We start from the raw sequence: 72,089 nt of genomic DNA, 5'->3' as shown, positions 1-72,089 counted from the left end.
TCACATGATCAAATGAAGTTTGTATTTTGACCATTGTCTTGTCATTCTGAAAATTTTGTGATCTAAATGTAATTGAAAATTATGACAACTGCCAAAGTAAGACATAGTTTTATACTGGAGAAAAGCAAAAATCTTCAATGCTTTTTTTAAATTTAGTTCATATAACTGTCAAATTTACACAAAAGTGTTTTATAGAGATTTGACTTATATAAGAAAATTAAAAATTTTACAGATTTACTGTCTGTCTGAAGACTGTTTGTTCTGTTTTGAAAATGCTAAAAGGTTTTTTAGGACCTGTTATCAGCTATATATTTTTTTTTGGTGGGGGGTGGGGGGGGAGGGTAGCAGTTTTCTGTCTATTGATAAGACCTAATATTTAGTTGTGAACATCCTTGCCAGGGGCTGATCCAGCCTTTTTTAAAAGGGGGTTCTAACCAAGGATAAAGGGGATTCCAACCATATTTTACCATTCAAAAGCATTGATCGACAAAAAACGGGGGGTTTCAACCCCCGAAACCACCTCCCCCCTTGAATCCGCCACTGCTTGCATTTAACTGTATCACTAGAAATTGCCCTTAATTTCAGATACTTACCTTTTTGTAACAGAAGTTTTTCATATGAACTCTTTGTCAGAAAATTTTACTGAAGGCAAAATTTTAAAATGCTACAAAACATATAAAAATAGTTATGTATCAGATGAAAATTTGTTTCATTTAGTAAAATTATAGAATAATTTGAATATACAAGTTAAAAGTTAAATATTGAATTCTTGCTAACACTTCATGTAGTTACATCTGATATGAACTTTGCCATTTGTAATGTCATAAGAAAGTATCTGTCCTAGAAGAGTCAGACATTTGACATCATTTTAAGATTATACAACTATTGCTATTTAGGTGGAATGAATTTCCAGAACACGAGACCACAAGATCCAAGAATGGCTCCACACGATCCAAGGTTGATGAACCCACAGCATAACAGAGGGGGTGGACCCCCACATGGAATCAGACCAATGAATGGACAAGCTGGGCGGGGCATGCCAAGAAGATAACCAATAATTGAAAGCTCATTTGTTCAAAAAATCATTCATTTTGTTCCAATCATATAACTAGCAATGACCCTAAAAGTACATTTTTGAGATTAATCCCTAACCCTGACATTTCTATTGAAAATGTTATTCTATTATGTATAAATTTATATTGATTTGTATAAATTCCATCAAAACGGAGAACTCAAACATATTTGCCTGCATTTAGGTTGAATGTATGAACAATCTGAAATCATCTGAAGTTTTATCCCTAGTTTTTCTGGAAAAGAAGTGAACAACTCTTAAGTGGGTAATATGATGGAACATTAATAAAATTTTACAGATTATGAAAACATAAAAGCATACAATGTTGGTAATCATTAATCAAATGACAAAACACATTATTAGACAAATAAAAATCCACAGATTGAGCAAGATAAATCCTTCTACAAAGATTTTAACTGGTCCAGGAGATGAACTCTGGGATGAATTGGAATACAGTAATCTGATGTGTAAAAATGTAGTGTGGTTGTGTTTGTGAAGGAAAGGAGGATATGATAAGTGTCTAGGAAGAATGGAGCATAACATCTGAAACCAATATGTGAGGGCCTGGTTGGGGTTATAAGAATAAAAAATAAAAGGCCTGAAAAATCAAGAATAGAGAATAATGGTGTGCAAAAATATATAAAAAAAAAATGGGCCCACAAAAATTAAACAATACATCACTTGTCATTCATTGTCTGTTATCTTCATCCTTTACAGCTCCTCTGACACTACTTTGCCAAATTTAACCAAACTTTGCCACAATCATCAATGGGTTATCTAGTTTCAAAAATGTGTCTGATGATCCTACCTGCCGACATGGCTAAAAATAGAAATGGGGGCCAATGCAATTTTTCTTTATTATCTTGAAAACTGATATTGATAGAAAATTTGACAAAGCAAAAATGTTCATAATGATGAGATCTACCAAATTTTTATTGACATTAAAATTGTCAGACAACTTCTTATAGGAGTTATTGCCCTTAAATGAGGAATTTTACCATTTACATTTTGCATATAATCTTGAAAATTATAATAGATAGACAGAAAGTTGAAATTTCAAAAGTGATCAGCAAGAACAGATCTACAAATAAGTCAAATGATTGAAATTATCAGTCAACACATTATTGAAATTATTCCTCTTTAAGTTTAATGACGATATTTTTACCAATTTTTGCATTTTTGCCTATTATCTTGGAAATTATAAGAGATGGATAAAAACTTTTTATTGCAAAAATTATCAGCAAGACAAGATCTTCAATTAAGTTCAATTACCGAAATCGTTAGTCAACTCCTTTTTGAAATTATTGCCCTTTAATGACAATTTTTTTTCCTATTTTTGGCATTTTTGCCCATTATCTTGAAACTATAATAGAGGGATAAAAACTTTCAATTGCAAAAATGATCAGCAAGACAAGATCAACAAATAAGTTAAATTACTTAAATTGTTAGTCGACTCCTTTATTGAAGTTATTGCCCTTTAATGACGATTATATTTTCCCAGTTTTTAGCTCACCTGGCCCAAAGGGCCAAGTGAGCTATTCTCATCACTTGGTGTTGGTCGTTCGTCATCCTCGTTAAATTTTTCATTTTGAACTTCTTCTAGAGAACCTGGTTCAACCACTGAATGGAATGAAACTAAACATGGCATGAATGTTCCTTATAAGGTGCTGACCAAGTGTTGTTACTTTAAAGCCAATCCATCATCCAAGATGGCCGCCAGCAGGGGACTTAGTTTAACATAGGATCCTATTGGAAATACAAACAAATGTCTTCTTTTAGAGAACCACTGAATGGAATGAAACCAAACATGGCATGAATGTTATTTTGAAGCCGATCCATCATCCAAGATGGCTGCCAGCTGGGGACTTAGTTTAACATAGGACCCTAAGTGAAATGCATTCAAATGTCTTCTTTTAGAGAACTACGGGTTGGAATGGAACCAAACATGGCATGAATGTTCCTTATGAGGTGCTGACCAAGTGTTGTAACTTTGAAGCCGATCCATCATCCAAGATGGCCGTCAGGACTTTGTTTAACATAGGACCCTATTGACAATACATTCAAATGTCTTCTCTTTTAGAAAACCACTGAATGGAATGGAACCAAACATGGCATGAATGTTCCTTATGAGGTGCTTGCTAACCAAGTGTTGTTACTCTGAAGCAGCTCCATCATCCAAGATGGCCGCCAGCGGGGGACTTAGTTTAACATAGGACCCTAAGGGAAATACATTCAAATGTCTTCTTTTAGAGAACCACTGAATGGAATGAAACCAAAACATGGCATAAATGTTTCTTATGAGGTGCTGATTAAGTGTTGCTACTTTTTTTGCCGATTTACTGTTCAATATGGCCACCAGGATTTTTTATTAAATTACGGGGCCAATATTAAACCAAATTTGGCCTCAATCATTATTTGGGTATCTGTTATGATTTTTATCTATTTTTACATTATTTCCAAAACTAAAGTAGAGTCAGGTTAGCGACAAAGGCTCTTGAGAGCCTCTAGTTTGCATTTTTGCCTATTACATTGTATCTTAGAAACTATAATAGAGATAAAAAATTAAAATTTAAAAAACTGATCAGCAAGACAACACCAACAAATATTAAGTCTGAGCAGTATTTTTTATGCCGATTCAACATTAAGCAATCATTAATCAGATACTGCATTGTTATTGGTTATTTTAAAAAAAAATATTCACAATCAATATTTTAAAGAATTTTGGCACTAAACAACCAAAGAGTTCGACAAAAAATATTTTATTCTGCACACGTTAAATAATTTGAAAATTGTTCACTCAAGTTACAGATTTCAGTTCAGCTCTTTGCCAGGAGACTTGAGGAAATTTTTATATTTAAAAAAAAGATAAATGTTAGAGGCTCCAACTAATATATTTAGTCGTGACACTTGTTTTCCAAGACTAACAAATCTAATAGCCATCATGTGCTTTGAATAAAATACAATTTCGAGGTTTAGGCTTCCTTGTTAGCAAGACATAGTTGTTACTCTTCTGGCACCTTTTTTTTAAACAGAAATGAAGCTTTCTAAAAAGGTATATTTATATCAGAGTTGACCTTGGATGGTTTCAGTTATTCTTTTAATATCCCTTTTGTCTTGTATCTAAGTATTTGTGCATCCTTTGCTTTCAAATTTTGGGATTTTCGTGTTCCTTGTCGGGTAAGTTCAGCCTGAAAACCTTTCTCAATTCGCCAAATATATAAAGTACTATTTTTTACAAGGAAAAGGATATATATATATATATATATATGACTGAAAATTAAACCCAACAGTGTTAGAATTAGATTTTTATGCTGACAAATGTTTGTCCCTCACCGGGATTTGAACTCGCACCTTTGATACACTACTGCACCAATCGCTTAGCCTCATGAACAGCGCTCTAGACCACTCGACCACTATAGATATATAAGACGGATTCTCTATTGTTGAAACTGTCGATGTTAATTGCTGTATCGTTCATGTTATCATACATTAATTTTATGCACCTCGATAATTAGGTTGCTAATATACAGGTGCATATAAAAAGCGTACATGATACAAGGCTCCAGTCTCCGACAGTCGTGTTCCAGACATTCTTTTTTTTGGGGGGGGGGGCATTTGGAAATTTCAAACGTTTCTTTTGATGAAAAATAGTTTATGAAAGACCACTAATTGAGTATTTGGTATGTGGTCACGATTAGTATATAAAGGAACGTCCAGTCAAGATATTCTGGTGAATGTGAGGTGTTTTTTTTTAACCTTTCACGTTCGGTCACACTCGAATTCTGCATTTTGTTGGGAAATGTTACTTTTTCAGTTCTTAATTTTAATACCATGCTAGAATATTTATTTCCCAAACCTCCCTGGCCCACAGGATGTGAAAGGGTCGTCCCCTTAGGCAATGTCCCTCTATCGCATTCATTGACCTTTGCATTTTTAGGTATACCAGTAATTGGAAAACCATTTGTTTAGAACCAGACAACTGGCTAGGTGCGACCTGAAATTTTGCAGAATGCATGACATTTAGTTAAAGCAAACTAACAAGAGATTTTCACTATAATTTGTGCTAATGGTTGTCTTGAACTTGCAGTTAAGTAAGAATACTTACTGATTATATGGAAATATAAATGAAAAATGATGATACTTTTTTAATACTTTTCTAAAATTTTAATTTTCATATGTTCCAAACTATAATAAATATTGCAGGTTAACAGAGACGTACCACATTTTTCTGTTTTCAATCTATAAGTGAAAAACATTACACATTTTGTATGGATTGTATAGAAAAAAAGGAATCCTAATTATGTAAATAGACGATAAACTGAATGATATATTTATATTATAAAATATGGGAAGATAGCTCTCTAAAATGCTTCGAAATCGAGCAAAAATCTACCTTTGTTAAAAAAAATAGTGTAAATCATGAGAGAATATCACATCAATTGTTAGGTAAATATAGATTCTACCACTGCATCGAGTGTGATACGATATTTATCCACGCGAGACAGTTAAATTTTCAAATTTAAAACGCGAGGCTCGCCGAGCGTTTTAAATATTTAAAATTTAACTGTCGAGAGTGGATAAATATCGTATTACACGAGATTTGGTGGTGGAATCTGTTTCTCTAATGATTTTCAAACAATACGCAGGCAAATTTATTCCTTCTTTTCGAATGATCTGCAAAAAGATGTGTTCTTTCTATGTGACGTCATCAGGCATGGTCGCCTTTTTTCATGCCGTCAAAATAGGAAATTCAGAGGAAAGCAAGAAAATTCGACGTCATAATCGGATTTTTACCAATGAAGAACTGAGATCAAACGAACCACACGTTGATTAAATTTTTTTTATACAATGGGTGCAGAAAGGGATAAATTGACGAAGAATTAGAGAAATTGCATTCCTGCATCAAAATTTGCTGACTTGCGTGAATGCAGAAGACTTCCATACTACCCTAAGCTCCCTGTTAAATGCCTCGCTGACTTTGTGATGAGGAACAGCAATGAATCCGCTGTTCCTTCGCTTTTGTTATTTCATGTATATGTATTGCTTCTATGTCATGAATTTTAATTTCTTTTTTCAATGAAGTTGTAATGGGATTGTATAATGTGGGTCTCATTGGGGTCTAAGCGTGACGCGGTATTGCCGATTTTTTGAAAGTCAAATTATTGTGGCGTGAAAACGGGAAATGAAGTCTAGCGGGAAACAGGAAATTACAAAAAAATGAGAATTGCTTACGTACATAGTGTAAGCGGGATACGGGAATCTGAACAAAACAGTAAGCGGGATCCGGGATCAGACACCCCCAATGAGACCCCCTATAATAAATGCTGGTCAATTTCTCAAATATCCCAAGCTAGGTTGAAAACTGAAGTGAAGATTTGACGTATAGAGATCTAAAATCTACCTTGCTTGGAAAATTTTATTTATTATTATTGATTAATGGAATCGTGTTTTCTGCATAATGATTGAGAAAACTACTTTTGATGGGAATTTGATATACGCTTTGATCTGTATTGAGCAAGTTGAATTATATATGACTTAGACTGAATTTCTACCTTTTGATTATATATATATATATATCAGCTATATAGTTAGAGGAGGGGGGGGGGGGGGGGGGGTAAGGTGTCTGCGCAATGCTAGGCGGTGTTGTCGTAGAAGTTAGAAATAAAAAGTACAGGTTCCAGCCCCACTCGGAGAGGAAGTAAAGAAACAGATCTACTCTAACATCGTTAGGTTGATTTTCTAGGCACTTTATATATATATATATATATGTTATACAATGGCCTTCCAAATACCGTTTCGATCCCCAACATCACCGAAGAGACATTAATTGTCGAAATCCGGATATGGTGTACAAATTTTTGCACCTCAAGTTTGTGGAATACCATCTTTCCGCAAGTTAATTGTTTTCTGTTTGGTATTGAATTAATATTAAGATCCATTTTGTTAAATCTGGTGATCAATTTATATGGCAGTCAGCAGGGTTTAAGAACCGTTGTTTGACCTGTTAGTCAAATGCGTTTTGTTAATATATACTTTTTCACTCTTTTGGTCTTTTGGAAAATGTTAATTTTGTGCTGTATTTAGACCCCTCTACCAAGAAATTTGATTTACATGCACACGTATAAATATTGCTGTTTTTATCCAACGCAATCATAGGTTTGAACGTTGTTTTCAATTTAGACTAATATATATATATTTATCCCCGGCTTAGTATATTTCTAGGAGTTTGATTGGTTAACGCACGTCGTTACAAAACCCATAGCCCCTGGGTGTTGCTAACCCATATCCCCGGACGTTGCTATCCATTACATCGGGGAATTTCACGCGCGTTTTCCTTAGTTCCATGGTTGTTCCTTATGAAATATCGAATTCTGTAGATTTTCCATGATGTCTGTATAATTAAATACTTAATCCACTAACGATTTTATCTTATTATATCGATTATTTGCACTCATTTTAGTAAATGCATCACTATGCAGCCACATTGTCAATGAATGGTACTACTGACCTAGCTATGCAAATGACTCACGTTGACGTCATACCGTTTATGATGTAACTCTCACAACATTGCGCGCCAAATTCGACCCATTTCAGTTTCTCTGTCTAGTATAAAAAAGTCTAATATTTGTCTACCTGTAGGGTTCTACATGTACCAAACCCCGTTAAAAATATGTCAAATTCCCAAATTTCAATAAAAGATATTTAAAAAATGAGAAAAACGTTGCTTTCACGTTAAACTTTGTGGTCGAATTTCTCTTAAAATCGCCAGATTTAGACTAAGACCGGGGATAAATTCGTTATCTACGTTCATATCCGTAGATATGGATATTTTAACACCCTTCAGTGTTTGCGTTCAGTGGAAAATATTTTATGCTTATTTAGGATAAGAACAAACTGATGATAAATCAAATACTAGGTAAGTTCTACAAAGGATTGCTCGGACAAAGGACAAGAATTTTGACTGCCGCTTGAAAATAATGTGTTGGATAGGGACAGATGTTACAGTAAAACTGATTCTCCTCTAATGCATTGGTTATCTTCATCGTCACTGCCTCAAGGACATCCTTATGTCTTTATAATCTGACGAATTAATGCAACAGTAATGTACTGATGCTAGAATTAGAATACAATAATGAACCAAGAAGAGACATGCAAATCAAAGTGTGTCCTAAGGGTAGTAATGACATAAACGGTACCAATTTTCTGTACCAAATGCGCATTTCGACAATCAATGTCTCTTTAGTGATGTTCGAGGCCAAAATATTTGAAAATCCAAAGCTTATTATAAACATGAGCTATAAACCAAAAATTACAAAAAAGTATAGCCAAAGCTGGGCAAAAAATCAGAGCTTTGCATGAGGGAGATACATTCCTTAATTTTAAATTTTAATAACAAAATCCGTATTTTCACGCCAGGACCGAAGTACTGGCTACTGGGCTGGTGAAACCCTCTGGGACTATCAGTCCACCAGCAGAGGCATCAACCCAGTGGTAGTATTAACATAAAGGGTACCAATTTTTCTGCACCAGATGCGCATTTCGACAATCAATGTAAGCGTCTCGTGCTTAACATTCATTACCCACTATACAAATATCTGACCCAAAAGATGTCTGCGAAACCTCATGTTTTTCAAACATTTAAATGTTGACAGTGCTGAAAAAGTCATGGTCCGGGTTTCACCAAATGTGGTTGTAGTTCTAAGACCATGCAGATTTAAAGCCAAACGATATATTTGCAAAAAAATCAGGACAATATGCAACATAATATTTTAAGAAATAATAAATAATTGTCGAATTCAGTACTTGTGGGAATTTTAAATAAATCGGTGAATTTATTTTTTATATTTAAATCTCTTTAAATGCAAGTGTTGAAATTCAGTTACTATCATAGATAAATCTGGTGTTTTTGTAAAATGTCTGAAAATATAAGTCAATATATAAATTGCATAAATCTTACAGAAATTTATCAAAATGCCTAAATTCAGAAAATGCCTGTAACATATATATATATATATATGTATATGTACCAATTTGGTTAAGATAAATTTGTGGGTTTGACCTTAAGTGTGCCATTTGACGACGATAAAAATAGAAATAATCGTATGCAGGATGTTAAGTTGCAGGAAAAAACTACTCTGCTATCTGATCATATGCATGTAGCGGTGGCAAGGATATAACGACTTTGTTTAAAATATTACCTAATGCTCAAAATAGTATTTATTTATTGGTATTGACCTTTTTGTGGTAGGGGTGAGCAGCTGAGACATTGAGTAACCGGCCTACCCTTTTATATATTTTGAATAAAAAAATACATACTATATCATATATTTTTTTAAGCAGCCAACAGTCAATCCATTTTTTTTCTCTCCCACCTATTTTTTGTCTCCCACCTCCAGCCCCCACCTCCCTCAAAAGCTGTCGACCCCTCATCCATTTAATGGAGAGATAAATGTATTTGACAAATATATCTGATCATTTATGACTAGTTTTTATCGCATCTGAGAAAAAAATCTTAATTAGTTTCAGATATTTATACATGATTCAGCAACCACCTTGTCGTATATTTCATCTTAATTTCTCGACCTTATATATCACGAAGCTTGAAAAAGCGACCTATTCAAGCGGCTAACCCCTAACACCCATTACATATAGTATATGGTATTGTCGAATCAAAAAAAAAGGGTGGGATACTCGGGTTTGGAACCCCCTATTTTTTTCCAATCTTTTTTTTTTTTAATTATGTGAACGTTTTATGGTGTTCCGGGGGTTAGAACACTCTTTTTGAAATGGCCCGATCCGCGCCTGTGGCGCCCCAATTTTTTTTTTACATATTTTGCTCTGTCTTGCTTTTGATATAGATATTTTACTGGGAAGTGTAGAACATCATATAATTTAAAAGAGTTCTGAATATTTCTTGAAGAAAAAATGTCGGATCTTTACTGCGAACGCCTTGTGAGGAAATCAAGCATTTATAAAATTTTGGCGTGTTCTTCGCACATTTTGTATACTGTCTCCGCTAATTTTATATATATATATATATATATTTATATACTATATAAACGACAAATTTGTGATTGAAATACATTTTAATTTTAAAAAGTAAAAGAACACAAAGAAATAACCATTCGTTAACGACTACTACGCAGAAATAACAAATAAAAAAACATCTAGTTTTTCTATTTTCATACCCATATTTACAATACTGATAATTATTCGGTATAGTTCTCTTGAAGAAAAACGAATTATATATCTTCATGTAGTGTCTCACAAATATTTCGTCGTAGACGTTTTTCACTGAGGCAGTTGAAAAATGGTATTGTTTATTTCCTTTTCCACAATTATATAAAAATTAAGTTAGCAGCAAATATTTGAGGTTCTTATGGCTTTGCAATCTTGCAGTAAAAATAGTTCATTATGCGACAGTCATAGGTCGAGACCGGACACTCGAATTTCTCCTTGGTAACATTGAATTCGGACGAGTTCCTGCTTTCTTACATGAATCGTTTATCTCGAATATATCGAACTTTCGCAGCGGTCGCATTCTGCTTCGATTTGAAAAGGAAGTTGTTGGAGATTGCAGCCTTTCGTTTATTTTTTCCAACTCTTTCTTCGGTACAATATACGGAGTTAAATTAAGCTCACAAGGTCCACACATATCCCTCATTTGACGTGTCGTTTCTCTGTGACACGTGTAATCCGTCACTTGACATTGTATTGGCCGGGAGAGACGACCCACAATCCTCTTCACTTCCGCTGCACTTGCTTCCCGAAATGCCGGCGCCTTTGGTAGTATAATATCATATTCTGGAATGTAAACCATTGACCTTGCTTGAAATTTGTCGTATGTCTTTAACTGCTCATCATGAAAACGTTTTGCCGGATCCAAATAATGAATAACATTACCTTTCCGAAGATGAATCTCTGGTCTTGTGTCGCTATACATGTGTCGAATATTACTATCCAGAATTGTTCTATACGTTGTACAAAACGCCATTATAAACTTTAATGTTTTTCCCCCTTCTAAACCAGAATTAAAATCTATCTCATCATAGACCCTGTTCGATGAATTTTCAAGACCCACTGCATTCAGATCTATATTTTAAATTACTGACAGTTTCAAAGCTAGCTAGTTACCTCATAAAGATGTATTCAATTGCCAAAAGTTTTATCGAAAGAAAAAATACTATTGTATCATGGTACAGATTACTGTGTTTATTTTAGAGCTTTAGATAAAACTTTCTATACAGCTTTTCTGTATCAGTTCATTTATCGCGAATTGTTGCTCGGCAAGAGAGAAAAGATAAGTCCAACTCGATTCAAGTGTGAAATTAACCTAATCAAAGTATATAGAATAATATAACAGTTAAGTGAAAGCTTAATCAATTTGATGTTTTCTCCTTTAGTTTTCAAACGTCGCCTGTGTTCAACACTGTAGCAATCAAGTAAAAGCCAGGACAATTTTATTTTCTGTTTTCCTTTTAAGTATCACGTGTCAACTGGATTTTAAAGAGAAATTAATGCTTCACTCAAGCACAATATATGGTTTCTCCTCGTCAAAACATCTGAAAATGTCAGTTGCCCATGTTATTCGGGATTCATATTTTGTCAAAGTTGTTTTCATGTCTCATTAACTCTGAAGTTAGTCCAGCATTAAAAAAAAGATTTAAACGAAAAACGATATCGGATATATATACGTCACTGGTCATTTCTGTTTATCTTAAATGATTTATAAATAAGGAGATGTGGTATGAATGCCAATGAAACAACGATTTAAACAGAGTTCAAATTACGTGGATATAAGCAATTATTTGTCACCGTACGGCCTTTAACAATGAGCAAAACGTTTACCTATATAGACGACTCTAAAAGGCCCCGACATAAAAAAAAATGTGAAACAACCATAGTCAAACGAAAAAACAAAACAAATGACCTTATTTATGTCAAAAAAAATGATAAACAGATATAACAGACAGCAATCAACCGACGACAACCTCATGCAGTCCATTTGTCTCTACTCTTTAATTGATTTTCTCATTATTCTATATTCTTTAAAGTTAAGCCCCCAATTATTTTTTGTTCTTGATGTTTTGGTCTATTTTTTCTCTATTCCTCATTTGTTTGGACCATTATTTGTTATTCTGTAAACCCAATACAGACCCTCTGTGTTCAAGTCAAGTGACCTGAGCAATTCTACATTTATCACTAGTCTGTCAAAGCTGAGGTTGAGATGGAAACCCCGGGGGAGGGGGAGGGGGGTACTGACTATCCTTTCGGGTATAACTGTGCCGACAGCACTTGCCAAATCATACCCTGTTCTAACCAGAAAACATTGAAAAACATACCCTGTTCTAAATAGAAATATTGAAAAACATACCCTGTTCTAGACACGCTCAGAAAATGTATACCCTGTTCTAGACACGCTCAGAAAATGATCCTGTTCTAGACCGTATAAATTAGATGCTGTTCTAGACCCGGGTCCTAGACTGTATCTTAAACAGTTAAATAAGCGGTCCTGTTCTATAGACAAATACTTTGTTTAAAAAGCGACCCTGTTCTAACCAGCAGGGCATGAAAAAGCGACCCTGTTTTGCGGCACACTCGTACCACTAAAAATATAGGAAGTAACCCCCCCCCCCCCCCCCCCCCCGGGCAGGTGGCAGGTGCGTTCGAGACCTATATATATCTTTATTGACTAGGATTGTCAGGTTACCTACCGATGGTCTGTGGTCCTCTCCGGGTACTACAGCTTCCTACACCACTAAAACTTGGTCACATCGATATAGCCAAGGGCGCTGAAAGTGGCTTTAAACGCCAACAACCAATCAATCATTACTGGAATTGTAGAATAAAACGAGGAGAACGGAAATAACTCATAACCATGCTATATAGATTAGACCGTTGGTTTTCCTGTTTGAATGGTTTTACACTAGTCATTTTTGGGACCCTTTATAGCTTTCTGTTCGGTGTGAGCCAAGGTTCCGTGTTGAAGGCCGTACTTTGAACTATAATGGTTTACTTTTTACAAATTGTGATTTGGATGGAGAGTTGTCTCATTGGCACTCATACTACATCTTCTTATATCTATATACATTAAGATAACACAACCATAAATCGTTGGGATTTGTTGTGTGTAAAAGCTGAAATACAAAACCATGCACGTGTCTTTATGATTCATGGTATATGCTTGTGAAAGCAGATCTATAAGATTATAAAAAAAAACGAACAGATTTTCGTTTGTTGATGGGACGCAGTTAATTATTTTAAATGTTATAAGTAGTCCGACCGGACTTCGAGGCCGAGGGATACTATGCTCAGCGGTTCTTTGATTATAGAAAGTCGATATGAAAAATAAAATAAGATGCGGGCAAATGTAAATGAGATGAGACGGTAACCCAAAGTCATCTAGAAGACAATAGACATGATTGTGTCTACACACTCTACAATAGACGTGATTGTGTCTACACACTCTACAATAGACATGATTATGTCTACACACTTTACAATAGACATGATTGTGTCTACACACTCTACAATAGACATGAATGTGTCTACACACTCTACAATAGACATGATTGTGTCTACACACTATACACTAGACATGATTGTGTCTACAAACTCTACAATAGACATGAATGTGTCTACACACTCTACAATAGACATGATTATTTCTAAACACTCTACAATAGACATGATTGTGCCTACACACTCTACAATAGACATGATTGTGTCTACACACTATGACAAAAGTTCTTAATCGTCCCGAGTCGGAACAAAATTAACAGGAACAATCAAAAATATGCCATAAAAGTGAACAAGGCTAACTTTATTCTGTACATGAAACTGATATGTTTTTGAATGCTCAATAGTCGTACCACGGAGCGAGGGGGTTGGACGGCCGGGGCTCACAGACATTCCGGCTACGGGCCTGACGCTTTGGCACAATATTACATGCCTCGTATTAGTGATATTTCGAATGAGAAAACATTCGGCAATCTTTTAACCGAACAACATTTAAGTTCGGAATTTCAAGCTGTAATTGTGTGTAGAATTTTTACTGCCATTTGAAAATCGCCAAACGTTTAGTTTTGTTCCTGCACATAAATATTGAAAAAAAGAATAAAACATGCATTAAATACACATTTCTACAATTTACATTAATTTGAATCCTCTAAATGACAATTTGTCATGCTTTGTTCATAGGTATTGAGGAACAGGACAATTTGATTTTGCCCTCCCCCTTTTTCGAAAATCCGTTATTTTTTTTTTCTTCTTTAAATTTCAATTATTTTCGTGGTTTGTGTTAATTTCAATCCGGGACGCTATGAATAGATAACAATAGCGATTGATAATAAATTGCAAACAAATGATGTTTCATGCATATTTATATGAGTATACATTTTTGTAAAACAGAAAGACACACAAGTAATTAAAATGATACAAAAAAAAGGGGGAGGTTAAAAAAATTTGTCCTGTCCCCAAGTACATTTGACACAATAATAGATACAGCTGCGCTTTCGAAATGCTAGGCGGTGTTGTAGAATAAAAGGACAAAGTACAGCTCTAGCCCCGGTTTGGGAAGAAGCATAGCATCAGTTTAAAAATAAGATGTGGTATGACTGACAATGCAAGACAACTATTCACAAGAGACAAATGACGTACCTAGATTTTAGCTACCACTTACATTGTGAGGTTGAACTACTAGGGTCATTCTTATACATACAGAGAGAGATAAAGGATACTCCCAAAAAAAATGGAAAATTAATTTGTGATATCATATTGTTTGAATGGAATATTGTAAAACAGAAACCTTGCAGTTGAACATTTTTCTCTTTCTTTTACCGTTTTCAAATTAAACATTTAGACTTTTTTCACTTGCAAAATCGAACAGAAAATTTTATATATATATATAGTATATATATTTATAAAAAAAAACAACAGAAAGTGAGTTAAAACATTGTCAGTTGTCTAGAGGCTTTCATCCGTCTGAAGGGACTTCTCAAGACTCTGACGTTGTTGGTAACGTTATATAGATTTATAAACTTTTTTTGGTTTTCGTAATTAGTACGGATGAGTTGCTAGTAATTTGTATTAAAATGTACAGATATACAGACAATTTTGTCTTTCATTTAATATAAATAATTCAACTTTAATAATTATTAAATAACTAAGAAAACATTTTAATTCAATTGCATGTATGCATATACTTTTATCGTTTGATCCGTTGAGTTGTGTAGAATATAATACATATATATGACAGCAATAAGATCCTATTCCGCCATATGAAAAAAAAAACTGTGACTGTCGTTTCTGGGAAATCGATCCTGTTTGCTGCTGAATGCACCGCAGTCACGTGATCCAGGGGATCAATACGCTTCCATGTTATAAAGTGCATTGTAACGATGTGAAGACGGCTGATCGATTGGGGAAGTGTGAGGGGGCACCAACAGGGCGTGATAAGAAAACACGCTCATTTTGATAGGGAGAAAAATTTGCAACATATACTCCTATAGATTAGTCTCTTAAAATAAAAATGATTATCAGCGTTCTGGCCGGCTGCAAGTTTGACTGTAAAAAGTTTTATTGGCTTTTAATCAGCTGATTATTATGAATTTAGTCATTCGTTTATTTCATATTTTTTATTGATGATAAAAGAGAAGAATCGATAAGTTTTTCCCAATAAATTCGTATCAAGCAAGTTATGGATAAAAATTATTTACAACATGTTTTTAAAATGTAATAAAGACTTTAAATATTTGAACACACACCTTTATCAGAATATAAAACTATTTAAGAAAAATTAAAAAAAGAAAGAAAAAAAAAATTAAAACAACACATATTTTGTAAGATATTTCTCCAATCCTAATTTTCTAATGTAAAACAAATTTGAATTCAGATATTTACATTCGCGTTTATCCTATTGTTATCAAGACGCTATGGAACACATAGCATTATTATAATTTATGAACTACATAGAGTTATTCTCATTTTCTAAGACCAAAATGAGCATGACTCGCTATGGCGGCTAAAATGGATCAATTTTAAGGTCAGTTTTCATTAATTTGACAAAACATTGGGAAAACATGGATCAGTTGATAAAGGATTTTAATGAAAGGCATGATAATTGTGTATTCATTATCTGTATCGACTGAGAAAATCAGTAATACTAGTGAATCTAATAGTTATGGCCGCCTTGCGCACTCGATACAGACGATCTAGAAGAAAATGTCAGTCGTTTTAATATACAGACGTTTGTGTTCGCCATCTTGGCTAAAGTATGATGATGATTATTTTCAATTCATTCGTATCTCAAGAATTAATGGAGTTAGTTAACATGGAATTAAGATATGAAAAATCAGGATTTTCTGTAGAAGTCTTTGATTTTTATCTGAGTCTAATGGAGATTGCTACTGAATTGATTGGTTTGTGAATAGAAGGCATAAGTGTATGAATGTCCGCGTAATATGTTTATTATTTAAGCCGAATTCTCGGCATTTTAAAGAAGCCTACAAAATAAGCACACAATTTGTTTGTGTCAAAATGAATGTTTATTGTTTTTATCATGTGCTATATATTGGTGTCGCCGCCATGGAGTTAATATTATGCATTTTACCTCGAACTACACATGGGAGCATGGAAATATCACAGGCTTCTCAAATGAGATATTACAGCTTCCAAACTATAAAGGAGAGACTCAATTCACCCTCAACACCTCGAGACCTCACTGACAAACACACACAAACTATTAAAGACATGGAACTAGAGTCAAAAAAGACTTCAGTAGCACTAGAATTCATTGAAGAGTTAAAAGATAAAAGTGAACTTCGTAGACAACGCTGTGATATTTCAAAAACTGGAGTAACTTTAAAGGATTTTGACCTCAAATTTTCCAAGTCAAACTTCCAATCAGTATTTGGGCCTTCCGCCAAGAAAGCCGTTTCAATTGCCAACACTTTAACAAGTTTATTTTTTAACCACAAAGATCTTGATATAAAACATTTAAACGCCACTCAGATGCCAACAGTGTTTGCTCTTCTTAAATACAATGTTGAGAATGACTATTACATTGCTGCTGGGGGTATAGCGTTCAACCACGGTTTCTTTCCTTATCTTGCCAAAGCAGCCAACGGAAAAACACAAAATTTAACCGAAATAAAAACCAATTTTTCTGAATGGAATTTTTACTCTGTCCTTGAAAACCGGAACTATTCGATTCACTGGAATTCTAACTTTCACAATTCACAAACCGGAAGTAATGTGACCAAATACCAAAGTGAACGAAATGGCCATTGGACTGGACCCTACTTTGACTGCAGAAAATTACAGCGCTGGGTGTTGACTTTTTCAGTTCCTTTCTTCTATCTACGAAACAACAAACCAACCTTTAGGTAAGATGGTCATGTTGTATTATGTGTGCAATGTTTATACGTCAAGTGATCACAAGTACCTTCTTTGGGCTCGGCTTTATGGGACATAATTAGTTGTTTTGAGGAGGGGGATGTTAGAAATGAATTGTTCTCTGACATGGGGTTAGGATTTGATAGAGAGGTTTTAAAATGAATATCTTCCCTGGCCTGGTAAGACAAAAATCATCTACCCCCCCCCCCCTCAACCCCCCAACCCCAAACCCCCAACCTCCTTTTTGAAAAACTAGTGTAAGGGAGATATGGTCTTTTTTTTAATGCATATAAAGACTGGTCCTAAAAATGACGTTCTTGGAAAAATAGATTTGTATAGAACTAACTTTTTACAAGTATCATTGGTAGGTTAGACTAAGGCATGTAAGGGAACCACACAAACCTACAATTGATACTCGTAAGAGGGTGTGGATGGGGTTTACAGAATGGAGAATAATGGGCAAAAAATATAAAAAATAAAGAATAGAGAATAATCATGATGATGGGCAAAAAGTATAAAGAATAAAGAAAAATAGTCTAGAATACAGAAATGAAGTACCCCATCCAGACCCTCTTGTGACCAGTGTGTTTTCAGTTAAGTTTATAACTGACGTAAGTCATCATGTAGAAATTTTGTTTCAAATTTTTAACGTTTAAAGTTGAATCTTAACGTAGTATACTTCCATTTCTTGTATCATAAGTAGTCTGATTCCCTTTCATGCCTATTTGTTTGTTCTTATTCAGATGCGGATCCAGGATTTTGAAAAGGGATGGGGTTCATCTAGCTAGCCAACGTTAGGAGTGATACTTGTAAAAAGTCTAAGCATTTATCATATTCATGATATATGAAGTTCCATAAGGAAACCCTTCGCCTCCCCCCTAAATTTCGCCATTGCACTTTGGGAGACTGAAGTTTGAAACTCTTAAAATTTATATAACTATAATTGGTACCTTTCGTACTGCTTTATAAATCTCTTAGTACAACTAGTATACAATCTGATTAACATTAAAACTCGTAGAAGTTATTAATTTAATAATGATAAGATTGTTTAGTACCATTGTCATGGTTGTTAATTGAAGTAAATTAACATGGTCTTGATTATTTTCAAACTGTCAACTTTAACTTTTTCGGTCCCCTTTCCCTGTCATCCCCTCTCTTAAGTACGCGGTCTTATCTTTTCAAACATTTACATCCCTGATGTATGTCTAAAAGAGAACTATGTGCAAACAAGGAAGACTGAAATGTGTTGTTGTGTTTTATGTTGTTTGTCAATGCCTTTTTTTTATTTACACGTATCAGTAAATCAATTTTGTTTTAGATAATAAACTGCATATATTTGCATTTGAATTATATGTCACCGTATGTATCGTAAATATATGCGCGGTGAAAAAAAAACCGGGCTCTAATTGTCTTGTCACTGAAAAAAATACCTATAAACATGGCCATACATGTACTTTAATGTCAATTTTTTTCAGAGACAAGTGCCTGTGTGTAGAAAAGATGTTTTAAATTATTTTAAAGGTAGTTCCAACTTTTGCTTGAAAATAGTTAACACCAGGATAACCAAGCATTTTTGAGTTTTGAGGTATAAGAGGGGGGGGGGATTATAACTGCTTTATTATCAGAATATATAATAACCAAAATATAAAAAAAAGTGCAAGAACACTGCCTTGCAAACAATTTTACCTATACAGATTCTGTAAATCATTTGATGTTTAAACCTTCCACAACTTTCCACTGACGATAACCTGCCCCTTTCTTACACATTTAAAAGATGAAAAAAGGCGCGGGAGTATGGATGAGGTAAAGAATATTTGCTTCATTGTTTTATTACCAAAATCTAAAACACTCAAGTCAAAGAACATTGACTTGCCAAAAGTCTTACCAATAGAGATTCGTTTGTTAAAACATTCCACTACTGATTTCAAAATTTAGTCCTTTAAACCCCCCTTTTGTGAAACTAGTGAAGATGATAAAATCATTACCTTCATCAAAGATTATAGAAGGGCATCACTATGTCTAACCCTTCATGTTAACATTTTGCGTTTTTCGTTTAACTAAGTAAATATTATTGATTAGGGGCCAGCTGAAGCCCGCTTCAGGATGAGGGATTTTCTCGCTGTGTTGAAGACCCATTGGTGGCCTTGGGCTGTATTCTGCTCTTTGGTCGGGTTGTTGTCTCTTTGCCACATTCACCGTTTCCATTCTCAATTTTACTATGTTTTTTTTTGTGATACCAAACCTGGTCACATGTAAATAATTGTTTCAAGAATTCAAAACCGCGAAGGCTTTTTATTTGACGTTTTGTTTGTATAACTGCACCAGGTTACATTGTATGTGTAAAGGTCATAGCGATACGGGTTCAATTGTCAAAAACAGCTGATGCCTACTCATCAGTCTAATTTGATAAAAGAATATACAGTTAAAGATAAATAATACCTTTTTTGTGATACCCAACCTGGTAAGATGTAAGAAGTTTTGTTTCTAGAATTCAAAACCGCGAAGGATTTTCTTTGACGTTTTGGTTGGCACACCAAGCCTAAAAGGGATAACGATACTAGTACAATTGTAAATTATTGCTATTAACTTAGTACTCATCTGTCTATATAATTTGAGTGATTAATTGTTGGTGTTTTAACCCCACATTCAGCATTCTTGGCTATATCGTGGCGGTCAGTTTTTGTCGAGCCTGCGACTTTTGTCGCAAAAGCGAGACATAGCGATCCTACATTCCGTTGTCGTCGTCGTCGGCAAATATTCACTCTGTGGTTAAAGTTTTTCAAATCTTAATAACTTTCTTAAACTATCCTGGATTTGTACCATACTTGGACAGACTGAAGATTGTTTATGATCATAAGATAGTATTCAAAAGTAAATTTTGTTAAAAAAAAAAATCCTGTTTATCCGTATTTTACTTATAAAAGGACTTAGTTTTTCTGCCAGTTAACATTACATTCACTCTGGTTAAAGTTTTCAAAATTTTAATAACTTTCTTAAACTATCCTGGATTTGTACCAAACTTGGACAGAAGCTTGTTTATGATCAAAAGCTAGTATCAAGACATGCTAGAAGGAAATTTTGTAAAAAAAATAATTCCTGTTTTTCCGTATATTACTTATAAATGGACTTAGTTTTTCTTCCAGTTAACATGGTTAACATTAAATAAAGTCATACAGTCTGCAGTTAAAGTTTTTAAAACATTTATTAGATTCATAAACCATCCTGGATTCTTACCAAACTTGAACAGAAGCTTCTTACAATCAAAAGATAGTATCTAGAGGAAAATTTTTAATAATTATTTCCCCATTTTTGTTGAGCCTGCGACTAACAGCAAAAGTAGGCGAGACACTGGGTTCCGCGGAACCCTTACGAATTTTTTTTAATGGTGTAACCATTTCTATACTCCGTAGAGAACCATAGTCTAATTTGACACATACAAATTGGTTATTATGATAGATTTATGAAAAAAAAACCTTTTGTTCTTTTCGATATTTTGTTAATATTTTTAATATATGTTCAAATATATGTAACATATGTAACATTACTATTTGACCATAAAATTATACCAGTAAATCATAAATATTGTGGTTTGCTATCAGGTGAAAACCCATTCAATTTTCCATGCAACATATTGTAGAGCTATAGGATTATTTGTATTTATGATAAACATTCTACTCTAACATAATGCATACAATAAAGGATATTGACTTAATTCACAATTCAATTCCTTTATCATAGTGATGATGTCATAAAACTTAAATCTGATCCATAGTTTGGAGCGAGGTTATATATGTATTAGGCGCGGATCCAGCCATTTTGAAAAGGGGGGTTTCAACCCCAGGAACACCATGAAAAGTTCACATTATAATAAAAAAAAAATCGAAAAAGGGGGTTCCAACCCCCGGAACATCCACAATGTATGAATTGCACGAGTTTAATCATAATGATTTCTTCAATAAATACAGTTTTTCTATTTGGTTTCCTAAATCAATTTTGAACATGTTGAAAAAGACCAACAAGACTAAAACGGAAATCTTGTTTCGTCATTACTGTATAGCATTTATAGGAAACATGCATTTTTATGACTGAAGTTATTCTCTATAACATGTTTGTTTGTTTGCTTGTTTGTTTGTTTGTTCAATTTTATCATTCATTTGCCTAGTTTATTTTTTGGTCATCGTTTAACAATTCCACGGGTCTGAGAAGTCAAAACTACTGAACACTATCTCCATGACTTCTTCTGCATCATGCCCATCACTATTATGAGGATCTGGATTACAGAATAGAGAATAATGGACCAAATCTATATACAAAAATATGGGCCAAAACAAATTAAGAATAGGAAAAAATAAGCCAAAGAATAGAGAATAATGGGGCCCCGAAGTATATAAATATCAGAGAATAATAAGCAAAACATATAAGGAATAGAGAAAAATGACCTAAAAAATAAAGAATACAGATATGAATTACATCCCATCCAGACCTACTTCTATCTATCGTTGTGTAAAATATGTTCTTTAGACTCATTTCGAGGGACATGAGGGAAAGTTTATTTACCTCTTTCATAATGAGACAAACCACGAACGGTGAACTGCAATCATTTATCAGAATATACAAATCAAAACACTTTATAGTCTAACAGAAATTGATTCTAGGATTCTGCTTTGGTTACCAGTCACGATACCAGTTTTGATATTGATCCAAATATTGGACATGTACACAAGTCACATGATTTTTACTGTCTTGGAATCGAACTTGCATTAAAACACATTTTTTTCTCTGCATAACAATGTTAAATGTAATCAATATATACATGAACATGGTGAATGCTGGTTTTAATGAAGTTTTTGTTATTATAGATTAAAAAATTATTCTTTCCAACCAAGGTCACTAAGGGGGATCCTTTAAGAAGATAGACAGCATGGTACGGTAATAATGCAGACAGTAGTTTTAAATGCTGATTGATCGAAGTAAAACTTCATAAAACTCCCACTTCAAAATAGATTAAGATAAATACTTAACACCAGTACTTCTAATGTTACCTCACATATGTTGGTTTTGATTAGGGGTCCTTATGTTCGGTAATTATATATATTTAATTGCATATTTCAATCTTTATCATTGAAAATAACGCTTTAATATTCTGTAAAATTCTCCTGAAAATGATTTTACTATTATTTTTTTCTGCAATTATATGATTTCTTTAATCTGTTTATCATGTTTATCGTTCATTTCTGTAATCAGTATTGGATTACCAAATTCTTTAAATTTTTGCACCCCCAATATTCCCAATTCTTTATTTTTTTATAAATATTCTTTATTTCCTGTATTATTTGACCATAATTCTCTATTCACATTCTGTAAAACCCATCCAGCCCTTCATACATTGGGAAATGTTAGACATCAAAATACGGTAGGTATAGGGAAACATTGAACTCCATTTCTTTTTTATTTTTGGTTACAGAGACCTGTGATCCTTTCGGGCATCTATTTTTACTCTTGATTTGAATCAACGAAACAAGATCTACGACTGATATATTTATTGTAGTTTGCTAAAAATCAAGTTGAAAATGCTTCCTAGCTGATCCGTCCGAACAAGAACAACTTAAACAATTAATTAAATTCTGTGAAAATTATCTCTCTTTTAGTACCCTGATGACTGTTAATTTTAAACAATTCATCATTTCTTTTACAAGTAGTGTGAGATCGAGTTTTATTTTTCTTCAATGGAATTCTATACAGTTTGTTTTAGGGTATTGTTAGATAGTGTCTTCCTGTACTGGTTATGACGTGGCAGTATGAAATCTACTTTGAAGTACAGTCACCGATAATAGAGTTTACGGAGACGTGATTTCATATCAGACAATGTCTGAAGGTTCAGTACTTATGCTTTCTTTCAGTAATTTCGAAATACTTTGATACGGTACTGTGTACAAAGGACAGCCAAGGGTTACGATCCTAATAGGGATATAAGGGGCCGAAGTCCCCAGTGAAGCTCCTGTCATTTCATGATTAACATGATGTTTACGATGTCTGCTCTTTCTCTTTTATTCTTGCAACCTAGCTACACTCTAGCAGTTGTTGCCCCTGAGATTGTAACTTCTAAGTAGTTCAAACCTTGTTACGGTCGACTGTACAGTCAAGTTTTCCACTTTGGGTGTGCCTTTCTGGTCTTTTGTTGTTTCTCGTTGACACCTATAGTAATCCTCCGAATTTCCTTCGAAAATCGAATTTTGTTGACACATATATTCAGTCTAAATGGTTTATTTTTACAGCATCTAGATACTGTATGTTATCATCTGTTTTAAAATAATCGGAAAAGTAGGTAAATTCTCATCTTTATCGAATGTTGATTAATTTTGGCAAGATATATCGAATGCATGTTAGTTAATTTTGCCAAGATATTTAATTTTAGTTTTGTCTTTGTCAGAATTTGTTTACACTCAATGCTATGTTAATCAATCGTTCCATTTTTGACTAAACGAAAGTGATATTAAAATTGTAATAAATTGCCCCAGTTGACTCAACTGGTTCAAAGAACCGATGTGAGCTTTTGTCATACTTGGCGTCCGGAGTTTGTCGTTCACAGTTCTTTTTTCGAAGTCCAAGTTCACGTTTTGAAAATCTTTTGAAACCCTTGGACCATTTAATATCTTTTATTTACTTTTAAGTAAAAGTTTTATGTGATGTTCTTAGAGTCAGAGCAGTATGGTGTTTCTATTGCGAAAAAATAACCCATATGAGTTGATTAAGAACAAATTAATTGAAAAATATTGAAAATCATACAAAGGAGCTTCTGCCGTTATTAAAAAATAGATAATAAAAACATAATTATATTAAATAAAATCTAAATAATATGTATAGGACAAATTGCATCAATGCATTTTATTGTAAAATATACTAAATAAATGTTTCTCTATAAGATTCTTGGTCAATTCAACAGAAAATTCAGGATTTTCGTCGAACGTCTTCTTTGAAATAGGATCGATTGGCCAAACCTGACCCCAGGCACACTCCAGGAGCTCCTAAATGTGTGAACTCTTGTCTCCATTGCGAGTCTTCTAAGGGAGCTACCATTTGATTTTTATGGGGGGGGGGGGGGGGGGGGGACTAGGATGTAATTTGAAAAAAAAATAGGCAGGACAGAAGTTTTGAGTAAAAAAAAGGCAGGATAAGACCCTTGCAAAAAAAAGTCGGGATGACAATTTAGGTAAAAAAAAGTCAGGATAAACTTTAAAAAAAAAGGCAGGACCGAATAGAGTGAAAAATAAAAAGGCAGGACAGAGATTACAACTAAACTGAAAAAATGCAGGACAAAAGTTTTCATCCTAGCCCCCCCTCCCATAAAAATCAAATGGTAGCTCCCTAACCTGGCAACCACTAATACTTAAATGTAGTATGTGCATGACCAAACAATCTTGTGAAAAAACAATTGGTTACTTTAAGGAGTTGGTTAACTGAAACATTGATGATTTTAGTTAAAATTTAGAGATAACTGTATTGTATTTAAAGCTTTGCGGACGTCCATCGGTAGTTTTACTGTCGCAAATTTAGTTTACCTGACGACGCGTATAATGGTTGATGACCCTACTAGCGAAAGTCCAATGACAAGCACTCTTTATCTTTTAAGAATAAAGGTTGATGACACCAAACGCCTTCAGTCACGACCGTTTATAAAAACAGGACATTCGACTAAAAAATTCATGACAAAATTTAGAAAAATCATCTGCTGCCAAACAGTTGATTAAACCATCCTTTTTTAGAAGTACGCTTAAGGATCCAAATTACCTTCAAACCTGACTACATCTGTTACTTAATATAAAAAACAAAATGACATAGAATTGAATGGCAAAAAGTAAGAAAATCATGTGGAGTACTAATTGCTATCGAACTTTGCTCGAATTTTTTCTCTCAGTCAAATGAAATCAGGACACTCATACAACCGCTAGAGGTAATTATTAATCAAGATCAATTTTGCAACGCTAAGAAAATTCTGTAAATCCTGGCTTAGGTTGGATAAGGTAACAAAAATGTACATTATCAACAAAGGGCATAGATCTAGTTTAGTGATACAGGCTTTTTAGAGCATCTAAGTGTGTTGTAGTCTCCTGTATTCTTTACATTGCAAAGACTAAAAACTCCAGCTGACATAGTTCTCGAAAAGTGGTGGTCCAAAGGGTCTAGCCACCAAAATTTTGTAAAGGACCAACACAATTTTTCATATTTTGCAATAGGAATGAATTTGAGGACCAACAGGTTTTCTTCACGGACCACCAAATTTCGAGAACTCTGAGCTGAACATCCAAATTGGCCTCGTCGTGTATGGATTTATGTTCAAACACTACCTTCAAGGTACCCCAGGAAGGTTTCCATTTAATTTAATTGCCAGACTGTGAACATGCATTTTGGTTTATATAATTAAACATCTGTTTTATACATTCAATACATATAATTAAACTTCAGGGAAAACACATGTCGAGGTATACCATATGCAAACGTACTATCCCTATAGATACCTGAGATGCTCATCTGCACTTCACATTGATGAATCAAGCGAGCTTTCCGCGTCTCAGATTGTTTCGAAGATGCATATAACTTAAAGTCAGGATTCCAGAGATTTTAAATCCAATTTTGAATTAGCACCAAACATAAAAAAACATGTACATGTAGTTACCAACTTTACACCATCACAAGAAAGTCAAATATGCATGCACATTAACATGTCAGCCCTCAACGATTCTCCATTTTGATGATTAGGGGTTTTGAGTGGTTCCACACGCTTTAATATAGTAAGCTTTTGGACATAAAATTCATACATTTGTAAACTAAAATACTTTCCTATATAACCGTTTGCTATGTGAGGAACGCACATTGTACGAACTATCCCAGACGTGGATCCAGAATGTTGAAAGGGGGGTGATGCAATTCCCGTTGATTGATTATATGCTAAAAATTTATATATATCGTGAAAAACATGATATTTTTTCTTTTGGGGGAGATGATCAAAAGACCGGGGCATGACATCTGCGTCCCCCTGAATCCGCCACTGCACCCGGTAGTCTAGTTAATATTTACTACAAGTTACCTATCAAGAAAAGCAGATGTGGGGAGGACAGGGGGCCAGGTACTCCTTATTGAGCTACACGTTTTACAAGCACTCCTAACGTTGTCTTGTCATCCCATTTAACATCCGGGATTCGTGGTACAATACGACTGTGTGGTATACGTCAATGAGACAACAACCAATCGACGACAATAACCAAATTAGGACGTTTAGAAGGCAACAAACAATAATCTTCAAAAATGTTCAACAAACATGCAGGTGTCTATACAATATGGCAAGTTCCAAACCTTCCCGTTTAGTATATTTAGTTCCCATTTTTTTTTTATCTTTTCTGTAAGTTTTTTTGAATAACTGTTTATTGGTGTTAGTTTCCCTGATGCGATTTGTGGCGGAAAATGGGGATTTAAGTTACAAACTAGTTAAAAATAGCTTGATAAGCACTCTAGGTCCCCCTTTTGTAATCTCTATAAGGTGAAGAACAAACGGTATATAGAAAAAAACTCACAATAAAATGAGTTAAGAAAAATCACCCAAATCCTTAATATCGGTATTAGAGGCGACAAAAATACAGATAAACACGGAAGAAACATATAGATATTGTATCAAGGAATAATAAAAAGAGGACAAGGACAATAACAAAAGAATCAATCAAGAGTACTGATTGTCTATCTCTTCGACCTTCTAAAATATTTTTAAAAGCTTTGTAGCTTATGCAGTCGCCACAGGAAGAAAGTAGCTATGTGTCTCGTTAATTCGTTGTTCATTGTTGGAGACCATGTGCTCAGTCGGCCTTTGATATGTAAATGTCATCTTGGCAATAATATATTTGGATAAGCCAGGCATAGATTGCATTAGGCGTATTAAGCACAACTTTTCGGAATTTTCTGTTATTGATGCTCTTTAATTTCGCAATATTTGATTTAACTGTTTTGAATTGAGCACCGAAACGCGCGTTTATTTCGTCCGTCGTCCGTACATTTACATTTTAATCAAAAGTGGTATTTGAACTAAACCTTCTACGTTCTATAAAAAAAAAACCATCCATTGGTACTATAAGGCTAAATCGGTTGTAACTTTATAGGAAAGGTTATTGGGAAACCCCTTACAAAAATTCCCTATTTTCTGTTGATTGTGAGGCAAACGTGGCGGTAATAATACCACCATTAAACCCAAAAGCAATTCATCTTTTCCTTTAAATCTACATGTATAAGTGGGACTTAATTTTTAACATGTATTGTATTGATCTCATTTTATCATAATTCTCTATAACATTCCCATTTGCAAGAGGCATGACCGCGAGATGTTGTTAACTTTTCGTTGGTCAATTTTCAAATTGCCATATGAAGCTACACGTCCGAAGCTTTTAAAACTTTATAGAAATGATGTTTGTTAGACGCTCTATAAAGGAACACCATTTAATGCAGATTTATACATTGGTTTGCATTGATTGCGGCAATGATACAACATAAGATCAATGGAATATAAGGGTCCCCGAAACCACAACGTGTTTCATTTTGATCTTTTTGTCTAAAATCACAAAGCCAATCTTAACTAAAGTTGTTTCATGCTATTTTATCGAAGGCCATACGTTACGATTTGGCAAGTAAAAATGTCCAACAAAAAACAATTGGTCAATTGGTCAATTTTCGAACAATGTTAGCAATCAATCACAATTTATCTCTGCATTGCCATTCTGAAACTAATTGAAAAATAAAATTTAAATGTACTCCTCGTCTGAATCTTGAAGTCTAAACATTTCAATTTTAAAGGTACAATGATTGCCCTGGGAGACACAACTTAAGGTTTTTTGGTTATTAGGGGTGGGGGCTAGGATGAAATTTGAAGAAAGGCAGGACAGGAGTTTATAGTAAAAAAAGGCAGGATGAGCAACTTTGCAAAAAAAAAAAGGCAGGATGAACTAATATAAAAAGGCAGGACCGAATACAGTGAAAAATAAAAAGGCATGACAGAGATTACAACTAAAATAAAATGCAGGACACAATATTTCATCCTAGCCCCCCCCCCCCCCCCCCCCCCCCCCCATAAAAAAATGGTAGCTCCCTTAGTACTTGGGGAACATGCAGGTCAGTGATGATGTCGCATACATTTCAATTCAGTCCTAAGAAATTTGATTTGGACTGGCAGGACATATGTACAGAATGGAGGGTATACATTTTCCTCTTGTCATTCCTGTGACATGGCCGCAAGCAGATGGCTCTCACCATACCCATGCATTATTGTTTTGTAAACAGTTGTTTGTCTTTTGGTCGTTTTTGTTTTTTTTTGGCATGGCGTTAATTGTCAGTTTGTCTCAGTCGACTTATGAGTTTAAATTTCCCTTTGGTATCTTCAGCCTCTCTTTTAGTAGTTTTTAATATTAATCGGTTTCAACTGAAAATCTTGTTTAGCATGTTAAGAGTCATTCTTATGGTCATACTGGATTATTAAAGCTGTAGCGTGGCTACGGTTTGCATTAGGCATAGGCCCCAGTAAGCGAGACAAAAGAGCTTTCAGTTACGAAAATATTGCTCTAAAATAGCAATTTAATGATGTACTATGTGTGTTTGTATTCAGTCATTTCTCAGTTTCTAATGAACTTGTAAATATAATTGATTTTTGAGAGCGGGTTTTCTTTCCGTCTAATTTCAAATCTATTAATATATGTACCTATGATTAAAAAGCGGGTTTTTTTTCTGATGGCTTTAATTATATATTAATTTCATAGAGGCAAGAAAAAACCTTGACCCTTTAAATAAATCAAACCGAGAATAGATAACCTCTTGAACTGATACTCTTGTTCAAATTTAATGGCGTGTTTTCGCCCACTATATTTGGTATCCTTTAACTCTGTTGTAACTACAAATAGAGTCATTTTGTTAATAAGTGGAAAACAATTACTTTCACAATAGCTTATCTCCTCCTACACGTTCTACAATACTATTTTTATGAATGAAATAACTTATTGATCTGTTGTCATATAGGTATACGGTTTCTATGGGAACTGTTACGTCACGCTAGTTCACATAGACGCATCATTGTAGATTTCACCTGTGATGCAGACACAAACAGAACAATCAATATTATACAATATATTTATATTGATTGATTATGTGGTTTGAAAAGATTTAGATGTAAAAAAAAAATTAATGCAGAACCTGATATAATTGGTCGATATTGTTTTTGTCGATACGACTGTTTTCTCTCGTTCATGTCGTTTCTGCTTTGTGCAATTTCAATGTTAATTATTAAAAATTGTGGAGGAGTCATGCAAATAATTCACGAAAAAGCGACACTAACGTGATTATACTGCTGTATCATCAAACATTAAACTATTTATATACATTTTTGTTTTAACTTCAGGAGCGGATGCAGGGTTCTAGGATATTAAAGTATTTAACACCATTTGTATGCCAACGAATTTTGAGTCAGTATATTTGCACTTTGTATTGGTAAACCTTTCTTATATAAAGCTTAAGTCAGTTTGATAGGAACTTCTTGTGATAGATCTATGATGTTTTCTATAAAGTTTTTATTACTATCAGTTCATATTAGTTTGACGACTATTTTGAGGCCCTGCCACCTAGGTCATGGTCCAGAGACTTGTAATTAATTGGCAATTATCTATGTTTTCTGCTTAAGTTAGTTTGGTAGAAACTACTTGTGAAAGATCAATGATATTTTCTATAAAGTTGCATTACAATCAGTAAATATCAGTTTGACGACTATTTCGAGGCCCTATCCCCTCGGTCATGGTCCAGTGACTTTGAATTAATTAGCAATTTTCAATGTAAATTTTCTGCTTTAGTCTGTTTGATGGGAACTAGATCAATGATATTTTCTATAAAGTTGCATTACTATTAATACATCTCATTTCGAGGTCCTGTCCCCCTAGGTCATGGACCAGCAACTTTGAATTAATTAGCAATGTTGCTGTCCATCAAATTATCTTTTTATGAATTTTCTGCCGACTGGCGAGGCATATCGGTGTCAACAGTTTATATATTTTCTTATAACTTTTTTTTGCCCCAAAAAAGTTGGGAGGGGACAATTACACCCCCGGCTCCTACCCCCTTTATGATGAAGAATCAATATATTTAATTAAATGGGAGCAATTTAATCCACAATTAATTGCTTTAACTAAGAGCTTTGACCATCTGTCAGTATGTTTGACAAGCCTTATTTTACTAGTTGTTATGCAGTCATTTCGAATTAATTACTCTTTGCATACATAGATAGAACTGTATTCTCATTAACTAAATTACATAGTTAAAGAGATGATAATGTACACAATAAAGCATATTTTGCATGTGTGAAAATTACATAAATAACTGTACTTTAACCAGGAGGACAGACTTTCACTGATATATAATTAATAAATCTACACAACTTTTCTAGTAAAACAATATTGACTGTAGTGAATACATCATTGAATTTAAGAATATTAACATTTGTACAACAAAAGTGTGGTAAATATTTATATCGTTCTTTTTAGCTCACCTGGCCCGAAGGGCCAAGTGAGCTTTTCTCATCACTTGGCGTCCGTCGTCCGTCGTCCGTCGTCGTCCGGCGTCGTCCGGCGTCGTCCGTCGTCGTCCGTCGTCGGCGTTAACTTTTTACATTTTGAACTTCTTCTAGAGAACCACTGAATGGAATGAAACCAAACATGGCATGAATGTTCCTTATGAGGTGCTGACCAAGTGTTGTTACTTTGTAGCCGATCCATCATCCAAGATGGCCGCCAGCGGGGGACTTAGTTTAACATAGGACCCTATGGGAAATACATAAAAATGTCTTCTTTTAGAGAACCACTGAATGGAATGGAACCAAACATGGCATGAATGTTCCTTATGAGATGCTGACCAAGTGTTGTTACTTTGCAGTCGGTCCATCATCCAAGATGGCCGCCAGCGGGGGACTTAGTTTAACATAGGACCCTATGGGAAATACATACAAATGTCTTCTTTTAGAGAACCACTGAATGGAATGAAACCAAACATGGCATGAATGTTCCTTATGAGGTGCTGACCAAGTGTTGTTACTTTGTAGCCGATCCATCATCCAAGATGGCCGCCAGCGGGGGACTTAGTTTAACATAGGACCCTATGGGAAATGCATACAAATGACTTCTTTTAGAGAACCACTGAATGGAATGAAACCAAACATGGCATGAATGTTCCTTATGAGGTGCTCACCAAGTGTTGTTACTTTGTAGCCGATCCATCATCCAAGATGGCCGCCAGCGGGGGACTTAGTTTAACATAGGACCCTATGGGAAATACATACAAATGTCTTCTTTTAGAGAACCACTGAATGGAATGGAACCAAACATGGCATGAATGTTTCTTATGAGATGCTGACCAAGTGTTGTTACTTTGCAGTCGGTCCATCATCCAAGATGGCCGCCAGCGGGGGACTTAGTTTAACATAGGACCCTATGGGAAATACATACAAATGTCTTCTTTTAGAGAACCACTGAATGGAATGAAACCAAACATGGCATGAATGTTCCTTATGAGGTGCTCACCAAGTGTTGTTACTTTGTAGCCGATCCATCATCCAAGATGGCCGCCAGCCGGGGACTTAGTTTAACATAGGACCCTAAGGGAAATGCATACAAATGACTTCTTTTAGAGAACCACTGAATGGAATGAAACCAAACATGGCATGAATGTTCCTTATGAGGTGCTGACCAAGTGTTGTTACTTTGTAGCCGATCCATCATCCAAGATGGCCGCCAGCGGGGGACTTAGTTTAACATAGGACCCTATGGGAAATACATAAAAATGTCTTCTTTTAGAGAACCACTGAATGGAATGGAACCAAACATGGCATGAATGTTCCTTATGAGATGCTGACCAAGTGTTGTTACTTTGCAGTCGGTCCATCATCCAAGATGGCCGCCAGCCGGGGACTTAGTTTAACATAGGACCCTAAGGGAAATGCATACAAATGACTTCTTTTAGAGAACCACTGAATGGAATGAAACCAAACATGGCATGAATGTTCCTTATGAGGTGCTGACCAAGTGTTGTTACTTTGTAGCCGATCCATCATCCAAGATGGCCGCCAGCGGGGGACTTAGTTTAACATAGGACCCTATGGGAAATACATAAAAATGTCTTCTTTTAGAGAACCACTGAATGGAATGGAACCAAACATGGCATGAATGTTCCTTATGAGATGCTGACCAAGTGTTGTTACTTTGCAGTCGGTCCATCATCCAAGATGGCCGCCAGCGGGGGACTTAGTTTAACATAGGACCCTATGGGAAATACATACAAATGTCTTCTTTTAGAGAACCACTGAATGGAATGAAACCAAACATGGCATGAATCTTCCTTATGAGGTGCTGACCAAGTGTTGTTACTTTGTAGCCGATCCATCATCCAAGATGGCCGCCAGCGGGGGACTTAGTTTAACATAGGACCCTATGGGAAATACATAAAAATGTCTTCTTTTAGAGAACCACTGAATGGAATGGAACCAAACATGGCATGAATGTTCCTTATGAGATGCTGACCAAGTGTTGTTACTTTGCAGGCGGTCCATCATCCAAGATGGCCGCCAGCGGGGGACTTAGTTTAACATAGGACCCTATGGGAAATACATACAAATGTCTTCTTTTAGAGAACCACTGAATGGAATGAAACCAAACATGGCATGAATGTTCCTTATGAGGTGCTGACCAAGTGTTGTTACTTTGTAGCCGATCCATCATCCAAGATGGCCGCCAGCGGGGGACTTAGTTTAACATAGGACCCTATGGGAAATACATAAAAATGTCTTCTTTTAGAGAACCACTGAATGGAATGGAACCAAACATGGCATGAATGTTCCTTATGAGATGCTGACCAAGTGTTGTTACTTTGCAGGCGGTCCATCATCCAAGATGGCCGCCAGCGGGGGACTTAGTTTAACATAGGACCCTATGGGAAATACATACAAATGTCTTCTTTTAGAGAACCACTGAATGGAATGAAACCAAACATGGCATGAATGTTCCTTATGAGGTTCTGACCAAGTGTTGTTACTTTGTAGCCGATCTATCATCCAAGATGGCCGCCAGCGGGGGACTTAGTTTAACATAGGACCCTATGGGAAATACATACAAATGTCTTCTTTTAGAGAACCACTGAATGGAATGAAACCAAACATGGCATGAATGTTCCTTATGAGGTGCTCACCAAGTGTTGTTACTTTGCAGTCGGTCCATCATCCAAGATGGCCGACAGCAGGGGACTTAGTTTAACAAAGGACCTATGAGAAATACATACAAATGTCTTCTTTTAGAGAACCACTGAATGGAATGAAACCAAACATGGCATGAATCTTCCTTATGAGATGCTGACCAAGTGTTGTTACTTTGTAGCCGATCCATCATCCAAGATGGCCGCCAGCGGGGGGCTTAGTTTAACATAGGACCCTATGGGAAATACATACAAATGTCTTCTTTTAGAGTACCACTGAATGGAATGAAACCAAACATGGCATGAATGTTCCTTATGAAGTGCTGACCAAGTGTTGCTACTTTGTTGCCGATTTACTGTTCAAGATGGCCACCAGGATATTTTATTAAATAACGGGACCAATATTAATCAAAATTTGGCCTCAATCATTATTTGGGTATCTGTTATGATTTTTATCTATCTTTACATGATTTCTAAAACCAAAGTAGAGTCAGGTGAGCGACACAGGCTCTCGAGAGCCTCTAGTTTGAAAAAAGGACAAGACATTAAATAATGGAATTCATCGCCCATGTCAGCAGATTCACAAACGTGACATAAGCTCTCTGGTCTTTGAACATTTTGCCACCTCCCTATCTCCACTGGCAGACGGTGATTATTTCCTACCTAGTTATTTAACGTTATATTTGATGTGCCCTGTGGTAATATAAATATTTTACTATGCGTATTGCTATGTGTTTCTTTATTCTACATTGGCTAGATGTATAGGGGGAGGGTTGAGATCTCACAAAACATGTTTAACCCCGCCGCATTTTTGCGCCTGTCCCAAGTCAGGAGCCTCTGGCCTTTGTTAGTCTAGTATGTTTTTTTATTTTAGTTCATTTATATGTTTTGGAGTTTAGTGTGACGTCCATTTTCACTGAACTAGCACACAATTTTATTAAGGGGCCAGCTGAGGACCACCTCCGGGTGCGGGATTTTCTCGCTGCATTGAAGACCCATTGGTGACCTTCGGTTGTTGTCTGCTCTTTGGTTGGATTGTTGTCTCAACAAGTGCGTGAAGGGATTTTGTGTCATGAATTTATGTATACATCATATCCATTAGGATAACTAATTAGCGTCTTGATCTTCATAAGAACAATGTGAATTCGTATACCTGTACACAACATTTTATACGAAAAATGTGAATTCATACACCTGTACATAACTTTTTATAAGAACAAGGTGAATTTGCATACCTGCACACAACTTTTTATACGAACAATGTTAATTCGTATACTGTTCATAACTTTTCATACTAACAAGGTGAATTCGTATCGCTGTTCATAACTTGTTATACGAACATGGTAAATTCGTATACCTGAACACAACTGTGTATACACACAATGTTAATTCGTTTACATGTTCATAACTTTTTAATACTAACAAGGTGAATTCGTATCACTGTTCATAACTTGTTATACTTACAAGGTGAATTCGTATTACTGGTCATAACTTGTTATACAAACAAGGTACATTCGTATACCTGAACACAACTTTATATACAAGCAATGTGAATTCGTATACCTGTACACAACTTTTTATTCCAGCAATGTGAATTCGTATACATGTACCTGTTCATAACTTTGTAAACGAACAGTGGGAATTCGAATACCTGTTCATAAATTTATACGAACAAGGTAAATTCGTATACTTGAACACAACTTTGTATACAAACAATGTGAATTCGTATACCTGTACACAACTTTTTATTCCAGCAATGTGAATTCGTATACATGTACCTGTTCATAACTTTGTAAACAAACAGTCGGTATTTGTATACTTGTTCATAACTTTTTATACGAACAAGGCGAATTCGTATTCCTGGACACAACTTTTTATACGAAAAATTAAGGTTATTCGTGTACCTGCACACAACTTTCTTTACGAACAAGGAGAATGCGTACACATGGACATAACTGTAATACGAACAAGGGCAATTCGCATACCTGTACAGAACGTTTTATACGAACAAGGATAATTCGCATACTTGTTCACAGCTTTTATTGAATGCAAGTTGTATAATATCCACGTGTACTGTAATGTATGACCTTTTTATTTTCAGAGGTGTAGTGATGGTAGAGATTGATCTAAACAAGACAGACATAAACCAATGTGCTCAAGATGATTCCTTGTTTTCCAAGTCACACAAATGTTATACAGAAACCACGCAGGTAAAACAGCCACTACAAGTAAACCAATAATTTTTTTTTCGAAAAAGGACTGCACTAAAATTTCCAGATTGAATTGAAGCTCTTCTCAGGATTTTTATTCATCAAGAACGCTCAAACCCCCGAGGTGGGGATGAAGAAGTTCTCCCATACGTTAGGAGCCTTATTAACATGCATAATTTTGAAAAGATTGAATTTTTTTTTTTGGCAATTTCAAGGACTAATTACGGTCGGATTTTCTCCTTCAAAAGTAATCTCTCTCCTAACTTTAATATAACATATCCATAGACATCCCCTTCTCGTCGAATTTTTAATTCTTGAATACTTTTATCTGAACAAAGCAAACAAATGCTTTTTCGTAACTCGGATGTGGATTTTACAATTATCTAACTTTGGATGTAACACGTCTTCGGATTGGCTGAAAGTTTTTTGTCTATCAGCTCATAGATTCATATCCAACTAAGTCAGACATCACGTGACTTTTGTGACGCATACTAGCCGCCATTTTGTATTATATTGCCCCATATAAAATGCATAGGTGCTTCAATAAAGTTGAGTTTTCTCATGAACCTGACCCGTTTTCTAACTTTTGCAAATCAATCCTTGATATTCAAACATATTTCTATCAAACAATGTTGGTCCTAACAGTTTAATTTTTGATTAAATTCTGTCACTGGAGAATCGTAAAAACATGTACTTTTTCTCGTTATTTCTCCGTTGACTCAATGCTAAATTACCGATACCCATGTCTACTTGTAAAACAAATAAATTCCGTTAATAAAAATAAAACTTTGCAACTCGATTAAGTATATTCAAACATATATCTGGCGAAAAATACTATTTAAAACAGTTTAATTTCTGGGCAATTTCGGTCAAAAATCGATTTAAAAAAGTGAATATTTCGGGATTTTTCAAAATGGCGGATGATGTATATGGAAATGTTGCATCAAATCGAGGATTTGTATAGTAAGACTTTCCTTGATTTAATTTAATTTTCATGTAGAATCTCTGATGTTTCTGTTATTTTCTTTGGTGATATTTCGATATGATTGATTTCAAAATTTATTGATTAAAAAAATATTATTTTAAGTGTGACACGGGAAAATTTTATTTTGACAGATATCCAGGATATACTGTTACCAGAAAATAGTTAACAATAAAATTTATAATAAAATTTTTTCTCTTCTTTTTTTAAAAGGTTTTTTTCCTGTTTTCTGTATAATTTATCTTTCTTTAGAAATATATTTAGACATTCCTTTGAGAACAAAAAAATATTTACGTCCCAAGAGAGAAAAAAATCCCAACAATTATTATAGATAAATATTCCATACCTTCAAAATCCCATCACTTGACGAACAGGTGAACTCTGACTTTGGATGTAATGTTACATAACAATATATTGTGAGGTAGACGTGCAAACCAAAAGCAACCAGGTGACATTAAACATCCTGTGTATACATGTATTACCAGAGTTTAAATTTTGTGATATACAAAAGTTTTCATAACTGTACAAATAAATATCTTCTCTTCCCCGTGTCAAACCAGAAGAAGTATGTATCATAATAAACTTAAAGAAAATATGAATATTATAAAAAAAAATCTTTAAAAAAATAATTTTTGCTTTAAAAGATAATCAAACTAATATTTATGTTTCTATAATTATTTTAAAGAAATATTTTGATTCAAATTTTAATTTAAAAGGATTTTGTATTATTTCGTAAAAAATTAAACGAGATTTCATTGAATATGATTTTATTATTTATTTTTTTAATTCAATATTTTAAGCAAAATCCAGGCATTCAATAAATCGATATAAAGTGAAACTTGTGTAAAAAAATTTGTTATTGTATACATTTCAACAGAGACATATAATGCAATTGCTCTGATTTCAACAACATTGTATACCCGACAATATTTATCGACAGAGTTATCGGTCCTGAATAGGACTGATATAGTTGGGTATGATTGTAAAATCCACATCAGAGTTACGAAAAGGCATTTGTTTGCATTGTTCAGATAAAAGTATTCAAGAATTAAAAATTCGACGAGAAGGAGATGTCTATGAATATTTTACTGAATTTAGAATTAAATTATAAAGAATGACTGTCATATTTTTTCTGTATATTCGAATTAACTTCGAAAATGTGATGCACACTTTTAAATAAGCAGCTTCGCGGGTTATTCAGTGTGCACCACACTTTCAAGGCTATTTCTTCATAGACAGAATTCATTTGAAAAAAAGTCTATGTGCATGGGTGAGGGTCTGGATGGTGTTTATATTACAGACTAGAGAATAATGGGCCAAATCTACAGAACAATGGAGCCAAAAAAAATAAAGAATAGAGAAAAATAGGCCAACAGAAATAAGAATAGAAATTAATAGGGTGTTAACATATATAAAATAGAGAATATTGGTGAAAATAAATAAATAAAAAATATAGAGAAAAGTGGTCTAAAATATTAAAGAAAAAAGAAAGAAAGGAATGACCCCCTCCCCCCAACCCAACCCAGATCCTCATGGGTTCGTAATGTTCAATCTGTTACAGTAGATTGATGTATAGTGTTGTGTTGATTGTTGTTCGAATACACTGTTCTTTAAAAAAAAAACCACAACTAAGACGAAGTTTGATTATACATACGAATAATAGATGTTGGGTAAACGTCAATAAAACTACAATCCAACGAAAATACAACCTTTCAAAGACATTAAGAGGGGGAAAATAGCTCTAGATTAGTTCAGTTTCGATCATGTTTCGTCCTGACTAGGTTATGATACAATTCAGGCTTGGTTGTGCACAATTTTGACATGCATAAAAGAAGTGCAATCTATCCTTGTCGCTGATCACATATAAGTTCCGTACTTTTTGACATTTTCCTTTTTGACCTGGTGTTTAAATAGATATTTTCTCCCCTTTTTATGAACATGTTGTAATTCTGAATTTCTGAAGCAGATATACTTACGCAATAGATACGTCATTACATACATAAAACATTAAGTGACATTTCTGTTAAAAATAACAGTTTTTCATTACACCCTTTTAAGGAACTATCGTTTTTAGATGTGATATTATTCACCAAAGAGGTCAGATGGGTATTTATGAGGATATTAATTCCTATTAGTAATGCATGGCCTTATTTGAACAAAATATAATCACAACATGATCACAAAGCTTTCACAGTTTACTGAAAGTGAAAATTGCATCTTTATTTTATTAAATAACTTTGACATCGTCTATAGTGAAAACTCAATTAAAAGTGTTTTCAAGAGGAAAATAAAGAAAAATACACGTTCAACAAAGTTTCCCGAAGAAGCGATGAACATTAGAAAATAATAATTTTTATGCACATGAACATGTAAAGTAAGGAATTTTAGAAGAATTTTGATATGCTGTTCGGTAAGTCGATTGAAAAATATGAATCTTGTGACGTTATTGTAAACAACGTTATTATGACTTCTTAGTCTTTGTTATACATATTGAAATAGATATTGTAAACGTGTAAATTTTAGTCCAACTACTGTATGACTATATCATGTCAACACGGAGGTTGTGAGTTTGAATCCCGCACGTGGCTGGTGCGTTGGAATCCATTCTCAATTGACTAGGATTGTCAGTTTTCCTGCAAATGTCGGTGATTCTGTCTGGGCATTTCGGCTTCCTCCACCAATAAAAACTGACCACCACGAAATAGCCAATAGTGCTGAAAGTGGCGTTAAAACACCAATCAATCAATCAATGTAAACGTATAAAATACACGATTACGCGAAGAAACACATAACGATCTATTTACAAAAATATTACAAAATAAAAAGAGGATGCCTGACATGGGGATAATATGATAATATAGTGGGTTAAAGGACAAACTAAAGAGAAAAAGACGAAACAGTGAATTGAGGAACCGAAGTCAGGAGCCTGTGATTAGGTGGTTGTCGTTAGTTGCTGTTTTTGCTTTTTGTTTTTTACATAAATCAGGCCGTTATACATTTCAGGGCCTTTTATAACTTGCTATGCGGTATAGGTTTTACTCATTGTTGACGTATAGTTACTAACCATCCAATTCATTTATTCTCTGATGGAGAGTTGTCTCATGGACAATCATGCCACATCTTCTTATTTTCATATCGAACCCACCCAAAACAGAGTTGAAATCAGCTGCTTAGTAAGCGTATGCAACTATCACTTCACTACAGTGATTTCAATTAATGTATATGCTTTCTTATTTTAAAAGTAACGCTTTCCTTATTTTTCATTTGGATATTAAAGTTTCAAACGGGGAACTCTTTACTAAAATGAACAACCAAAGAAACATTTTTTCGTTCCTTATGGTTTAGTTTTCTTTTCCTGAACGGTGATGCTCCTTTTGCCCTTCATTGCCTCTTCCAATTTCAAAATCTGTTCAAGTACACGCCGGTCTCTGACAAATATATTTCTACCAGTAGACATAGCATCCTTGCTAGATGTACATTTATATGATGCAATTCCTATAAGAAATGGTCTACCTTACCTTTTGAATATGCACTCCATTTACAATTGTTGCTTGAAAGTTTCCTCCTTTTGATTTCTAATCTTCTCTGTATCATAAAAAGTTACTTTAGTGTCAGTTTTCAAGTCCGGGCGTGTTAAATTAGGAACAGTTATTGATGTTTCTGTTAACATATTATATATATTTTTTTTCCAAGTCAGTTTAATATATACACCATCAAGTTAAAAACTGGCTTCCAAAATTCAACCAAGTCTTCTGAAATTTGAAAGAGAAAGGATATCATCAGGCTACCGGAACATCTATGGGGCTCGGTATAGGGTAAGACTTGCTTCCTTTCGTTTTTATTTTAATATCCCTTTTGTGAAGTCTGCTATGCAAACACTGACACATGTTGGAGAGACGAGAAAATGAATCAGTTAGTTCCTTGGCTATACAATTGTCTGTTGGAGCAATTTAATATAAAAATAAGGAGATGTGGTATGATTGCCAATGAGACAACTGTCTACTTAAGTTCAAATGAAGTGGATTAATTGAGTACATGTATGCATTCGCCTACTTTCACGAATTCCTTCCTAACCCGGTATCGGTGCATTTTAGATTGTGCTTTAGAGTGCGCAAATGTTTTGTACTTTTGTCTAACGTTGTGCTTTAGTGTACGCAATTGTTTTGTACTTTTGTCTAACGTTGTGCTTTAGAGTGCGCGATCGTTTTGTTCTTTTGTCTAACGTTGTGCTTTAGATTGCGCAATTGTTTTGTACTTTTGTCTCACGTTGTGCTTTAGAATGCGCAATTGTTTTGTCTAACGTTGTGCTTTAGAGTGCACAATTGTTTTGTACTTTTGTCTAACGTTCGAAACGCGCCTTGAAACTCTTAGATTTCATTATGGTAAAAATTGAATTGCATTCTTGTTATCCAAGTGAGTTTCAACCCACATATTCATGTATTCGATGATTTTGTATTTGGTAATAATTTGATGTTGTTTATTATCAATACAATCAACAATAAATAGGACAATAAATCAGAAATAATGAAATAAGCATTATCATCATTTGATATATTAGGCACCGAGTTTGTTGATTCTTATCATATGATTTAATATTTAGAAGATTCCGTTTAGAATTATTTCCAGAACAAATTGGAAGCAATGTAACATCTTAAATGTTTAGGACATAATCAGCAAATCTGCAACAGCCTCAACGGTGCTCCAGAAGGGTACCCCTTTGGTCGCATGCAAGGTCATGTCTATATTTTCCCTGAGGTCAATTTTTAAAAATGAGTCGTCAGGTCGCAAGGTCGTCTGTCAAACACCTAAAGGTCGCAGGTCGGATATGACCTTGTTGGGACCACCTCAATGTCAAGCTGTATAAATTTACTAAGTTAAACATGAACCTTTCCACATTCTCTACTTTTGATCATTAAACTATTTCAAGTTTCATTCAATGTAATATTCTCACATGAGATATACTTCAACGGAACTGATCAAGACCATTTTTTTAAGATGGCTTTCAAGACATCTTATGGTTTATACCGGATGGCCCATTTGGAAGACTCCCGCCGTAACCTTAGTGTGCTTTTTTTAAACTTTAACACGCGTCATATTGATATAGTATCTCACTATATAAATCCTTGTTGACGCTAAATCTTCATATTGTGTACATTGTACACATGATTTGTTATGCGTTTGTACAAATTATTAATAGTCAGAAACAACCGAGGTTCTGCAGATTAATGTAAATAGTGAATTGTGTTTATATTTTCTACTTGTAGTCAATATGTTTCATGCAAAATGTATCAAAGAGAATGATATTGCAGGTCCGGGTTATATAGTATACTGAATGTCGGGCGGATGGCGGAAAGGGGGGGGGGACACCAATTTTCGGAGGTAGAAGAAGGAAACTGGAAGAAGAGCAGAAAATTAAAAGTGGTGTCATAGATTTAGGACATATTTACTTGTTAACAGCTGCGTTCTTTCGATCAAACTCATAAACGGTCTAATTGCAAAACGTATTTCAAAAGACCACAGAGTCTCCATAAGAGAACGAATTATGTACTTATTATTTTTGTTTTCGTTGTTTATTTGTCCGTTTTTTTTTTATCTGAGTAAAAATCTGTATGCGTGAGTTATCCGATTCCCGAAAAAAAAGTGGAAAGAATTCAGACTGAATAAACTGGCAATATAAAGTTTATATTCATGCAAATCCCGATATGACCTCAGTTGAAATAATTTTGATTTGATATTTACATGAGCAACACGACGAGTGTCACATGTAGAGCAGGATCTGCTTACCCTTCCAGAGCACCTGAGATCATACACGGTTTTTCTATGTTTTGTTTTGTATAATGTTGTTTGTCTTTTGGTCTTTTTTGCAATGTCATTGTCAGTTCATTTTCGACTTCAGAGTTTGAATATCCCTTTGGTATCTTTCGCCTCTCTTTTGTATACCTTTATCCGCATCTATGTTTAAACCAAAAATGAATATTGGTATTTGTTTTCAGTGTGAACACATACCTGGAGGAGGATTACGTGCCGGAAGTTACAAATGCGTCTGTAGACCAGGGTACTACTTTCCTCTTCAGAACGCTACAACTAAATTTTTCTCTGGAATTACAATGGAAAATTCGTTTCTAGATGACTATTACAACAAATCATCAATGAACAGCAGTGACTTTCAATGTCTTCCATGTTTGCCCGGATGTGAACTGTGTGATGACAAAACGCCATGTATGGCGGAATATAATATATTACTCCGCGGTATTCCTCTTGGTATACAGAGTTTCTGTATTACAGTATCACTAGTGATTGGCGTGGCCGTTTTAAGACTACGCAAGACAAAAGTAAGTAAAGATGTTAAATAAAAGAAACAATAGCAGAGTTTCGTTTTGTTTGAAATGTATGTTCTTCTGCATGGTCAACAATACACAATAGCTTTTTTTCCTCGGGCTCAATGACTTGTTTATGGTTTAAGAATCTAACCAATAAGGTATGGAAGAAAATTAAGTAAGCGCAGTTCTTTATTTATGAATTGCATGATTCTGTTTGAAATTTTATTATGATGTACGCATAAGCGATGACCGAAGCACATTTTGTATGAAGCGCTTCATACTAAGTAACATGTGCACACGTTCAACGCTCTTACAACCCAATAAAATTACAAAAGACATTTTAGAAGGGGAAAACTCTTAAAAAAAGTACAAAGCGAGTTAAAAATTTGTTTTATACGAATACAGATGGATTCACTTTTTTATTTGAAAGAAAGAAAATCCTTATCAGCGTTTTAGAAATAGCAGTTAAAGGCAACTAGTTATCGGATATAACCCGTTCGTAATCATGTTACATTTTGCTTTGCTGGTATTTATCCGAACATAGTCAGCTCGAAAGGGCCTTTGGATCATTAAGAAATAGTAATAACATTAAAGGTACCAATTTTACTGCACCAGGTGAGCATTTCGACAATAAAAGTCACCAGCTTTGTGAATGCATGATTAAAGATTTGTGTTAAGTTAATTTTATATGTCAAAATAGACATCTGGTGATGCAAAATATTTATTTCCTCCATGTGATGTTTTGTTCTATTTTGTAACAGGTGATGGTTAGTGGTATGTGGGTTTTACTCGAGATTATCCTTATTGGTGCAGTCTTTCTTTATGCTACAGTAAGTATATTGTGTAGGAACATCACAGTAAATAATGATGATCATCTTCGTAAAAATTTAGTTGTTATTGCAAAGGCTACCGTGTGGCTGTTTTTACGTAAACTGTTGACACAAGAGATATGTCTCGCCTTTATGTTATTTTGATAATGCAAATGGCAATCATTTAAAATGTCAACTATGCAAAACATTCAAAGTCAATGAGCCATGAATGTGGTTGCATGGCTTAATAACCTCCAAGGAAATAAGAAATGCCAAGTCTTATGAAACTGCATACCAAATACCTTTAACGTATCCCTTTATACTAACCTAGAAACAACCTTTACCTTGTAAACTATGCAAAAACTTCAGGGTCAATGAACCATAATGAGGGGCGGGGTCATTTTGTCTCCATGGAAATGAGACTTGCAAATGACAATATAGCTGCATACTAAATATCATTGAGTATTAGTAGTTCATTTCTAACTGACCTAATCAAAAACTAACACATGTTAACTATGCAAAACATTAAAAGTCAACAGACCATGACTGAGAGAGGGCCTTATAATTTCCACGAAAGTGTGCTATTGATACATCTATTAGAATAATGCCATTTACAATCCAATATTGATTACCCTTAAACTAACATAATTACAAACTAGTTCATGTAAACTAGCAAAAGTTTCAAAGTAAATAACTATTCCGACATTCCTTTATATTACTATGTATCGCCCAACCCATTCTCAGTTTTCTCATCAAACATTTAAACAAGACACAATTTTCATTATTCACCTCAGAAACTGTTTTAACTAACAAACTTTGCACTGATTAAGTGTATGTTATATTGAAATGTTGTCTACCTAAAAAAATATATTTGAAAATAAAATCTTGCTTACACTAGATTAATATATGTTTAAGAATGTACTATTATTTATATTTTACTGTATCTTTTATTATACATTTCCTGTAATCTCCCTGGATATTTAAGCTTAATTTGGTTATATGTTTTCCTCTCAATGATCATATATAGTATATGTGCTTCTATATGTTCAATTCCCCTGCAGTGCCTCTTCGGTTTTGATAAGAAACCAACAAGTCTCGAATCAATATCAACTATTATTCCTCTAGATGGATTTTCTACTCCATCGACTTCCGAATGCAGATAGATAACTCGAGTTCCCCGGCATATTACGTTTATGCTAATTGCACTTCTTTCGATATGATGACAATCTGTTGTGTTTCCAATATGAATTGTATAGGTCACATGTCACAAGGGATAAAAAAAATATTGCTTTTTTATTTCATTGAAAGGATTTTTACATTTCTTTTATTTGTAACTGGACTATTGGCTGAAATGGTGAAACATGATTTGAATGCATTTTATTGAATTAAAAAAGGGGGAAGGGTAATATCGAGATTTTATTCCTAGAATAAAAAGGTTCATATAAAAGATATATCGGATTTTAGAAATCATAACCAAATCATCAATTGTTTTAACCAATCAAAAAAACAAAATGGTGGCAGTTGATGAGCGAAAACAGTTTTGCACACTCGTTCCTGTTACGGTCTGTGATTTCATGTTTACATACATAGTACACAGGAATTGGATAATGCTAGTAAAAAAATAATTACAAGACTGACATTATTGATGGTAATATTTTGCAGCAACCACATTAGGCTTTTGCACATGACCGAACCGTTCAATAATCTTCAAAGTCGATTCGTAAAACTAGTTTTGAATCAGTTTTATATGAAAGTTGTAAGTAAACATTTCTTGTAATATCGACATTAACTTCGTGACGTAATTCTGGTATAGAAAAACTACATATACAGGAAATCTGGAATATAAGTATATTACAACTCTCAAAAATAATATTTAACCCCGTCAAATTCTTTATGCTCCGAAGGCAGGAGTCTGCAATTTAGTGGTAGTCGTTGGTTTCTACCTTCATATCTGATTTTCGTTTATTGTTGCACAAATCAGGCAGTTGCTGTTCCCTTTTTAATTGTCTCACCTTTTAACACCCAGTTCTTATCATATCTTGCTCATTGTTCTAGGCCGTACAGTGACTTGCAATTGATCTCATCTTTGTCTAGGTTTTTATGGCAAGCATACCACATCTCTTTTACTTTTGTTCCCTAAATGCAACAAGCACGTTCAATTTCCGATAATGTTCCGACGACAGTGTATAGCGTCTGAATCGTATTTCGATTATAGATATGAGGGGGTAGACAGGGGGTACCCTTCTCCCCCTCCCGCCCCCTCCTCCCACCCCGCCCCCATTCTTCCACCTCCCGCTCCCTATCTCCTACCTCCCAATTTTAGAATCTTTTTTTCTCTCCCACCTTAACAAAGCGATATTATTGTTAGAAACATATTATTAAGTGTATACTTATGTGCACAACGCTTCTCTTCATGTTCTTTGCAATTATAAAACGAATGCTGGAATAATTTCCCTTTATGATAACTCCGATTCTTAAGCTTGCGTTGACTTCACATTTTTATTTTATCTCAACTGTATTTCAGCTATACAGTGGATGTAATATAAATGTTATGTTTAGGAACTTTTACACTAAATTGAAACAGTAATGGTGTTGATTTCTAGAAATAGAAACAAACTTTTCTATTTCAAATGCTTGTAAACAGTTCTCAAATGCACTAGACATAGGTTTTATTCGTCCAAATATTTAAAGCTTACTTGAAGAGCGATATATTAATGAAATTGCGAAACTGATAAATACTGCATCTGAATTATAGCAATAGTAGATTACGACATTCAAACCATAAAATCCAATTAGAATATACCAAAATAAGGGAACAAAAAGCCAAACCTCAGGGAATCGTATGTATTAATATTTCATTCTGACATTAAAGTTGTGGCGTTTTATAAGTGCACACAATTTAATAGTTGACACAATGTAACTGTGGTAATATAGAAATTAATAGCAACCATGTCTATACATTTCGGAAAAAAAACATATATGATACTTTCGATGACAATGATACTAACAATTTAATCATCAATATTAATATTTTATGTTCTGTCTATTTTCCAGGTTATCATACAATATTTTGAGCCTACAACGACCATATGTTTAGTGCTACCATGGTTTCGGGAGCTAGGATTTGCGGTGGTTTATGGTGCATTAATATTAAAAGTGTATAGGTAAGCCGATGCTGAAAATTGCTAAAAGAATTTATAACACAAATCAACACTGTTAATATGACAAGTATCATAACTATCTTGAACTATTTTGCTGTTACAAAATTTAGAAAATTATTTAAATTAAGGAATGTATCTCCCTCATGCAAAGCTCTGATTCCTTGCCCGGCTTTGGCTTTACTTTTTTGTCCTTTTTTTGGTTTATAGCTCTTCATCTTTTTAATAAGCTTTGGATTTTCAAAAAATTTGCCTTCGAGCATCACTGAAGAGACATTTATTGTCGAAATGCGCATCTGGTGCAGAAAAATTGGTACCGTTTATGTTATTGTGTATATCAATATGAAGTTAGATGATTGAAACAGCCATTTTTAACGCAAAAATAACGTTTTGTAAAATCGGCAAACATCTATTTAACGGTTTCTAGAATTCCTCTATTAAGAAAAGGAACTGTTCAGATAGTTTAGGCATACCATGCATATATCAGACTATTTAATTCTGATATATTTGCACTTGATATACACTTGATATGAGTATCTTATATTTTGATTGGTTGATGGCATGTGCATTTATCGACCATTTACTTTTATCAGATGACTTCGTTCATTTTCACCACCACAGGGGTGAATCTCTGAAATATACCTTTTAACCCTCTCTGTCGTGGTATTTATTAAAACGTATTTTGACTTTTGAACGCTTCACTGAAACAATTGTTAATTTCAGCTCTTTATCCAATGCATCTGTTTAAAAGACAGTTGCGTCACTGCTGTGTTCTAGATGCCACATTTCTTATTGTCCGGTGACAAGAGGTCATCATACCAAACTGGTCGAAATAGATGTATAATGCTCCTATGTTCTCTAGTCAAATTTTGATTTTTAGATTAAAAAGAGGTGGAATTCCATTTACATGATTAGAAATATTGAACACACAGATTACCTTTTAACGCGAATCCGATTGAAGACGTTCGGTTCTTCATTGCTATTACATTCTTCGGTTGTTTCAACATTAAATCAAAATATTTCCTTTTGTTTTGATACTGAAAATAAATGAGCTTGAATGAACAAAAAATACGTAATCGCAGTTATTTGAATAGATTGAAATATTAACTTAAACGATAAACCAACAGGTAAATTATTGTCCGAAATCGTTGCCCAAACGATAAACCAACAGGTAAATTATTGTCCGAAATCTTTGCCCAAACGATAAACCAACAGGTAAATTATTGTCCGAAATCTTTGCACAAACGATAAATCAACAGGAAAATTATTGTCCGAAATCCGTGCCCAAACGATAAACCAACAGGTATATTATTATCGTCCGAAATCCGTACATAAACGATAAACCAACAGGTATATTATTATCGTCCGAAATCCTTGCCCAAACGATAAACCAACAGGTAAATTATTGTCCGAAATCTTTGCCCAAACGACAAACCAACAGGTATATTATTATCCGAAATCTTTGCCCAAACGATAAACCAACAGGTAAATTATTGTCCGAAATCTTTGCTCAAACGATAAACCAACAGGTATATTATTGTCCGAAATCCTTGCCATTAATCAAATGCAAAATACTGGCAATTGGAATAATCTTTGACTAGAAAAATAAGCAGTTTGATAATCAAATGAAATGTCGGGATGGAGAATAGATTTTATACCTGATATATTTGCCAACGTACACAATCAAAACTCCTTGTCCTGATTTAAAGATTGTCATTGTGAAACATTAATTAATGACCTGCCGATTTGATGGATACTGTTAATTAAAGACGGATATGAAGGAAATAGTCTAAATCAGATTTTCTTTTTACCACTTTACATGAAAAATTTGTTGGCTGCTGATTGACTTTTTTAATAGAGACAATCTTGACCTTGAACATCGATAAGTAACCAATCAGAATTGGTTTGTCACATGATCACCCTTTTATATCCTATTTAATGGCGGCATTGTTTAACACGTCTTAGGAATTTTCAGTCCTTTTCCTCGGCTTGTGTATTAGAACATCAAATATAGAATATCGTGTTTTTGTTTATGAATTATCAGTTGCCAAATGGTTCTTATGTACCGCATGAGAAGAAAAAGTGTGTTGCTTCGTGCTGGTTCCGACCGATGTTTACAAAATCAACTATCGGGATAGGGTAGACTTTCAGTAAAGTCCGCAAAAGATACTGACTGTGTCGATCTCATTGGCATGTACAACGTTTTAAAGCAAAACTGTTTTTATCAGTTCTTAGTCCGTCCAGGCTCAGAACACTTCCAGATCTGTCATTCGCCTACTTAGAATGAAAATGAACGTATTTATCAACAGTAAAAAGATACAGAAGGACACAATATACTATTTAGACATTCACCTTTAGCTTTTCTCTTATTGTGAAAATCAAAAACGCCTCCAATGTTTGCTTATTCCGGTCCATAAAGCCGATAACCAAGAACTAAGCAATCTTGTTACAGTTACAAAAAGATCGGTTATAAAAGAAGGGGTATGGGATAAAGAGGGTAAACCAAGTTGGATCTGGAAAAAAGAAGGATAAATACAACCTGATCTTTGGTAATGGGACACACCAGTGTCACTCCCTCGGTACTCGCGCATGTTTTTGTAGTTATGATCTCAGTTTAGGCCGACTATTACCCAAAAGGTCAAGCAGTTTATCTGACAGCCTGACAGCTATTAATGGAATTTCATAGGCACACACAAGCTTCGTGTAACGAATCTGATGTGTTGTATATTGAATATAAAGTACCTTTGGTGTTTACTGATCAGAGTAAAAGAGAGACGAAAGATATCAAAGAGACATTCAAAAATCATAAGTCGGAAATAAACTGACAACGCCATGGCAACAAAATACACAGCAAGCTTGGCATGGTGCAGACTTTATTGTGCCGTTGTGTCCTTGATTTCTATGTTATTTGGTCAGATGGAATGTTTATCCTTTTATTCTAAACTTATTATCAGGGGCGTTTCTATGAAAATATTTTGGACCTTTTTGTTGCTAAAAAACATAAAATAATTGTGAAATGCACTAATGTAACGGTTCCTGACTTGGAGCATGTATATTTTATAGTTTTTTTGTTTTTTTTTTAAGGGGGGGGGGGGGGGGGGGCGTACGCCCATTACGCCCTCACCTGGACCCGCCCCTGATTATTATTATTATTTTGAAAATAAAGTAAAGAATGAATGAAAAATCTGATACCATTGCTAATATGTATCACTTTATAATCCAGGAAACCACATCGAACGCACTAAATCATAAAATATTATTTTTATTTTCAGGTTATTAGGAGAATTTCAGTCAAGGAAAGCCCACAGAGTACATGTTCGTGATAAAGATTTAATGAAATACTTATGCTGTGTTATAATAGTAGTTTTAGGATATATGTCTGTGTGGACAACTGTAACTTTAGATCATATTAGAGAAGGAAAAACTATTCTAGATACAGGTGTTACTCCTGAAGACAATTTGAAATATTTAGTGTGTAAATCAGGATGGTGGGAATATGTTATAGAAAGTGGTGAGTGTCTATTTTAATGTAATAAGTTTTTCCTAAAGTTAATGAAGTCAGTAGTAAGTGTATGGAGAGCAGCTGGATGTTTAAATTTTTGAAATAAGTGTTAGTCAAATATAACATGGAAAATGGAAGGTGATTTGTTTGTCCTGCATTGAGAGGGGAACGTGGCGTGGTAGATTCAAATGAAAAGTTACAATTTTTTAATGTTTCGTTGATCCTTATAAATTAGGAAAATTTCTGTTGTATCTCTAAAAAGCCCTGGATTTAGAAATCTGAAATAGACAATCAGATATAAATAGCTTGATAATAAGAAATAGAACGTTATTATTGATGCTACTTCAGACTATTGAAGTGATTTATTAACCAAACAAGTAAATGATGAATTAAATCTATGACACATATATGCAAGTAAGATACATACATCTTTCATATGTTTATTATAAATTTGTGTAGTTTCTTTACATAACACATGTTTTAAGATTGAACATGATGCATGGAATAGGAATTATAGGAATGAAAGAAGTTTTAGGATATACATCATTGAGAATACAACTCAAAGACATAATCAATAAAAAGAGTTCAAGAAGGGAACATGCAGTCTTCAACAACAGACAGAAAAACATTAACGGTATCAATTTTACTGCACCCGATGCGCATTTCAACAATAAATGTCTCTTCAGTGATGCTCGAGGCCAAAATATTTGAAAATCCTAACTAATTCCAAAAATGAAGAGATTCTAAACCAAAAAGGACAAAAAAGTATCACCAAAGACCTGACAAGGAATCAGAGCTTTGCATGAGGGAGATCCTTTAAATCACTTCGAGTTTATATTGATACATGCTTAATCATTTAATCAGTTATTTGCAGCTAATTTTTTTTTCCTTTTCAGCTGAATTATTATTTCTATGTTTTGGTATATACCTCTGCTATCGTATAAGATCAGCCCCTTCTGATTATTCAGAAGGAACATATATTTCTGCAGCAATATGCTATGAGGCAGTTATTTCAACAGTATTTTATGTACTTAGGTAAGTTTGTCTTAGGAGACAGTTATTTCAACAATTACGACCATCTGAGGAGGGGGATATCCATAATATTAGCAGGATTGACAATTGGATATCCCCCGACTTATATGGACCGTTACTGGTTTATTATACCGAAGAAAAGAATTGACATTCAATTTGGCCTCATCGGCGGGGAATAATGGGGTTATTCACCGGAAGGTACAATTTGTCCAGGTTATTCACCGGCACTGAAGATTTGGACGAAAATATCCGAATTGATTTACACCAAGTGATATTTTATAAGCCAATAGATTTATTCAGTTTTAATAAATACTAATACACGGTATGTACTTACATTATTGTTTATTGTTTATGCTGTGAGGTAGTTGTGTCATTACTATATTGTTTCATTATTATTTAACGTATGTAGGTAATTGTATAGGTCGACGGTTAATGTTACGAGGCATTTATTGCAATAGTATTTTTATGTAAGGTAAGTTTTATCTTCTGAGGCAGTTATGTCAACAATATGTTATGACTAACACGAAAAAATTCGCTGAGCAACAAATGTTCGAAAGTTATCTAGAAAATTGTATTTATAAAAGCTATGTCATCATTATATGATGAATATCTATTGTATATTCTACTTTTGTACATCATTCAAGATTTCTTACTAGAATATTCTCTGATAATTATAAACTCTTTGACAAAAAGCGGCATATGACAAAATGATAGATGATTTTGCCAAAACATTTTGGATATTTTTTTATTTTAAATGCTCTTTAACATCGTTACAAATTTCGAATGCACTGATTTATCATATATAGACGAAACGCGTGTCTGGAGTTAAAAAATTACAGTCGGATTTTTAAGGTGAAATTGAACAATAAAAATTAAACTCTTTAAGGTGGCATACCTAGATTGTTTACATCTGGTTATTGAAAGCATAAAGTAAAATAACAAAAATACCGAACTCCAAGGCAGATTCTAAACGGAAAGTCCCTTATCAAATTGAAAGTATAACGCAGCTCATAGTGAACGACTATTAATATGTTATATACTTGGTTATCCACACATTTTAGTATGTAGCTAAAAGATATATAAATTCATATTTTAAATCAAAAACAAAAACCTCTCTAAACAAGGGATTCCATTATCTTAATATTTGAAGGCTAAATGTTGATATAACTACTTTTGCTACAATAAAAATGCTTTGATGACAGATTTATACTTTTGGATCTTTAAAAAAAACACATTTTTTTATCTTTAGTTTATTAGTCTTCAACATCTGACAATTTCTAATCTGCCTTTCGCGAAATATTTCATATGATTTTTGGGGGTATTTTATTGATCTTTCGTCGCCCTGAAAATCAATCAGACAAATCTTTAATATAGTTAAAAAGCATACAAATTATAATTGCTTTTTAGTGAGAAGAAACATTTGTCTATCAAAATAGAACATTCAAGCAGGATATAGTATTAGTGTAATATGTAATGGGATTAAGGGTTTTCAAGAGCTATCATGACATCGTAAAATCTAAAATGGCTACCTTTTTCATGTGTGAAAAATATCAATATCAACGAGGACACTGTTCTGACGAAGTACTAATCTACCTGATCACAATCCTGGAGTCATTGATTTTTTTTATAGAGACAATAAACAAGATCCTTCAAACGAGAATAACTGTTATGCCAATACTTGTACATGAATTTAAGGTTCCAATAAGTTGAAACAAACAAACTATTTCTTCCCTTTCATTTCAATTTCATCACTCCTACGATTTTTATGCCTAACCGAACATTGTTGTTTTAAGACATTGGTAAAATAGACTTCATTATCCCCGAGTCGGAAAAAATCATTAATAAAAATACCGAACTCCAAGGTAAATTCAAAAGAGGGATGTCTATAAAACCAAAATCAAACGTTAGACTATAACAACAAATGGAACGAATGGAAAATAAATGTCACATTCCTGACTTGGTGAAGGCATTTTCCGAAGAAAATGTCGTGTTAACCAAGGTTTCATATCTAGTTTAATATTCAACTTGTATGACAGCTGTTTATAGTTTCGTTATATTGACAAAATTGGGTGAACAACCCAAACTGACATTTTTGGTTAATGTGACAATAATAGGGATTCAGCAGCCAAAACAGTGTAAACATGCATTCAAAAAATAAAACACAAATTTGTTTTATAAGTAAACAAATACGCATAATTCTTTATAAAGGACGACATGATAAACCAATAATAAAGATTCTGACTTATACCTATAATCTATTGATATTATGTATTTTTCAGGCATGTTTATTGGTTGAATCTTCATCCAGATTATTTGTTTCTTATGTATTTTGTTCGTTGTCAGATGACTGTTACAATTACCCTTCTTCTCGTTTACGGACCAAAAGTAAGTTGAAAAGATAATAAGATACTTAGAGTGACAATCAAAATAAAAAATGCGGAAAAACAAACTGGGGAAAAAACGAAAGATACAGAAGCAGTTTTAATTTGAGCAACACAAGAACGTCATTTAAAATTAAAGCCGAGCTGACAGAGTTAGCTGATAGCTGTTCTTATTGTACAAATTTCACCCACTGCTGCACAGTATCCGCTAAACCGTAATTTGGTCAAAATAAAAGATTTGTTGATGATAAACTGTTCATGATTTGGATAAGGGTTAAGTTATATTGCAAAGATACAAACAAGTGAACAATCACTGACATGGCTTTGGGTCGATGTTTTCTTTATAAAACGTTAAACTATTATTTGTTTGGTCTAAACAATGGTCATTATGGATAACACCTGAATGTGATATGAAATAAAAGTTGAAAAATATCAAAGCCTGTACATAATTTCATTTACTTAAGGTGGTACCCAACACCTTGACTAACATTAATTTGGCTCGTTTAATTTTCCTAAAATTTTGACAAAATGTTTACTTTGACCCTTTGACAAAAATATAAAAATTTCAAAAAATTTGAACCAACCACTTTATCAGAAAAATTTCTTTGGTTATATAGCAGTTTGACAAACACTAATTTTGATCATTGAGAAGCTTAATATTTCCTTAACAATACAACGTAATTAAAACGTTTAGCTAATTTTTACAGAGTTATCTCCCTGTAGTGTTAGGTACCACCTTAATGAACATTTATCCATTAGAATGCGAGATATTGTTTTTTTCAAACGATCTGTTCTATCTGTTGCAGCTTTTATATGCACATCGCCCACCTGAAGACCACCATATAAGAAATCGTGCTCCTTCTGAGGCTACAGACAATATGGCGCCGGAAACGCTTAAATTAAATGTTGGTATTTCCTCAAATGGAGACGTCGATGTAGGGGAGATAAGTCTAGCTGATATGGACCCAGAAGATATCAGAGTAAGTCCGTTATAACATTCACAGAAATCTTGTTTAAACACAGAAGGTAGTAAAATTTAATTGAAATATCATAATGGTCACTACAGACTTTTAAGTACAATGATAAAAATACGAAAATGTGCACTTTAGCCAACATTTGTGTTAGAACTGTATTTGCCTTACCATTCGATCTCATTATCCATTTGAATTCTTTTCTTTCTCGGGTTTCCAGAAAAAGAGATTTAAAAAATGACTTAATTAATCATTTTATTGATTCGGCCTAAAGACGTGTAACTAACATCAGTACTGATAAAGAAGACTTGGTTTAAAGAAAATTTCCTTATCTAATATAGCACCCATTACATTTAATAATTTACAATTTGATTAATATGTGGTACGATTTTAAGGGTGTCAATAAGGCTATTAGACTCAGATTATACAAAAACATTAATTTTATACCTACAGCATTAGCCACGCCAATAATTAAGGTTCCAGTGATGTCTCATTCCGATGGAACAATTCATTGTTTAAAATAATGTGCTGGCTAAATGTGTCAACTATAGCTATGTATCCGTACATTAGAACTTTTTCAACCTATTTGGTATTAATGAGTAGGATAAGGTTGTGTAATGTATATATTTGCTTCCTTTTACTTCATTATCATACACGCAATAGGTTTGGTATTAGTACTGTGGAATCATGTGCAATCATTGATCACAAGTACACGTTCAATGAAATGCATTTAACTGCCTCAGAATAATGTGGAGAAAGGGATGTCAAACCTTAATTAAATGACATGCAAGTAAACTATTTCAGTAAAACAAAAATACTGATAAAAAATAAACAGATTGTGGACATTGCATTTAGATTCTGTAAGTTATGTATAAGATTCACGTCTAGTCACTCACTAGTCTAAAAGAATTTCTAAATAGAGGAAGACGCGAGCTTTGATTTTCAATGAAAAATATCATACTATTGTAAACTTGAAAAATTATATATACTTAAACATATGCTTTAATACTTTGAAAGGGAGCTTTGCAAAATTTGTTAAGAATCGATTAAATGTAAAAACTTTAATGATCAAGTCTAATTGGTTGGCTCATAGCACATACTATGCTTATGTGGGATGGCGTCTGCATGGTTGATTTTGTAAATGTATTTATACCAGGTGAGAATTCTAGATACAAGGAGCCTCGTAGTGTGTATTTCGAAAAGAATTATACAAGTAACGGTATAATTTATGTGTTTTATTCTTTCCACTAATGTTTCCTTGGTATTTGATTGATAATTGGTTATATTGTACAAACTTTGCCAAATTGGCATGACTTTGTTTTAATTGTTGTTTTATTGTTTAATTGTTTTTGTCTTACTTGGAACATTACGAAGAGATAGGAATGTTTCTATTATCTTATTTTTTTCTGCCTAGCATTCTAGATAATTTAATCTATATGATGTGCAAAAACAAATAGGGTTTTTCATGTGTATTAATAGTAAGACTTTACACAGTTACTTTTAACACGCACAACGGGTGCCACATGAGGAGCATGATCTGCTTACCCTTCCGGAGCACCTGAGATCACCCCCAGTTTTTGGTGGGGTTCGTTTTGCTTAGTCTTTAGTTTTCCATGTTGTGTCATCTGTACTATTATTTGTCTGTTTGTCTTTTTATTTTTGGCCATGGCGTTGTCAGTATGTTTTCGATCAATGAGTTTGACTGTCCCTCTGGTATCTTTCGTCCCTCTTTTAAGAGTTGTTTTATCAGAAAAAAATATTAATCAATAGATCCATTTTATAACAGAACTAAATGTGGGCAACATAGTTTACCGATGTTCAAATCTCATAAATCAATTTAGAAGATAAAAATCAAGGAAACAAACAAAAACTGAGGAAATCACACGAGTTCAAAGTAGCAAGACCGGATGCGTCGACAGGATAAGCGTCTTCTACTTTGCATGCATCAACCTACATGTGAATTCACAGTCAGTTAAAATTTCACAATCGGCAATGGATCCTTATCGGTTAAACTGCAGATCGGACGACTTGTTTTCTTTTTAAAGATTTAAGCCGCAAAAACATGACGCTAGTGTGTTTAGTCACAAACACATCGTATCAGTAAACCAACTTATTATGGTGATCGTAAAACTTATGTTGTGTCGATTTCAGTAGTTCCTCCATATAACTCTTTCAGTTCATTTTTTTATGTGGAAAGGAACACAATTGTCATACTGATATAAATCCATGAACAAGATTAGCAGACCAATCCTATATACATTTGTAAACATAATCCCTCTAGACATAGAAAGTTAATTAACAAAAAAACCGAACTCCAAGGAAAATTCAAAACGGAAAGTCCTTTATCAAGTGTCAAAATCAAAAGCTCAAACACATCGAACGAATGGAAAACAGCTGTCATGTTCCTGACTTGGATAAGACATTTCTTTATACAGAAAATGGTGTATTAAACCTGGTTATATAGCTAGCTAATTTTCTCACTTGTATGACAGTCGCATAAAATTCCATTATATTGACAACAATGTGTGAGAAAAAGAATGTGAAAAAACCTAAGACTCCATCTAAAACCCATCTTCGCTAGCCAAGGGTTACGATCCATTTCCCTCCTCTCCACCTTTGGCAGATTAAGCCAACATTTGTGATAACAATGTTGCGCCATCTATCGGTAGATTAAAGTCACGCCCATTCTGAATGCATTATTCTTGACAAATGGTAGCACTTGAACTCTTCAATTTGGAGGTAAAACCACGGTAGCGTCTAGATTCTACACACTTGGTAAAGCAGGAAACGAAAATATACGTTGACATTCATGCATTTGTGCAAGAAACATACACAGGAATTTCTATTATTTGATTAAAAACATTCAAATTGTCACTAAATATAGTCGTATGTTTAGGGATGTAACGACTTGTTGCACAATAAGCACGTGGCAATTGTTTACATACACTTTCTACATTTACACGTGATCATGTTATAGGCACTTTTTGATTGGATGCAGCGAGTTTCGACTGCAACCAATGAAAATCATTACCTTGTGTCTCCGAAATTCTATCTCAATCCGCCAAGGGTGGAGAGGAGGGAAATGGATCGTAACCTTTGGCTAGCGAAGATGTCTAAAACCGGGATGAAAGCAGGTGCTCTAGAAAGGGCACTCGTCGTGTTATATATTGCAAGATAAATGTCGATGATAATTGAATAGCTAGTATACCTTGCATTGTTTTCCATATTAAAACAATACAGTTCCAAATCAGTTATCTTTTACTAGACCAATGTCACTCTCTGTAACTTACAGTCTACATCTAACTTTTACAATCTATGTTATCTTACATACAATATTACAATTTCATTCATGTATCAAACCTCATTTCACAGTGGGTTTTACATTTATAGCCCTCTTTAGACAATGTTGGATATTCTTAGCTGAGTGTAAAACTATGTTTTCGAGCGTGTTGTTTCCCTTGCTGAAACAAATGTGCAATTCCTGAAATATTGAATGTTTATAAAAAGAAATTTCGTTTTTAAGTATAAAAGATATGCTTATTATACGATTAAAAATCAACCTTTTTTTTGTGTCGTTAGCATTATTTTTATGATGACAGAATGAAGAAATACATTCATAAATTTGCTTCTGCTTTATTTGATACCCGATCATGAAGACATCCTATCAGTACAAAATGTATTGTATGATAATACCTTATTTTAGATTTTCTCTCTAAACGTTAGAAACCTCTTACTTCTTTCAAAATTTGGAACTGACTTATTTAATATGTAACATTATTCCTGTATACTTATCACATGTACTAATACTCCGAATTCAAAACGGTGGCTTCCTGTAATTACAGACAGGTCAATCGTGCATTTTATCCCTAAAATATATGACGTCGTTCATCCAACGTCATCGTTACATACGAATTGAATTAGAATTACCAACACTATGTTAAGAACTCTTCAAAGATGACAGTTATTTGAATTATTACTCATTTGGTTTATATTTCTTTTTTTCAGGCTGAGCTTAAACGTTTGTATACCCAACTTCAAATATATAAAACACGAACAATGAGAAAAGACAATCCGCATATTTCTAAACGAAGAGGAGGCAGAAAACAAACACATAGGAGATTTTCATTACAGGCATTCCATCATAAACATAGACATCACCATAGTGACCATGATCACGAACACGAAATGTCGAAAACACCCGAAGAATCAACGAACAGTGCCGAGGCTGTTGCACTAACATTTGAAAGTGCGTGCGCGAATCGTTGTGACGGTGACATTCATGATAAGGAGACAAAACCAAGAGAACAGTGTACAGTCACTTTTAAAATGGGCCTCAAATAAAGATTTTTAAACTACATCTATATTTTCTACAGAATTTAACAAGTGCGCATTTGACAGTGATCTGTACTTGAAATACGGCCAAGGAGATAGCCTTATAAGCTACATAAGAAGAGATATGTGTTAGTGCGCGGTTTGATACAGTGAAATGTTAGTAGGAAAACAATGAAAATACCTCACGTGATAGTAATGGAGCAGTTTGAGGTTTAAGGACCAGAAAGCAAACACTGTCTCAACCAAACAATATTATAAAATATTTATGATTGGCTAACAATGTCCTAAACAATGGAAATTCAACAAATGGCGTGACGTTATTTTCATTTGGGGTACGAACAATGAAACTACCCGTATTCATTTAGATTCTATACGGCGAATTATGTTTGACTGTTCATATTGTACTTCAATTTTCTGTGTAACTGTTATAAATTAGGTATTTGTTCTTGAAACGTAAAACTCGATGAGCGGTTGTCATGAAAAACACATTTCAACTTCAAAAGTGCCATATCCAAGGCAAATGTGTTTCTACTATCAACTAATACATTAGCTAACATGATACTTAAACTTTTCACTTTAATATGAAAGATATACTTAATGTGGATGCAATAACAAAATTAATATCAATGCATTTTTCTTAGCACTGATTCGGAATAACTGTTGGGTATCTGAATATCTATAAACGTTTCGTACTTCGATGTCTCTTATAAAACTTGAATTTCAGGAAACTGCAAACTGATGTCATGAAATTTGATTTTTAAAGAACATTTAATGGGTCACATAAGTCTTTTTGTTTAATAAAATTAGAATTATCGAAGCAAATCTAAAACGCCCCACGTCGATAAAATAGAATACAAACAATAAATATTTGTTTGGCTCACCAAACACCTTTGCTAAAGATCACATTAACCGACATTACAATTCACACGCAAAGTTGGTGAGTCTGCCAATACAAATTAAATTTTTTGAAATGGTGAAATAAATAAACAAAAGTATCAGATACTGAACTTTACCTCAAACAATCGAAAGATTCAAAAAAGACCTCTACTTAAGTTCGGCTTAGTTACACTTGGAACTATCAATTATTGTGCCAAAATATTCCCATATTTCATACACGACTTAATTATATAGTGCCATTTTATCATTAACTACTAAGCAGTATACAAGGTGGTAAACCTAGGTTGTGGGAGGTAACTATTACAATCACTTGTACTTTTGTCCACCATTTTTCGTACATGTGTTTTAAGCTTCAGAGTAGCACAGATTAGGTATGTTATGAGTTATCTCCCGTATCCTAGGAAAACCTCCTTTATTTCAAAACGGTTTTTACTAATAGCCATTTACTTTTGTAAAAGATTTCATGAAATTTACTTTTAATAAATCTTATTATATTAATAATGGAAGGTATTTTAAAGATGTGTGTGTTTATTTTGCTTGTATGTATGTGTGCGTGACTGCAAGATTTGGTATTTACATTGATCGAAAAGATAAGAATGACATATACTTCTGTAAAAAAGAATCATATGAAATTTAAGAGAAAACTGAACATGCGTTTAAGCTAAAAAATACAAATTCCCTTCGATAACTTATTACAATTTAGAATAACTTTTGATTTCGTGAATACGTATTTATTGATATAGTTTCTGATTTCATTCATATTAGAAGATGGTTAGAGTTATTTCCCTTTAGGTAGATTTTCAGTTTAAACACTAACTTTATCTAAGGCTGTAAATCTATGATAGTGTTAGTGAGTATTCTATGATAACAACATAACATAATTGTTATTGACCTAAACTTGCTCTGCAACACCTGGTCATAATAGTTATCTATTTACGTCATGTCTTTAAAGTTAAATTTGCCGTGAATAATATAGAAAAAAATCCGACTAGCTGTGAACAATCACAAAAATGTGCGATAAAAACTTTTCAAGAAAAAAGGGAAAAAGGAAGGAAGACTTTAAGATTGATTGGAAGAAACTAGTATTCTTGTAAAACGTAAAAATAAAAAATAACGACAGACTGCTTGGCTAAGTATGAACAGAGTCTACTAACTGTCAATCGATTATATTTCTCTTTACTATAAATAGACCATGGAGGGTTTCTACAGTATATCGCTATGTATATATATATATTACCAAATCTCCTTCCTTTTCAGCTATGTAAGTAAACAAATATTTTGTAATAAAATTATAAATTGTTATATTATACCATTGTTTGACTTATTGTGTTTTTGTTGTTCAGAAAATGGGTAAGATGGATAGACGGATAAATGGAAGATACATTTTCGATTTGAATAACAGTTTTTTAATTTAGATTTTCAATGGTTTATAATTTCATCATTTATTTGACCTTTAATGAGGTAGACCTTGGGTATGGGAGACAACTCTTAAAAATGTATTGGAATTCATTTGTGCATTTTAACTAACCGATTATTGAATCAGTGACCAAGCATTTATGTTGTTTACATTTTTTGATTAGAATGATGCAGCCGTATCTAAGATAATTGAACCAGTATTGAATTTTTTTTTAAAAGCTGAAAAGGTAGAAAATTCACATTCATACATGAAATGCATCCAAACTTGAAAAAGGGTGAAATGAGAAGTTTTGGGAATGACTGACTTTTGTCATTATTTAGATAAAATTTTGAAAGGTTTTGGAAAAATTGAACCGGGAAAAAATGGATTAAGTAATGAAGTTATCTAGAAGAAATGATCTGAACAACCATCCTAGTACAAGCTAATGCTAACAGATAACCTACATCAGCACACAGAAGGGGGCCTCGGTGGCTGAGTGATCTAAGTAGTCGGACTACTGTATCACAAGTCCATCAATGCTGAGATTGTGAGTTGGAATCCCGCACGGGACAGGTGTTCTCGACTCCAATCTTAATGACTAGGATTGTCAGTTTTCCTACCGAAGGTCGGTGGTTCTCTCAGGCCACTCCTACTTCCTCCGCCAAATAAAAACTGACCGCCACGAAATAGCACAATAATGCTGAAATTGGCGTTAAACACCGATCAATCAATCAATCAGCTCAAAGAAAGGATTTGAAAAATGACAGAATGAATTTAGCGTCTGTTGACTCGATGACAAGGAGGTTTGTAGTCTGGTGGATGAAAACCTACGTTACGTATTATAATGTTAACATGTAAAATCGTCCCAAGGGTAATCGTCCCATAATGAATATTTCTGATTTTCCGTTTAAATTTGAATACATTTATTTTTGGCACCAAACAATTTTCAATAAAGCACACAAGTATAATGCAAAGAGAGATTGTAGAAGGTTTTAAAGAAAAAAAAATCTATTGTTCTTTTATCTGTTAGCCATATTGTATGTTGTAAATTTCAGGCGGTCAAATTCCATGCAAGTTTGTGATTTTTAAGGTAGCACAATACAAAAGCGACTAAATTTTATCAAAATTTCATTTTCAGCTGTTTTTGTTACTTCTTAATATTCAAAAACCACAGAAGAAAAACTTATTTACATATCTTGCACTGTTAATGAGTTTTGATGATAATTAGTTTTGTAAACAAATGCACGTGTCTGACTGATACAAGATAGGAACATGTGGGCAGTACTATGTGGTTAATCAATAGAATAAATCACCACTGACCAGCATTAAAATAACAGTTATGAAAAAGAGGTGGATTAGGGATTTATGGAAAAATGAAGATAATGAATTCTAAATAAAAATACATTTCTGTATTGGAGCTGCCAGGAGAAAAAACAAAACAACTATTTGGAGCTATAGAGGAAATCAAAATATAAATGTACAGATATTAAACAAATATAATTGTACAACAATAAATGTTGCTGATGTTTATACTAGAATTTCTTGAGGAGAATGTTTAAATATGAATTCTTTTTAAAACAAAATACAAATTAGATATTTCATTTTCAAACTGCAAAAAATGAAAAAAATCTACTTTGTGTAAAACACCATATTGTCATTGTATACAATTATAATTCTAGAAATCCCTCACAAGGATCCTCTAGACTGACCAACTGATCATTTTGTGTACACATGCATAACTTACTTTTTGTAACAATGCAAAAAACAAAATATATCATTTTATGTACTAAAAGAATAAAATCCATATTGAAAAAAGTAAATGCAATGTGTAATTAAACTACTGAGATCATTAATAGTAAAGGTTTATCATGGTGGGCGGAGTTTTGACCATATCAGTAGCAACTAACTTACAGCAAGGTCAATAATGATATAACATCCCCGCCAGATCTGATTTTTGATGCATAGGGTGTGCATTTTCTTTATATATTTAGAATTGCTGTATTGGAATGCTTTCTTGCTGGTCAAAACCTAATTGATTTATGATTAAAGGCCAATCCTGAAGTATCCCCATGATACATGTGTGAATTATATTGAAGTTAATGGGGTACAAGTAGGAAAATCCTTATTTATTCAATTGTGACAAATTCATTTTTGTCATGAAAATGTAGTTTTAAATGAAATTAGCTCCTAGATGGGTGCCCGTATATGCCTGATTTTCACACATGTTGTTTCTTGACCAGTTATCTTCAAAAGTGTGTCTCAGATTTCCAAAAACATCAATAGAACAAAGTTTATACCCAATTTAATTTAGTGATCTCTTATGAATTGAGGTTGCAAACTTCATTGAAGGTTTATTAGAGAATGAAATACAATAGGAAAAAATCTGAGACACCCTTTTGGAGGTCAAACTGTGTTGCATAAGAATCTATAAAATATTTTGGGATGGTATGAATAACAAAGAAGCTAATTTCATTCAAGTGTGGACATCACAATATAGCAACTAATTACATAATAATTAATTATGTAATAATCATGTCATAATGAAATAATCACCATTTGAAAGATTAATCTTTCTTCTTTCTTTTGGAACCTTATTTATAAAATTTAAAGCTGGATGAAAGAAATTACATCAGTTTAAAGTTGTCTGATTGGGGGTGAAAAAATCTTTGTATTGTGCTACCTTAAGGTTTGTAAACAATTATTGTGTCAACAAATTTTTGCAGGAATCAAACTTAATCTCTTCTGGCTAAGTTGACAAAATTAAATGTGTTATCTAATAATGCAATAATTTTCTACTTGTTTAAAAATTTGAACCATTAATTTACATTCAGGCTATAAATATCACCATGCCATTTCAGACATACTTTAAAATATGTGTCTACTATAGTCCAGCAGATTGGTGACAAATTGTGGGTTTGATGATAAAAGCACCAAATTTGGCATGTTAGCAGTTCTTTGTATTTCAAATAATATATTTCAAAATGGCGGCCTTTTTTCAAGATGGCCGCCATAAAATATCAAAATCAACATTTATCATTTATATAAGGTAAAATTTAAGGGCAAATTTGGGATGATAGTAGTGCTGGGTGTTTAGAAAATATAAACTATGAACCAAGCTTGAAAATTCAATATGGCGGCTTTTTACAAGATGGCCGCCACAAAAAATATGAAAAAATTAACAAATTTCCCTTATTTTAGTTCAAACTTGTCATGTGTGTAGTGCTGGGTGCTTCGAACAACATAAGCTATGGACCAAACTTGAAATTTATAAATGGCGGCTTTTTCCAAGATGGCCGCCATAAGATATCAAAATCAACAAAATTCACTTATAGAAGGTTACAAAGTGTTTTGTTTTGACGTATCTTCAGTAAAACATAGTGCCCTATAATACCTAGTGTATGCCACATTTATATACTAAAGCCAAACATCAAAAGATTTCTGAGGATAGTATAGAAAATCGTAACTACGGTACCTTTCTTGCAGAACAGTCGTCTACAACGAGGGATCCCGTATAGACACTGGCGTTATTCCAATATTTAAGCTAGACTTAACTAAAATGTATACTTTTCGACTCGAACAGTTTTCTGTGTGATCAACTGGAAGAGGACATAGTAATGATTTAAAAATTGCAGTAATCTCAGGCTTGCCAGACCATTAACAAGGCTTCTTCTGTTTAGTTGCAATTTAACAAGCAACCGCAACAATCTGTTTGTATGACATTGATACTTGAAAAGCTGCACATTCAGGTAGTTCAAAAAGACATGATGTAGGCAGAAGTCTTTTCAATAGTCATTCAAAATATAATTGATAATCGTTTGGCCAAATATTCAGATAAAGTCGAGTTATTTCATTGAGGCAAATACGACGCTATCCATTTCAAAGTTACTTCTGTTTTATTTCTCTATTCTTCTTTAACATTTAATTCAACTGAACTAAAACCATCTCATAATGTATATAGGCCTTCCACTGGATGCTAGGACTAGAAAAGAAGGTACTACATGACAAAATGTACAGTTTACGTCTGTCGTTTATGAATGGTCCAATTATGCATTTATCTACTTTACTAGAAGATTCCTTTTATGAAACATTCAACATTGACCAGAATATGTGGTTCCTCCCGCGAAACCTGTGGTTTTTACAACAGCAGTCGTGAATAATATAGACAACACCAAGAGTTCAAATACGTCTGACGAATCATTACACAGTACGATAATTTCCATATTTCAGCTTTTTCTTAGTCTAACTTTGCAAATTCGTCATAACCTTTTGCTTTGAAATATATGTATTTCACTTTTAATCTCTGGTACTTTAACCAATATATTATGTGCCAGCACAACTGTTTTATTATATTGATATAACTTAGTATATATTTTACTATATAATAAGATATATCCTTAATACTAACTAAATATAACCATGCGTATCATACTTGCATCTAATAATAAACTGTTAATGGACACGCACTATGTCAATTGTCTAACCAGATATACATGTATGCCAACCTGGTATAATTAGTCAATTGTATAACTATATCCTCACATGGTACAAATAAGTTAACAAAATGATAACACAGATGTCTTGAAGCAGATGATAATGAAAACATTAAATATGTCTGGACAGCATTCCACGCATGTAGAGCCAAGACAAATGGTCTTCCGCCTTTATATATTAGTCCGCATGCACCAATTGTCCAGGTAGAGATCAAATCTGTCACAACGATTCGACATGCCATGAATACAATCCAGCAATGTGTTAATTTTTTCCGAGACATGTACCTTGTGATCAATCGTTTTTTTGCTTTTGCAAAATCGGAACAGTGGAATTGGGCAAACTTATTTCTAGCAGAACAAAGAATAGTTTTGTTTTAGATCTTTATATAGAAATAGCATAGAAATTGCATCGTTGAAAACCTTATGTGATTAGTTAGAAAATAGTGGTTGAACAAGTGTTCAATCAAGGAAACATTATACTAAATGAATAGCAGATTTTCTTTAGAGGCTCTTATGCATCATGAACAAGATATTTCCATGAGCTTACAGTAGGTGTACTTTTCATTCTTATGCAAAGATCCTGACATAATTACTCTTGAGGAACGAGACCCTGGTGAGAACTATGTAATATTCAAAGAATGGAGTAATAAGACGGACACTGACAGTCCACTTAACCACAACTGGTCTGTGACAATAAAGATTGAACTAGACATTTTGATTTGAGATCATACAGAGAATGTTCCTTCTAGGTGAATAAAGATTCCATTAAACTGCTTGTTAATTTGTGATTTGCATTTTCCCACCCAAATTATGGCTTCCTGAACCCGTGAGCGATATTATGTCATATAACTTTACAGTTTAAGTGTTGGAAACGTAATTTGAAAATGGTAACCGTAGATCAAGCCCATGAGTAGAATTACACACTTGTAAAATAAGAAGATGGGGGCAATCGGATTGACCATCAATATCGCATAACTGCTGCATGTAATAGTGTTTTGTTTAGAAATGAACATAGTAATTTACAAGTTTCAATCCACCTTTGAAATAATATAACGTGATCAGGTAATTCACATGATGTTCTACACCAGGAACGGGTTAAAAGCAAAAACACAACATTCTCAAAGCATGTGAAAGCTTTAGGCGGGGGAATGTATCAGCCTTTTACCCAGATTGCTACTGTGAGTGAATGCGGATGGCGTATACCTTCTTGGACATTTATCACAAAGGTATCAGCCTCTTGTAATGAGGTAATAAAATGTTGTTGACAGATATAAAACGGATGTCACGGTAGATGAAAATGCACGAGGACAATGATGGTATGTACGGTCCTGTTTAAAATGTGGTGGGCAGTGGGGCAGACACTAAATGGCCTGTCCGTGAGAAACATTATTAAAACTGTTGTGAAAATATGTTGTTGTTTAGATAATAAAAAAAGATGGAGAAGATACTTAGGCACTCAAAAATCATTAGTAAAACAAAACAAGATGTGAACAAAAAAAATCAAAAAAGGACTAACACAAAACTAAAACAATTGAGCAAACCAACCCCAAATAAAAACCGGGGATGATCTAATGTGCTCAAGAAGGGTCAGAAGGTCCTGTTCAAGAAGTGACACCTACGTAGGTGCTCTTGTTTAAATAGATCGATGAATCATATCCAGTAATTAGGCATATATCATATAAAAGTTGATTTATAAATATCTCTTTTCTAACACTTAGAATTCACAAAATATCAAACTTGACTCAATTTTGTTCATTTTCACTTTTTGGTGGCCGTTTTGAAATTTTTCCCCATTTCGAAAAAAAAAGGGAGACTAATGTAACGTCATGATTTACTAAAAACGTTGGATTACATTTTATATGTTTTTAAAAGATTTGGTTTGACTATTGTTAGCTTTAATATTTACATTGTTGTAAAATTTAGACTGATTGGCAGACATCTTGAAAATGGCCGCTATATTGGATTTTCCAGAGTGGGTCCATGATAGCTTGAATTGACTACCACATATATATATACAATTGTGCAAAGTTTCATGCTTTTATCATCAAACCCACAATTCTTTTAAAAATATGCACGAATCAGCTGGACTACTACGCATCTTAACAGTCATGGATATTCCTATTGGGAACATATACAAACACACCCAATAGTATATGCCTACCAGTGTTTTCGGTCGTTTTTAAGGGTATCCCAGAAATGATCATATTCAATATACCCTAAAAATAAAATGCAACGGTGAATTTAGACAAGATTTTAGCAGTTAATGCATGGACCCCAACCCTTTCAATGGTGTAAATGTAAGAAAAATTAAACGAGAGAAAAGTTTTTGGTTACCAAGGCCTACCCCCTTAAACTGTTCTGATCCGATTGTCATTGATTAGACTTTTGAAGATAAACGAAATCAACGAAATCACGTTATAAAAAACTACACAGAAAATACGATTGGGCATCAGGAATCTCACCAAAAACGTGAGTGGGGAGCAACTGAGGTGTCCTGGAATGGCCAGCAGTTCGGCCTAGTCAACTAGTTATTTTATACCTGTTAAAGCATGTAGACAATAAATACCCTGTTATAAGGCATCACTCGAAATTTCATTTGTCGAACCCAATAACATGTCCAAATTCTTAGACCATCGGTACATGTATACTCCCTTACCATGAACCCTGACCTAATTTGAAAATGTTAATTTGATGAACGGTTTCCAGGTGGTAGAAAAGAACGAACAATAGAATAAAGAATGGAAACTGGAAATGTGTCAAAGAGACAACAACCCGACCAAACAGCCAATGCATGGCCACCAAAACAATACTGCTACCGGTATACAAGGTAACAGCATAGATACAACACTTTGATACAAACCTCGTGGAGACCATTCACTCTCACTTTGTATAGTGATTCAAAAAACAAAAGTAAAGGGGATTTAAAAGACAATAATCTGATGATATATCAATATATTATAATGCATTTTTCAAATGCAACAGGAACATTGACATTAATGTGTATGAATATGTATTATCAATGTTAAAGCTACCACTAAAAAGATTTCTGTCAATAAAGCTGAAGACAGTCGTTTGTACCTACAATCTATGTGTACCTTATGTTAAGACCGCTATCTTGATGAAATGTATATGATTTCAAGACAACCTTCTGGTTAATAGTTATAATAAATGAAAATAAAAACATCATATACTTAATACCGTGTCGATGCACCCTATATTGCCCCCATTTTGAGTTCACGCGATACCCTCTATTGTTATGGTCCCGCCACCGCGGAGGGGGCATTAAGTTTTACCCTTGTCCGTCTGTACGTCCGTTCGTACATACGTCTGTCCGTCGAACGTCCCAAAATTATTTCCCGTTATCTAACTTGAGTTTCCCTCAAACAAATGTTATGAATCTTATACAAAATGCTTATAACCACAAAACACAGATCAAGTTCGAAGATGGGTGGCGTCACTTTTGCCTTTCTCGAGTAATGTCCCTTTATATATGGAATAATTGGCAAATTTGAAGTTTCTGCAATCTAAATTTACTTTGCCACAACCAAATTTTCTGAAACTTATACACAATGCTTATTACTACCAAACATAGATCAAGTTCGAATATGGTATCGTCATTTTTACCGTTCTCGAGTTATGTCCCTTCGTAAATGGAAAAATTGCTGAATTTGTCGTATATTTACAAGCGGGTGCATCTGTATCCCATGGACACATTCTTCTTTTATGTATTCTGTCTTTTCAAAATCGATTTACTTATTTAGAGTATCGGAAAACAACGATTTCCTCTAACTTGTATATATGGTTGTCTAGATTATTCCATAAAACGTATATATTCGAACATGATCTTCCTGAAGTTGTATAAACTCAAATAAGTTATAAATTGGTATTTTTTGTCTTGGACTCTCTGGCCAGGCTTTGACCATATACGAATCAATAGAACGTTTATGTGGAAGATTCAGCCAGCAGAAAACAATTTAGAATTCACTACTGATACGTTAGGAATTTGTTTTAACAAATTTTACACCTAACTCCTATCTGATGCTGTTCTGTTTGTTTGTTATATTTATCGAAAGTGGCAACGATATATAATATCTCAGTGTTTAATGTTATTTGATCACATTACTCATAAGAGTTACTTAATCACCCATTTTTCTCAAATCACCAGTTATTCAAATTGTATATTCATGTGCCTCTCCAAATTATCAACAAGATTTTTTGTTCGGATCCCTCTCATGGCGAAGTGTTTTCGACTCCAACCTTAATTTACAAGGATTGATAGTTTTCTTGAGATGGAGAATGGTGATTTTCTCCGTGTACTCCGGCTTCCCCCACCGATTTAAACCAATCTTCATGTTATAGCTGAGGGTCCGGATGGGGATTACAGGTAGAGAATAAAAGACAAAATTTGCAGAATAAAGGGCTAAAAAGTAAAGAATAGAGAATAATGGGGTGCTATAATATAAAGAATAGAGAATAATGGGGTGCTATAATATTAAGAATAGAGAATAACAGGCAAAATTTATAAAGAATAGAGAAAAATGGCTTAAAAAATTAAAGAATACAGAAATGAAGGACCCCCCCATCCACACCCTCATGGCTAGTGTTGGTAAAAGTAGCGCTAAACACCAACAAACAAAGAAACAAAACATGTGCCATCCTGTTAATATCCTCGTCATTTGTTTTATGTCTGTCCAGTAAGCTAACGCGTCATTTGTTGTCTTGAAACTAATAGTTAAGTAATTGTTTGTTGATGGAAAATCTTCGAGGGTCTGGATGGGGTTTACAGAATAGAGGATAATGGACAAATACTACAGAAAAATAGGCCCACCTTTACCACTTTCGAAAACCTACAAAATTCAAAAGTTTGATATACCAACATTTAGATAAGCATAATCACAATCTAAAATTTATAAAATTCCAACCACTTGAATCCGTTCAAAAACAACCAGAACATTTCATACCGGTATAACATGTTACTTTTATTATTCTTCCCTTAGTTTATTTATTTTGTATTTACATTGTATCATAGGTCAAATTTATTTGTTCAGTGTATGTTCACTGGTGTTAATATGTCCTTTGATTGAGTTAAGCTATTTCAGTTGATATTTTATAGTGTGTCTTTCTATGTTGTGATGTTACACTATTGTTTCAGAAAAAGGGTTAAGGTTTGGTACCATTAAAACGTTTAAACCCGCTGCATTTGTTTGCACCTGTTCTAAGTCAGGAATCTGATGTTCAGTAGTTGTCGTTTGTTGATGTGGTTCATAAGTGTTTCTCGTTTCTCGTTTTGTATATAGATTAGACCGTTGGTTTTCCCGTTTGAATGGTTTTACACTAGTAATTTTTGGGGCCCTTTATAGCTTACTGTTCGGTGTGAGCCAAGGCTCCGTGTTGAAGACCGTACTTTGACATATAATGGTTTACTTTAATAAATTTTGACTTGGATGGAGAGTTGTCTCATTGGCACTCATACCACATCTTCTTATATCTATATAGGACAATCACACAATCAATTTGGAAAATCCCGTGAAGTTCGCGAACTATTTTGGATAAAAAGACTTCAAACAGCTTATCCTCTCTGTCTCAATGACAAAATATTGGGACAGGGGAACATATCTAAAACTTCTATCGATGTCATTAAAATTGTCGATAAACGACTAAGAAATAATAGGTCTCATGGTAAACGCAAAAACCGTAATCAATGTATTAAACATCGTATAAATTATACACTTGCTGATCTGTTATCTATAATAAAAAATGATGGTGACATCAAGTATTATGCAAACTGGGTCATATACCAATAAGTAAATTATATGCTATTTTTCAGGAGTGTGATAAAATTTCATTTTTTAGCCTGTTGTATGAATACACCCGTATTATTACAGCCTTTT

The 72,089-nt window shown here is 33.9% G+C and overlaps 2 protein-coding genes across 2 annotated transcripts in view; both read left to right on the top strand.

Annotated features, from left to right (window-relative positions):
• Positions 1-3,146, top strand: part of LOC127717777 (SOSS complex subunit B2-like) — a 10,628-nt gene extending 7,482 nt beyond the window's left edge. Inside the window, exon 6 of the mRNA XM_052223611.1 lies at positions 897-3,146. Within this exon, the coding sequence (XP_052079571.1) occupies positions 897-1,051 (155 nt within the window). The 3' untranslated portion in view covers positions 1,052-3,146. The remainder of the gene's footprint in view (positions 1-896) is intronic.
• Positions 3,147-16,017: 12,871 nt separating this feature from the next.
• On the top strand, positions 16,018-61,619 carry LOC127717776 (probable G-protein coupled receptor 158). Its single transcript, XM_052223610.1, has 10 exons — positions 16,018-17,457; positions 35,820-35,928; positions 42,904-43,242; positions 43,992-44,060; positions 47,094-47,203; positions 50,470-50,708; positions 51,596-51,734; positions 54,011-54,116; positions 54,919-55,092; positions 59,089-61,619. Exons 1-10 carry the CDS (start codon positions 16,517-16,519, stop codon positions 59,422-59,424), a joined length of 2,562 nt encoding a protein of 853 aa, XP_052079570.1. The 5' UTR covers positions 16,018-16,516; the 3' UTR covers positions 59,425-61,619.
• The last annotated feature ends 10,470 nt before the right edge of the window (positions 61,620-72,089 follow it).

Source organism: Mytilus californianus, unplaced genomic scaffold (assembly GCF_021869535.1).
Source record: "Mytilus californianus isolate M0D057914Y unplaced genomic scaffold, xbMytCali1.0.p SCAF_10, whole genome shotgun sequence".
Classification (NCBI taxonomy): Eukaryota; Metazoa; Mollusca; class Bivalvia; order Mytilida; family Mytilidae; genus Mytilus; species Mytilus californianus.
Note: the sequence above shows the minus strand (reverse complement) of the source record. Positions and strands in the feature narration are given on the sequence as shown.

Excerpts from the sequence above, each read along its gene's own strand:
- LOC127717776 (XM_052223610.1), top strand. The coding sequence starts at position 16,517 with ATGAATGTCCGCGTAATATGTTTATTATTTAAGCCGAATTCTCGGCAT. Across the intron at positions 17,458-35,819 it reads AACAACAAACCAACCTTTAG|AGGTGTAGTGATGGTAGAGA; the intron begins GTAAGATGGTCA and ends TTTTATTTTCAG. Across the intron at positions 35,929-42,903 it reads GTTATACAGAAACCACGCAG|TGTGAACACATACCTGGAGG; the intron begins GTAAAACAGCCA and ends ATTTGTTTTCAG.